This window comes from Eurytemora carolleeae, unplaced genomic scaffold (assembly GCF_000591075.1).
Source record: "Eurytemora carolleeae unplaced genomic scaffold, Eaff_2.0 scaffold1, whole genome shotgun sequence".
Lineage (NCBI taxonomy): Eukaryota > Metazoa > Arthropoda > Copepoda > Calanoida > Temoridae > Eurytemora > Eurytemora carolleeae.
Genome location: NW_019396081.1, coordinates 6,737 through 72,656, shown reverse-complemented (window position 1 = coordinate 72,656; position 65,920 = coordinate 6,737). Strand labels below are relative to the sequence as shown.

General features: G+C 32.1%; 2 protein-coding genes across 8 annotated transcripts in view; both read right to left on the bottom strand.

The window, feature by feature from the left end:
* Positions 1 to 5,547: 5,547 nt before the first annotated feature.
* LOC111716844 (protein msta) lies at positions 5,548 to 41,837 on the bottom strand. Of its 6 annotated transcripts, none has more exons than XM_023492368.1 (22): positions 41,678 to 41,836; positions 37,620 to 37,752; positions 34,871 to 34,973; positions 34,384 to 34,430; positions 34,225 to 34,279; positions 32,715 to 32,789; positions 32,242 to 32,301; positions 30,530 to 30,608; positions 27,576 to 27,639; positions 25,053 to 25,160; positions 22,634 to 22,704; positions 21,214 to 21,335; positions 20,145 to 20,239; positions 20,011 to 20,066; positions 19,877 to 19,914; positions 18,754 to 18,811; positions 18,226 to 18,262; positions 17,118 to 17,184; positions 16,035 to 16,232; positions 14,023 to 14,108; positions 11,550 to 11,627; positions 5,548 to 5,614 (listed from the first exon to the last, which is right to left on the bottom strand). In XM_023492368.1, exons 1-21 carry the CDS (start codon positions 41,805 to 41,807, stop codon positions 11,579 to 11,581), a joined length of 1,731 nt encoding a protein of 576 aa, XP_023348136.1. In that variant the 5' UTR covers positions 41,808 to 41,836; the 3' UTR covers positions 5,548 to 5,614; positions 11,550 to 11,578. The 6 variants fall into 6 exon arrangements, with proteins under 6 accessions (XP_023348136.1, XP_023348122.1, XP_023348130.1 ...); XM_023492354.1 differs by lacking the exon at positions 5,548 to 5,614 and adding an exon at positions 7,143 to 7,230; XM_023492362.1 differs by lacking the exon at positions 5,548 to 5,614 and adding an exon at positions 7,317 to 7,339.
* Positions 41,838 to 47,948: 6,111 nt separating this feature from the next.
* LOC111716793 (histone-lysine N-methyltransferase SETD7) overlaps positions 47,949 to 65,920 on the bottom strand; it is a 20,895-nt gene continuing 2,923 nt past the window's right edge. The window contains exons 2-14 of one of the 2 annotated variants that reach the window (XM_023492280.1): positions 62,289 to 62,502; positions 61,901 to 61,971; positions 61,450 to 61,533; positions 60,706 to 60,749; positions 59,361 to 59,428; positions 58,743 to 58,843; positions 58,185 to 58,284; positions 56,329 to 56,424; positions 55,049 to 55,137; positions 53,215 to 53,280; positions 52,804 to 52,893; positions 49,582 to 49,647; positions 47,949 to 49,357 (exon numbers count right to left, since the gene is read on the bottom strand). In XM_023492280.1, the coding sequence (XP_023348048.1) occupies positions 49,225 to 49,357; positions 49,582 to 49,647; positions 52,804 to 52,893; positions 53,215 to 53,280; positions 55,049 to 55,137; positions 56,329 to 56,424; positions 58,185 to 58,284; positions 58,743 to 58,843; positions 59,361 to 59,428; positions 60,706 to 60,715 (819 nt within the window). In that variant the 5' untranslated portion in view covers positions 60,716 to 60,749; positions 61,450 to 61,533; positions 61,901 to 61,971; positions 62,289 to 62,502 and the 3' untranslated portion in view covers positions 47,949 to 49,224. The remainder of the gene's footprint in view (positions 49,358 to 49,581; positions 49,648 to 52,803; positions 52,894 to 53,214; positions 53,281 to 55,048; positions 55,138 to 56,328; positions 56,425 to 58,184; positions 58,285 to 58,742; positions 58,844 to 59,360; positions 59,429 to 60,705; positions 60,750 to 61,449; positions 61,534 to 61,900; positions 61,972 to 62,288; positions 62,503 to 65,920) is intronic. The other variant, XM_023492287.1, reaches the window with a different exon arrangement.

The following is a 65,920-nucleotide window of genomic DNA, read 5'->3' as shown; positions in this document are numbered from 1 at the left end:
CCTCCCCTGGCTCCCCCACCCACCCTTCACTGGCTCCCTTCCCGCCCCCTCCCCCTCCTCCGATTTCTGATGAAAAATAATTGGTACATGATGAAAACATATTTAGATACTCTTCTTCATGAATGCATGAGGATAACTATCAAATATATTGATCACAAAAAGGGAAAAGTTCATGGTTTCTAAAAAAAATTTTTTCAATTGACTGTGGTTGTATCTTATATAAAAGTTATATAAAAGTTATGAACGTAAATAGTATGCCAGGGGTGTCAAATAAGTATTTTTAGTTTTTTTTATTGAGATCCAAAATCTCCTCTCTAGATTTTTTAAAAGCTGAAAATCTGGACCGAAGTATTGGATAAGGAGACAAATCGTATTTCCTCTATTTTGGATTTTATGCCCAAGTTTGCAAAATTGAAGGAATTGAGTCTTTGCTACAAATTCCGATTTTCTATGCCCTTTATCCTTTGCAACCCAATGTCGTAGACCTTTAATATTTCAAACTATAAATTTCAATTGGATCAAATTATTCAAGTTTGAAATAGCAAAGGTTGAAAGTTTACCAGGGATTATAAATTTTGAGTTAGTGGTAAAGACTCAATTACTTTATGAAAAATTATTGGAACAAATTTTTGACATCCTCTTTTGTGTATTGCGCTCAAGCTTGCACTACAGCTAGTCTATATAATAAAGCTCTTCGTTAATATATATTATATATTTATATGTCACTAAAAGCTGGCTAAAAGGCTCGACCAAATTAGCTGAACATTTTTGAGGGAACCCTTGAGTACCCTAAAGGTAACTTGGTCTGAAAAATTCGATTTTTTTAATATAAATTTTTTTTAAAGTGCTACTAAAATTCGACGGACAACGCCGGGCACTTCAGCTAATAAAATATATATCTATGTCTTCCCTTTAGCTAGTCAACACATGGACCGACCAAATTGGCTGATTTTCTTTAGAAAAAAACCACGGGTACCCAAGGGCTAACATAGGCTAAAAAAACTTCTTTTAGACTTTTAAACCCCCCCCCCCCCACGGGCAACGTTTGGCACTTCAGCTACTTATATATTATGTTTATTGCTTCAGACAAAAAATATATTGTTATTAATAATTTACAAAATGATAAGAATATGAAAACTTGTGAGATATTTCTAATATTTTGATTTCTTGTTTGTTTATATTAAAAACGTTTATTAGTTTTACATTACGAAGAAAGATATAAAATATAAAATATTGAGTAAAAGGTTAATTGATATTGAACTGTTGGTTGATTATTTAATTGATTAATTGATTTGATAACCGATAGATTTTTTGATTGATGATTGAATAATTGATTTAATAATTAATAGATTTATTTCTTAATTGATTGATTGATTGATCGGAAGGTTGTTCTGGAGAATGATATGGGGTTTGTAACTACTGAAGGAGGACTGGATAAACTCTGCAGGTTCAGAATTCTACATCTATACACATACTTTGCTTGTCTGTCTGTCTGTCCGTTTGTATCCAATAAACGTCAAAACGGCTGAACCGATCGGACCCAAATTTAGTGTAGGAAGCGCCCTAAAAGCTCAGTGTTCTTAAAATATTACATACTAAAAAAAGCTTTTTGTCAAATGCTTTGTTTTCTAGTCGTGCAGATCCTCTTGAAAGGACGTTTTTGATGTCCATTTCCATTTTTACTAACGTTCCAATATCGATGGATAACGTGCTAATTAATGTAGATACACTTAGACCCATTAAACTGTGGAATGGGAAGACAAAATAATTTTAAAGGTCTTATAAACATGAGACTCAGCAGGTAAGCACTCTTCACTGTGCAGTGTACACACATGTCACTTTACTATTTATTTTGACATAAATGTTCAAGGAACTATTTTCTTCAAAACAACATCACCAACACAAAAGATTGATCTAATGTCGTCTTCCTTGTCCATAGTTTATGGTTCCCATTTGTTTTAAGTTTGACATACTTTTTTTTAGTGGTCTCATCAGAGGGAACGAATGTATCCAGGAAAGTACATTTATCTGTCTATCGATCTATCTATCGATCTATCTATATCGATCTATCTATCGATCTATCTATCGATCTATCTATCATTATTATTCTTATTCTTTTTGTTATTTTGGAAGAATTCAAATGAAAACCAAACCTGTCAATCTTATGTAGAAGCACACAATGTCAACTTGTTTTCAACCCTTTTTTTGAGGAGTTCTGACATTTATTTATTTTCCTATTGTTTAGAATACCTGGAGCACTCGACCTGTATCCGTGAGGTTGCTTTAAACCAGGATCAATGCGGAGATTCCTACTCTATCATTCACGAGGTTGGAACTAAGTACTCGGTTACAGGGACTGTAAGCGTAATTTCAAGTGACCCTACATGCAAAGAAGGCATGATGCTCGATTTACAACGGTACCCTTCAAATCTTTAATCTGATTAAAAAGGAGGAAAATACCCTCGGTTTTTTTACTCGAAAATTAATAATTTCTCTATTACTTCTTCCAAGACATACGCTAGTCACTTTCGCAAGGACGCCGCAAAATGAATATAAATATTTAAAAGAAACTTGAACATGGATATCTAATTCATAGAAATCTGGCAGTGCCATCTTTGCGCGGAGGGTCGCTTAATATTTCACCTTCAGACCCTTTCATAAATAATATTAATAAACTTTAATATTAAATCCCTTTAAAACTTTGAAACTTGGCATTGTAAACCTTTTATACTAAACATTTGAATTTGATCTAGTAGAATTGGAAACTACGTCAGGTTGCAAAGATATAAGGCAAGTGTTGAGTTACTATAAAAGTTTAATGTTTTAAAGTTATTTAACAGTGGTCGTGACTCCAGCTCGAAAAATGTTATCCTTTTCAACTTTAAGCGTTAGTTGTGGAGATATGTATCAGCAAATTAAAACTTTAAGTCGCGTTTTAAGCTTTATCCTAATTATTGAGACTTTAACTTAAAAGTAACATGTTCCATCTTAAAAGTAACATGTTCCATCTTAAAAGTAACATGTTCCATCTTAAAAGTAACATGTTCCATCTTGAAAGTAACATGTTCCATCTTAAAAGTAACATGTTCCATCTTAAAAGTAACATGTTCCATCTTGAAAGTAACATGTTCCATCTTAAAAGTAACATGTTGGATTAATTACAGTATCCTCAAATCCTGTTTAACATTACCAATGAAAAAAAAAATCCGTATGTTTCTGCTCATAATGGACGTAACCAGTCCTTAATCCTTTATATCTGGTCAGACAACAGCTGATGTTGTTTATCTGATCGGCCATGCAACACATGGAGGTTCATTTGAAATTCACTAAAATCTCTTTAATTTATTTTCAATATGGAAACAAGACCTTTAAACACATATTTTCAGTCCTCATGTATCCTCATCTGCAATCGTTTTAATCATTTCCGTTTTCCGGGTTGGCCATTTGTTCCGATCCATTCTAATAAATCTGTTTTAGGAGACTTATAACTCCAGTATCGAGCATCAAGAACAGGAAACCAGTAATATGCTTTGGAACATTTGTTGGTAGGAACTACTCTATATTTTATCATCTCTATGGGGAACTTCTATATATTTTATCATCTCTATGGTAAACCTCTATATATTTTATCATCTCTATGGTGAACTTCTATATATTTTATCATAACTATGGTGAACTACTCTATATTTTATCATCTCTATGGTGAACTTATATATATTTTATCATATCTACGATGCGATTCTTTATATTTTGATCATCTCTATGTTGAACTTCTGTATATTTTATCATCTCTATGGTAAACTTCTATATATTTTATCATATATTTTTTCATCTCTACGATGAACTTCTTTATATTTTATCATCTCTATGGTGAACTTCTGTATATTTTATCATCTCTATGGTGAGCTACTCTATATTTCATCATCTCTATGGTGAACTTCTATATATTTTATCATCACTATGGTGAACTTCTGTATATTTTGTCATCTCTATGGTGAGCTACTCTATATTTATCATCTCTATGGTGAACTTCTATAAATTTTATCATCACTATGGTGAACTTCTGTATATCTTATCATCTCTATGGTGAGCTACTCTATATTTATCATCTCTATGGTGAACTTCTATATATTTTATCATCACTATGGTGAACTACTCTATATTTTATCCTCTCTATGATGAACTTCTATATATTTTATCATCTCTATGGTGAACTCCTATATATTTTATCATCTCTATGGTGAACTTCTATAAACTTTATTATCTGTATGGTGAGCTTCTATATATTTTATCATCTCTATGGTGAACTTCTATATATTTTATCATCTCTATGGTGAACTTCTATATATTTTATCATCTCTATGGTGAACTTCTATAAATTTTATTATCTGTATGGTTAGGTTCTTTTCGAACGTCATTTTCCCAAGGGCGACTTCCCAAGTGACAATTTCCCACGTGGCAACTTCCCAAATGTTTAATATCCCAAGCGGCAACTTCCCAACGATTAGGTTAGGCGTTACGAGTCGCCGCAATGAAGCCGAGCTCTACGGCTAGAACAAGGTTAGGGGACTGGGTGCTGCGGGAAGGATAGACTTGGGAAGTTGCCGCTTGGGATGCACATTTGGGAAGTTGCCACTTGGGAAAATACCCATGGGAAGTTGCCACTTGGGAAGATACCCATGGGAAGTTGCCGCTTGGGAAAAGGCCTTTGGGAAAGTACCTAACATCAGTTTATCATATCTATGGCAAACTTTTCTTTATGTTATCCTATCTATGGTAATGATCAATATATTTTATTATCTCTTTGGTAAACTTCTATATGCGTGTCATCTTGAAAATGAAGTATGGAAATTAAAATTTAAGAAGATTGAAATTGAGTCAAAATTCTTAATATCTCAGTCATTTTTGGAGGTACAAATTAGGTAGATCACATTTGGAACACCCAGCAAAAGGATTTAGCTGTTTCTGCTACAGGGTGTCCCACAAACATGACAGTTGGTGAATAGTTTAAAATGTCTTCTTCCATAATATGTCAATGCTAAAGAGAAAAAGAATAAATATTTTATGGCATCCATATTCAAAGTAAAATATATTAGGGTAAAAGATTGTTTAAACTAAATAAACTACAAAAAGTCTTAAATATCTTATACAGTTGGAAGAAGACTTTCAAAACTATTTACCAACTTTCATGTTTCGTGGGACACCCTGTACTTTCAGATTTATGAATGAATGTCGCAGGAGCGAAGACGATTAAAAAGTTGTCGCTTATATTTGTTTCTAAGATGAATTTGTTTATATAGTGTAAGGAGTATGAAATAGAAGGGAGATACAACTGACGCGGCCCGCCCTACCATATGATTATACATGTTTTGCACTTGTATAAGAAATATTCAGAATCGGTTATTGTATACGTGGTAATTGTACATCAGATATTTCTTATACAAATGAAGTACCGTCTGCAAAGCATGTACAATAATGTGGTATGGCGGGCCGCGTCAGTTGTATCTCCCTTCTATTCCATACTCCTTGGTTTAGTGCGTATGGAGAATTCTACTCGTGTTCTGCTACAACTATCCCTCAGCTACCTGTTTGTAACAATCAAAGCTACACGTTCCTGAAAACATTTCTAGAGAGAAGCGTTGGAAATCATTTTCAGGTTTACAATAACTTTTAAAAACTACAAACATTTGAGAATACAATATAATATAATAATCTATATAATGATCTATATAATAATCTATATAATGATCTATATAATAATCTATATAATGATCTATATAATAATCTATATAATAATCTATATAATAATCTATATAATAATCTATATAATAATCCAAATAATAATCTATATAATAATCTATACAATAATCTATATCATAATCTACAAAATAATCTAAATTTTAAATTATTTGAAAAGGATTTTTGAATATAAAGGAATTGATTCTTTGTCACAAACTCAGATTTTCTTTAATCTTTGCAACCTAATGTCGTAAACCTTGGATATTGTGCATTATTAAAAAATAAAATAATCTAAGTTTAAAATATCAAAGGTCTACAGCTTCATGTTGCAAAGCTATAGAGAGATCAGAACATTTGAGTTTGTGACAAAGACTCTCATTTCCTTTGTCGGAGACCGACAACGGAGAATTTCGACCATATGGGGGCAGGCAAAGATACCACGTGATCGATTCTTCCTAATTGACTGAATTGTTTTTTTAACCAATCAGAAACAATTAAAACTAATGTCCGGCCAATGAAGAGAGACAAAATGAACCACACCTTTGCCCTGGGCAGCCGTAGTACATTTGAATTTCCGAGCCGGGTCAACCTTTCCGGTCCCAGTTTGTACTGTACCTAGCTCTATGGACAGGACTAGCTGGTGCAACAAAGTTGACGCGGTGAGACTTTATAATTCATATATGTTGAATTTAATTTTACTAAAGGGGCAGAGGTGCGTGTTGCATATGTCGTTTCTAATGATCCGAATCTTTCTTTTGGGATTTTTTGGACATCTTAGACCAGAAATATTATAATAATATACATGTGCATTCAAGTACAAAGTATAAAATTAGGGAAGCAGGAAAAGGAGATTTAAAAAAATAAAATTTATAATCTGAAACACAAATTTATATTTTAATTTTCAGAATACTTGTGATATCATTCTTCGAGACAGTGAAAAGTTCTGCAACAGTAGTGCTCCGGATATACCTATAAGCCTGATAATTATGATAATAATATTGCTCCCTCTTACATGGTTAAATTTCTATTTCCACGTTTCCCTCCTTTGTCAGCCCATCTAGTTAAATACTCCAGGAACAAAATTTGATAAATAATGAGAGGTGGTTTACTACACGGACTTAGTTAAACCACTTCTCTTTTGCGCTGTGTCAATTCAAGTTCAAGGGAAGTGGTTCAACTTAGTTTTTGAAGTTCAAGTAATTCCCCTATTTATTAAATTTGGTTTCTGGTTCATTTAACAACTCCTCAGCTAGCTAGTGATTCACTCCTGGTTCATCTAATAGTACTGCAGCTAGTTTTGTGCTCCTGGTTCCTTAAACAGTACTAGTACTCCTGGTTCCTTTAACAGTACTCTAGCTAGTTCTCTACGCCTGGTTCCTTTAACAGTACTCCAGCTAGTTATGTACTCCAGGTTTCTTTAATATTACTCCACCTAGGTCTGTACTTTTGATTTCTTTAATAGTACTCCAGCTAGTTCTGCACTCCTGGTTCCTAAAATAGTAATTTAGCTAGTTCTGTACTTCTGGTTATAGTACTCAAGTAAGTTCTACTATCTGTACTTCTGGTTATAGTACTCCAGCTAGTTCTGCACTCCTGGTTCCTAAAATAGTACTCTAGCGACTCTAGCTTTGATCCTAATCTAATCTGTGTCTGAGATATCAAACATATCATAATATAATCATTGAGACAAATTTAACAAGCTTAGAACCAAATACATACCTGTTACAAAAAAGAGAAATAACAATTTGTAATTTGATGTTTTATTATTTGTCCAAAACAAAAAAATGCTATTTTCAAATAGTTTTCTAATCAAACATTTTTTAATGGAATAATACAAATCAATTTGCTCATGTAAACGTTTATGTACATTTATATTTGTTGTATAATAAACAGAAGAAAATTGTGTTCATTCATTTAACCTTCTTGCAACGATCTGTAAAGAAATAGTGAGTTTTAACGAATTCTGAATGAGAGTCCAAAATATGATCGGAAATATTTGAAACTTGAATTCAGACAGAATGTACTTTGTTGTGTAGTTAGTTTTACGTAACGACATGAGGTTGCAATGATGTAAGGATTACAGTTTTAGGCAAGTACTCAGGTTCCTTTTTGTAGAGAAACATGTTTTAAAATGTTCAATTTCACGCCAATCTAGTTTATTTACATATTCCACAACCGTTCACTTAATCATATTAATCCTTGGGAAGATATTATATACAATGCTCAAATCTGATAATTTCTTTATTGTTTCTGAATCAAGAAAGACTCAAGTCATGTTTTCAAAAACACGAACAGAGATATCTAATTTATTTCTGATCAAACACAGCTTTTCAGAGACGGTTTTAAATCGGACATGCCACAGGGTTACTTGAAATTACGTTTAAGCTTTCAGATTTAAACGAGTCTTTGACACTCAGATCGTCTAATTCCTATATTTTTGTAACCTGAGGGTGGAAACCTTTGATATTTTAAACTTAAATATCTAAATCTAACAGCATTCAAGTTTATAATATCTAAGGTCTAAGATATAGAGATTATAAAATCAAAGTTTGTGGCAAAGACTCAATTCCTTTAAACAAAATGTCCATTATTATTCTTAGTTGAGGTGTTGGAAAGTACTTGAGCTGATCTTGAAACAGAACTTTAAACTTCGCAATTCAAGAACTTTTATCATTTTAACATTTACATAAACTTTCACCTACTAATACTGCAGTCAAAGTTAAATGACAAAGTCCATGACCATCTCATCAAAGACCCACAGATTTTCATCGGAGACCCCAAGCTTTCCATCGGAGACCACAGATTTTCATTGAAACCCCAATGAAAATCGATAATACTATTGGGTTTTTAATAAATACCTAGGAGTTTCTGACGAAACAGAAGCTTCTCCAATGAAAAGCTTGAGGTCTCCGATGAACAGCTGTGGGTCTCCAAAGAAAATTTGTGGGTCTCCTAAGAAAATCTTGGAGTCTCTAAGGAAAATTTGGGAATTATGATGAAAAGCTTGGGGTCTCCGATGATAAACTTGGGGTCTCCAATGAAAATTTGATGTCTCCGATAAAAAGCTGTGGTCAATAATGAGGATTTCTTCTTAATAGTATGGTTACAATTGTAAAAGAAGCTGAGTTCTTGTCATGAGCTTAATTTCTTTGTAATCAGATTACTTGATCTAACAGAATTCACAGTTTTAATTATCAAAGGTCTCCGACATTTGGTTGCAAAGAAATATGGATAAAAAATCAGAGTGTGTGGCGTAAACTCGGTTCATTTTCCAGAAAAAAAAACATATTCCAACAACCTCTTCCAAAATTCAATGCTGTTAAAATAACCCCCAATATTTGGTTCGTAATATCAACCTAAATTATCAAACAAATATGCCACAATCCCTGATTTTTATCCATATATCTCAGCAGCCAGTTGTCGTAACCCTTTTATATTTTAAACTATTAACACTGTTAGATCAAATAGTGATTTGAATGGTTTACAGGGTCAGTTGCAAATATATAGAGATTAGAAATTTAAGTGTGTGGCAAAAATTTAATTCCTTTCGAAATTTTAAACATTCGAAATAACGGACAGGAAGTTAGGGATTATAAAAGTTTTAAGATATCGCTAACATTTCAATCATTATTTCAATCAATATTATCGTAATTAGTTGATTAGTTTTTCTTAGATATCTAATTTTATTTGCTATAAGATACCATACTGGAAATGCAAGATTCAGGGGAAAATGAAGACTTTCAAAGATATTAGTTTCTCAAAAATGATATTCTATGAAACTAACTAATTGGAGTTTAGATATTTTTCTATTCAAGATTTATGTTAGAATTTACATTCTACCCTCTTAAAACTTTTTCATTAAATTTCAGAGAGTTAAAAGATTAAAGGAAACCCTTGAAAGACAAGTAACTGACGCCGAGAAATCCTTTAAGTTCTGAAGATTGTTGTTAGTTTGTGGTTGTTATGTTTGGTTTGTTCAGATAATTCGTCTCAACTTGGAATACTGATCAGTAGGAACCCAGAGCTAGCTCTTCTCTCCACCAGTAGAAAATAAGGAAGTAATCTAGTTTATAGAAGGAGGAACCTAGAACTCTCCTCTACCACCAGTAGAAAATAAGGAAGTAATATAGTTTATGGAAGGAGGAACCCAGAGCTCTTCTCTCCACCAGGAGAAAATAAGGAAGTAATCTAGTTTATAGGAAGAGGAACCCAGAGCCAGCACTTCTCTACACCAGGAGAAAATAAGGAAGTAATCTAGTTTATAGGAGGAGGAACCCAGAGCTCTTCTCTCCATCAGGAGAAAATAAGGAAGTAATCTAGTTTATAGAAGGAGGAACCCAGAGCTCTTCTCTCCATCAGGAGAAAATTAGGAAGTAATCTAGTTTATAGGAGGAGGAACCCAGAACTCTTCTCTCCACCAGGAGAAAATAAGGAAGTAATCTTGTTTATAGGAGGAGGAACCATTAGCTAGCTCTTCTCTCATCCAGGAGAAAATAAGGAAGTAATCTAGTTATAGAAGGAGGAACCCAGAGCTAGCTCTTCTCTACACCAGGAGAAAATAAGGAAGTAATCTAGCTTATAGGAGGAGGAACCCAGAGCTAGCTCTTCTCTACACCAGGAGAAAATAAGGAAGTAATCTAGTTTATAGGAGGAGGAATCCAGAGCTATTTTCAAAAAAATGCTTTAATGATTTTTAAAAAAAAAATTTAAAAAGAGTAAGTTTTGTCAGAGAGAGAGAGAAAAAAGTTATGATTGGTTATAGGATAGTAAAAAAAAATATATCAAACTGCATATCAAGTTACGTACTAATTTAATGTATTTCAACAAAAAAATAAATAACCAATAATTTTATAGCATTTGTAATTTAAACAAAAAACTTTAATAGCCAATTATATATACATATTACAATAGATAAGATCTAAATGAACAATAATTTTTTAGCAGTGGTAATTTAAACAAAAGTAGTTTATTAAAAGACATATTTTTGAAAAATATAATAAAAAAGATTTTTAAAAAAGTTTTTAAAAAGTAACAATCTTGACTTAAAACTTTAAAAAAACAAAAAGTTAAACTAAGATCGGATAAACAAGCATCAAACTACAGACTAAGTTTAAGGACCAATCAAATGTATATTATCAACAACAAAAATGACCAATAATATTATTGTAGTGCTGATTTTAGAATTTTAACAAAAACCAAATTTACATTTAAAACTGTACTGGAAGAAAACTTTATAATTCTTTTTAACAATAAGAAACTGCCACTACAAGAAAACAAATGTAATCAATAAAAATAAACAAGGAAGCAACAAATTTTGATGCGTCAATTCTGTTTACTGCAACGGGGGGGGGGCAAAAAAATAGTTAAAAGAAAGAATGCTTTTTTATTATTATTCACAAGTATATTTAGATAACTAGTGTTTCTTCAAAATCTAACCCCCTCCCCCTTTAGGACAAAAAGTTATCAAAGAGTATATGTACACATTATGCATACCTTTGTTTATGGCAGTTCATGGTGTATATCTACCTCATATTTAGATTTCTTAACTGTTAGGCTAAAAGATAGTGTAAAGAACCAACCAAAGAGAAACTTCGGAGAAATAATTGATGAAAAATATTATATTAAAAAACAAGCCTTCTATCTATCTATCTATCTATCTATCTATCTATCTATCTATCACAACATGTCTATCTATCTATATCATAAAGCTCTTCGCTCGTATATACAAATTTTTAAGGAATCCATGGACTATGGATACACAGGCTAAAAAATCTAATTTTTTTTCAAAGCTCAAATTTTATTAATCTTACGGGTAATATTAGGTACTTGAGCTAGTCCTCTATAAAGCAATTGATCTTCTGTTGAATCTGGTCTCAGTCCGACTTTGCCTGAAAAAATAAATCCTGATAAAAACAATATTTTACTTTTCTGATACAGTGGTAATTAGAAAATAGTAGGCTATGAAATTTCTTTGTAATTTTACAAAGCACTGGCAGCCGTAGTACATTTGAATTTCCGAGCCGGGTCAACCTTTCCGGTCCCAGTTTATACTGTATCGCCCGGACATTGGGTAAATAAAGCAGACACTCTATTGGACTAGCCGGTGCAACAAGGTTGACGCGGTCAGACTTTAGGTTGAATTTACTTTTACTTAAGGGTCAGAGGTGCATGAAAGAAAACATTTATTTTATATGTTTCCTGATTACCAGAATGAAAAATATATCAAATATTGAAAATACAATTGTAAATGCAAAGGTCGAGGTATTCTTAATCTAGAAGGCTGATCTCAATATCAGATGCGGGCACCTTTAAATTTTAATCGCTCAATTCCTCATTATGGGATATCGATTTAAATTAATCCGTAGGTCGGAAAATGTATCATTGAATCTAAAAATCTAAAATGTTTACGCTCTGAGGGAGAAAGGAATTAAACACTGAAGTGTTCTAATACCTATATCTTTGTAACCTGATGGTCTTAACCTTTGATATTGTTGACTATTGGCAACGCATAAGTAGTTAAGATATAAAAGGGTTAGAACATAATATTGCAAAGATATAAATATTAGCAATGTAATGCTTAAGGCAAGTGTTTAATTCCTTTATCAAGATTACACTATACTTCAAGACTGATGAGCTTTAATTAAAAATTCCTTTATCAAGATTACACTATACTTCAAGACTGATGGCAGCTTTAATTAAAAATTCCTTTATCAGGATAACATTATACTTCAAGACTGATGACAGCTTTAATTAAAAATTCCTTTATCAGGATAACATTATACTTCAAGACTGATGACAGCTTTAATTAAAAATTCCTTTATCAGGATTACACTATACTTCAAGACTGATGGCAGCTTTAATTAAAAACTCTCAAAACCTTGCACTGTCCAGTGTCCAGGGATAAAAACCATAGTCTTTGCAATATTGAAATTATTTCTATCGTTTATTTTTACCATTTTCGTGTCTGCTGTAAACAAGGCTAATGTAATCTTATGCTAAACCCAGGATTGAGCGAATTGAGCTTGGCACGTACAGGGTTACAGGGTTTTACAGGGTTACCCGCAAAGAATGAGACTTCAGAGACGACTGTACGGAATTTAATCAGTTTATTCTTTAGCTTAAAAGTTTCCGCACACTTAAAATCATCATTTTTCTGTATCGAGTTTTTAACGTAGAAGACACAATTCTACCTCAGGGGTGTTAATTCTTTTTAATCATCCCCCCACCATAATTTTTTGAAAATAATGTTTTTCTCCAAAAGTTAGAATTATTTGTACGGAGTGCCAAAAAAAAGATCAGGTGCTTTCTTTGCTGAGTTGGGGGAAATCATTGATTTTTAAGGGAAATTAATGAGTTGTTGTGGAAAAAGTATCAAAAAGGATAAAAAATTATCAAAAAGGATAAAAAGGATAAAAAAGTATCAAAAAGGATAAAAAGTATCAAAAAGGATGAAAAAACTTGCTTTTGGATGTCATATTTTTCACCCCCCCCTCCCATTACTTATTACTTAAACTATTTCTTAAATTCCAAGTTATGATAGGAAATAAGATGGAACTATTAAGCCGTCATCTTATAGTCTTAAAGGTCGTTATTGAAATCACAACCTTTGTGGGTAACTTTGTATTTGCAAGTTGGTTGTATCTACCTGAGTGTAATTGCAGTATCCCTGTATAGAATTAGGTACAGTACAAACTGGGACCAGAAAGGTTGACCCGGCTCGGAAATTCAAATGTACTCCGACTGCCCGTGTTTTAACAAGTTGGTTGTATCTACCTGAGTGTAATTGCAGCATCTCTGTATAAAGCTAGGTACAGTACAAACTGGGACCGGAAAGGTTGACCCGGCTCGGAAATTCAAATGTACTCCGACTGCCTGTGTTTTTGAAAGTTGGTTGTATCTACCTGAGTGTAATTGCAGTATCTCTGTATAGAATTAGGTACAGTACAAACTGGGACCAGAAAGGTTGGCCCGGCTTGGAAATTCAAATGTACTCCGACTGCCCGTGTTTTAACAAGTTGGTTGTAGCTACCTGAGTGTAATTGCAGCATCTCTGTATAGAGCTAGTTACAGTACAAACTGGGACCGGAAAGGTTGACCCGGCTCGGAAATTCAAATGTACTCCGACTGCCCGTGTTTTTACAAGTTGGTTGTATCTACCTGAGTGTAATTACAGTATCTCTGTATAGAGTCTGTATCTACCTGAGTGTAATTGCATTATCTCTGTATAGAGTCTGTATCTACCTGAGTTTAATTGCAGTATCTCTGTATAGAGTCTGTATCTACCTGAGTGTAATTGCAGTATCTCTGTATAGAGTCTGTTTTTCTAAAGTCTCCAGCTGTTTTTCAATCTCCTCTAACGCATGCTTAGCCTGGGTTATTTTCGTAATTTTAAGTTAATTTTAATAAAAAAAAAAATTTTAAATGAGAGGCATTTCATGGTTCTTAAAGGTACTCTTGAAACCTTGATCTGATCAATAGTGTGGAAGTTACCGTCGTTTTCCTGGTTTGTGGTGTTTTTAAGCAAGAAATGTACTTAAGTCGTATTCTTAAAGAAACCACAATTGAAAATATAAAGCTTTCAATCACAAAAACATAAATATCTTATTCATACTTGATCAGACAAAGCTTTGAAGGGTACAGCTGAGAATCAACCATGCCATCAATGAAGTATCTCTTTCATGAGATTATGAACGTTTAAACCTCCTTTAATTCTCTCTGAAATATTAGTAGTATCTTCAATAAGAAAAGTAAATATAAAAGGTTTAAAAGTGTCAAAGATGAAAACGGGCACAGAATTTTTTGATCCACAAGCATCTCAATGATAAATATAAACATGGTGGCGGGGAGGTATCGGGGCTCAGTCCCACTCTGAATCCTTGAAATCCACGGTTTTAAGGGGTGTTCACTTTTCACTGAGCCCCCCACCACCCTGACAAATGTCTGTATCTGTCCCTGTCTAAAAGTTTGCTTTGTTACATTGAGAAAAATAAATAAATACGAATATATCAAATCATTTTTATAAATTACAAAAGGCTTAAATGAGTGTTTAATATTTAATTCAATTTTGCTTACATGCAGGGTGTCCCACAATATAGTGGATTAAATAAAGCATGTATTAAATGGGTGAATGTAGATGCTCGTATTATTCCAAAGCAAACCTACATTGAAATTCGTCATTTAACGAGTACAACCTTTTGATTAATCCAATATGACACCCTGTATCATATATGCAATCAGAATATAAACGCTTAAAATACACTTTTTTATACTGTGCATAGAGTTTCGCAAAAATAAATCAGAGTCTCTTAAAATTCACAAAATAAAAAACATAAAAATAACATTTCTGAGGTTTGCTGAAAATTACTTCAAAACACTGCTAAAGGAACTCTAGTCGTATTTTCAAGTGCCCTTCCATATTTCTAGAGATCCATGACCGATTCACAACGGTACCTTTAATGAATGGAATAAATGAGAAATTGTCAGAAAAATAACTATGATATCTTTCTCATAGTTACTCAGACAGAGGGTTTAAAAGGGAACCTTTTTGCATCGGATATTCCACTCTTTAACTTGAAATTACGTCTAGAGTTCCTTTAATCTCTTCAGGTTGCATAATAATTGCAGATTAAGAAGAGAGGAGGGGAGAGAGGAGGTTAATTTCTGTTAAGGTTTTTATAAAAAGGAATTTGAAGCATTTTGTTAAAAGTTGAGACAGGTTGGGCAAATCAACTTTTTACAAAATAAAAAAATAAAAATTTTTGTGCCAATACAATTTTGTGATAAAGAAATGCAATATGCAAGAAGTAGCCACGGTTCGGATTTAATAAACAGCAAGAGATAGTTGAATTATATATGGATAGTTTAACAACGTAGAGAAGTAGCTCAACTATTCGTACCAACTTCATCATCCACATCGCTCTTCATTAATTCCGACCTTAAAGGGACTGTACTGTAAGCGTAAATTCAAGTGACTCTCCATGCAAAGAGGATAATGACCAATTTACAATGATACTCTTAAAACCTATATGTGTTTGTCGAATACAGAGATGTATGTGTGTGAAATCCGCTTGTATGATTCCGGGGTGTGCGCTGCGTTGAGTTCAAACCGTACACTGTACAGTGTACGCAGTGCACACCGGAATTTTCAGCAGATTTCGATACGTTTAAACACAGATCTCTGGCTTTGTAAATCGGGCATTACCCTCTTGAAAGGGTCACGTGAAATTAGGCTTACAGTCCCTTTAAAGTTGATTTACCCAGCCCTCACTTAGCAGGGTAACACTGCAGCGTGTTACCGAGCACTGAACAGCGAAGGGTTTCTCCCCCTTCCTCCCCTCGAAGTGAAGATGAAGATAAAGGTCGTCTTCTTCTCCTACCTTCACTCCGTTCCCTCCCTCAACCGAGTCTACGCGAATAGGGCCGAGAATAGAGATAATCTCACGCAGCGAGGCACACACTGCTTGTAGACTGTTTACGTACTGGATTGTGGTACACTAAACATGGTCAGTTTCAGTATTAAGGGGAGAAACAATCATTAAATTTTTTAATCCGATCCACATTAATTTTTAAACCCAAATCATCTCCAAATTATTGACCGTTGTCAAGTTTGTTCTGTAAATATTGTATAAGCCTTTTAGAAACCTTGTCTTTTGATTTACAACCAGATTATTGAAAAAAGTAATATCATCCTATACAGCATTATTTTATGTTTATTGACAATTAAAGAGTATTACTGGTAGGGTAATGGTGATAATTGTTCTAAAAATATAAAACCTTATTGTAATTTAGACAAATCATTGAGTTCATGTCTCTCCAAATTTCGGACAGAAATTCATTTTAAGCTTTAGAATTTTTATATCTAAAAATTGTGAACAAGACAAAGATGGCTTTCCATCTGATCTAAAACCTTAATTTACCACTGCTACTAGAAGAACAGAGCTTAATTGTTATATTTTACATTCCTTTAAAAAAAATTAAACCAGAACTTTTTATAAATAATTAAACAGAAAAAAAGAAGAGCCAAATTTTTTTGAGCAATTTGTTAAATATCTAAAAAATTTAAATAAGAAAAAACATCGAAATATAAATAATTGCTTTAAAGGGAGTGACCGGCTTTGTAAGGTAGTCGAATTGAGTATGCAGTGTTGTGGAAAACTTCTTTCGGATTCATTTGAGACATAGAAAACTTTTAAAGATCTGTAAATCCTGAGTTTGAGCGCAAATTCGACGTTCAAAACTCCTACTTCGAGAATGCATTACACTTTTTCGATTTAATTCAACTCTATACTTATCTATTCTCTTTGGCTTAAACATACATGGGATCTCTTGAGCCGAACAAATATTTAAAATTAATATTTAAAATTAGGATTCTTTTTAACCTTCATTCTGATCCAGTCCCATTGCGCCAGCCTCAGAGTACACCCATGCCTCTCCCATAGTAAATACCTAAATTTAAAGAATTGTTTACCTTTTTTAAATGACCTTGTATAGGTTGATATAAAATTGAATTCGAAATCGATTGCTACTAATTTTACTTCTATCTGTTTAGTACAGGTTCTTTATACGATCTTCGGTAAAAGACGTTTTTAACCATTATCTCCCTATATATGTAAAAAAGAAAAGTAAAATTACCCTCTTTCATTTTCCCAAACTCTCCCTTTAAGATACACATGATATTCATACCTTTTTGGAATTAGGAACACAAATAAGTCATACTCAGAGATTTTCTAAGAGTCCTTGGATATGATACAGATGAATCCCAGATTTATGAATACATAGCAAGAGTTGTTTATAATGTCGTATTACATATTTAAGATCAATTGCCGCGGAAAAATAAGTTTAATATTAATATATAAATTGCATTTATATTTCAGGGCTATTAATTTACCTTGAATTAAAAATAAAAAGAAGTTTCTTTGGAATTATACATTATAAAAAAACTCTTGCTATGTATTCATATATCTGGGATTTACTGTATAAACATATGGACATATGGACAACTCTGAAAGTTCGCATCAAATGTTCAGGCATCCTTGACTTTAAGGTGTCGCAATGCATTGGCTTGGCCTTTGAGTTACCTCACAAACTTACTCATACTTTTCTGTAGCCTTAGGCATACACATTTTAAAAATGCAACGCGCTTGTTTATATTTCGAGCTTAGACGAAGTTATTGGTAAAATACTGTTCGATTTTAGCGTAAGAGCGTGCACATCTTGGTTTGCAGTGCTAGTGAGATTGATCTTGTGGATATTGAGATCAATGCTTGATCTTGATCTTTTGTTAATCTGCAGATTTATTAAATATTTATTGGATTTACCGCATGGTGATTCTATTCAGTCAGGGGACGAAGGGAGCTTTGATCAAGGGGAGAAATAACTATAAGATGAAGATATGGAACTCTTTTATCTTTTTGTTACCAGCTCTGATTCTTTTTGTCCCAATAATCTTACGAAAAATCTATAATTAAGGAAGTGTAATAATAATACCCTTTCATCTCAGACTGTCCAGGAGAGAGACGAGAAGCTAAACATACCAAAAATATTTTTTTTTTAAAGTTTTTTATTTTTCTAAAAACTATGTATTTTAAAAGTCCAATAGTGCGTTTGCGAACATTGGGTTTTGTAGATTTTATTCAACAGTTGAATATTGTTAGCGTCAAATATATTGCTAATAAAGGGACTGTATATGTGATTCTAAGTGACCCTGAAAAATTGGCATGTCCGAATTTATCCTTTAAACATTTATTAAATTAAAGATGAATGAGATAAGATATCTTAGGTTAAAATTGATCATTTTTCATTGTAAGTTCAATATAAAAGTGACTTGCGGAATCTTACAACAAAAATAAAAGGAAAATTTTAAATTGTTTAATTTTTCAGATAGAAAATGGTCATAGCTTTCTCGTTGTTGTTCAGTGAAGGTTCAAAGAGAAGCAGAAGGAAATTATGCTCCTTGGAGAAATTACCTCTACAGTTCTTTTATAACTTAATTTTTTAAGATATTTTAATATTTTCCTAAAGATAAAAGGTGATCACAGTAATCTATTTTTTTCTCCAAAATCTCCTTGCTCAACTAAAAAAGAGATAAAATAAGATTCCGAAAGATATGCGTTTCATTTTTTCTCCAGTCTCACTTTTTTGATTCAATGTTGAAAATTCAGATCTTTAAAATTTAGTTTAAATCTAAGAAAACTTTTTATCCAGACTGGACCAAAACCAGCTCGAATATATTTAGAAGACGACATTCTATAAGTGCATTGAAGCCAAAAGGAAACATACAGAGCGTCCCATATCATATTAGATTATCTCCAATCTTTAACACCCAAATAAACCCTTAACACTCGAAAAACTTATAATTTTCCGCAAGAAAATTCTTATATAAGCCTTATATTATTTTTCAAAATGATTCATTCTAATTAAATTTTCTAATTAGTCCCGAAAATCGTAATTTAGACCCGTTCTCGGTCTAATATGATGTGGGACACCCTGTATTTGTACCCCTTGCATTAAACAGTTGTGTCGCTTTATAATGTAAATGTTTACAGAATACTGTATTATTTTGCTTATTTTTTATTTTATTTTTTTATTCTGTTTTATGTTTTAAAATAGAAGAAATGCTAAGAATGCAGATAAGCATCTTCAGGAATGAATTTTGAACTGACTCACGAGTAAGTTTATTTTCTTATAGTAGTTATAATTCTTACTTTTGTATTAAAATCAATAATCACTTGATAATTTATGTAATGCATTTCCATGCATGATGATAGGTAAGGAAATTGTGTTATTAAATATCTTCAGTTAAACCAAAAACTACCAAATGTGTAAATATGGCCTTTTTTGGTTTTCATATCATCTTTAGTTCAAAAGCGTTTAAATTGTTATAATTTATAATATAATCTTTAAATAAATTGGTTTTTTTATTTTTGTTTATTTATATTCTCTAAATTAACAATTTCAATTTTCTTAAAAGTGGCTCATATCAAAATTGGTTTCCCCACCTCGCATAGTTTAACTGAAATGCTTACCCCACCTCGCAGGAATAATAAAGAAAATCATTTTAAAATGTCGTCTACATATTTCTGATATTCTCTCCACCTAGTGTTTGTTCTGTCTGGATGATGTGAGCTATTAATGTTACCTTTTCCAATTCAAAGCCGGGTTTGTGTCCGTAAATATCTGAAGAACTTTCATTTAACTAATGGGAAAAAAGGTTAAATTTCTAATAAATTACAAAATTAAACGAATTTTTTTATTTTTTAATTAAAAGTTTTCCTATCAGCTTTCTCTTCGTGTCAGTTATCAAATAATGATTTTCGTGGAGAACATATCTAAAATATAAAGAAAGTGTCTAGAGCTAGTTTTTATCAAAAATCAAAAATATTAATCTTAATATTTAAAAGATTTACCTCATTCTCCTGAGAAGGTTTTCCAATCTCTCAGGTTCGTTCTTGGGCACGCTTTCAATCTCAAGTTCTAGCTTATCCAATCTTTCAGAGATAACCTGGAGAACAAAAAACTATATCTAATCTTTCAGAGATTACCTAGAGAACATAAAACTATAACTACTACGAAGTGGATCCAAGTTTAACTTATTTCTCCGGTATGGCTAAACCATGGCTTGGATTTAAATCCTAAACATGGGTGTATTTAACTTAAAAAGGTAAAAAGTGTAGCTAGCCGGTCAGTCTGTGGATGCAGACTGTACTGTACCTGGCCGAGCAGTGTGTAGATGCAGACCATAATGTACCTGGCCAGACTCTCAGTAAAAACAGACCGTACTTTACCTGGCCGGGCATTGTATAGAAGATGTCGTACTTAACCTGGACGTAGATGGTACTGTACCTGGCCGGGCAGTGTGTGGATGCAGACTGTACTGTACCTGGCCAGACTGTCAGTAAATGCAGACCGTACTTTACCTGGCCGGGCAGTGTACAGAAGCTGTCGTACTGTAATGATGGTACGATATTTGTTGATCTTTTAGCGATTATCGGCTTTTAGGATCGTTGCGATCATTTTTATGGATGGAAATATAAACCTAGAGTGTATATATCAAAGCTAAGTTTGCAGTTATTTTTAGACCAAGCGAAGCCGAGTTATAAATAGATCAAGCGACGCCATCCCTTATCTCAGGGTAGCGTTTGTGCCAGGGGTATTGACCCGCCGAGCCAAGGTGCTAGGGATGGAACCCTAGCGGGAGATGGAGGGTCAAACAAATGCTTACAGATGGGGCAGTTCGTTGTGAACCCTTTCGATGAGCGGAGGCAAATTGGTTCTATAATATCTCAACCGTATTCTACCTCATTTTCGCTACTCGATCGTATAGTATATTTTGATTTTGTTTGTATAAAGTAATAATAAATTGTAAACCGTCTCTCGGAATATTATTAGTAATGAGCAGTTGATTTACGTAAATTTGGGCATATTTAACAGTACTTAACCTGGACTGGCAGTTTGTGGACGTAGATGGTACCGTACCTGGCCTGGCAGTGTATGGTTGCAGTCTAAGCAAGACCAGTCTGAATTGTACTGCAGGGGTTGGGTAGGAAGGAGGTAAGAATATTTGCAAGCATCACAGTTAACCCCAGATACAAAGGTTCCTGCAGGCTCAAACCATCATATTTTTCAAATATTATAAATCTGTTTTACTCTTGTCTGTTTGTGTGCAAAGTGTCCAAAATTTGCGTTTAAGTTTTATTATTATTTTATCCGCTTATATTTTCTATTTCTATATTTTTACCTTTCATGGAAAAATCTCTAAGATTTCTCTTTTATTTTCTTCTTAGAAATGTAATTAAATGAAATAAGTGGATGTTAGCTACATAAACAAGAACGTAGTTTTGACAAATAAGAACGGAATATATTTCTTTACATGAATCACTGCTAAATCAAAATTGGTTTGAACTTAAAAATGTTCACTCAATCTTATACTCAATCAAAATTCAAGTTATAAAATTTATCATATATCATTACTAATACTATATAATCATTTGATTTTACACTCATCATTAATTTTACCCTTTTTATAAATAATATTATTAAATTTCCCCCTATTTCTAGATAATTTGAACAATTGCTCGGTTTTTTTTCAGATAATATAAACAGTTGCCCAGTTTTTCTAAATAATTTGAACAATTGCCCGCCTTTTTTAGATAACATGAACAATTGCCCGTTATTTTCAGATAATATAAACAGTTACCCAGTTTTTCTAGATAATATGAACAATTGCCCGGTTTTTCTGGATAATTTGAACAATTGCCTGCCATTTTTAGATAATATGAACAATTGCCCGGTTTTTCTGGATAATTTGAACAATTGCCTGCCATTTTTAGATAATATGAACAATTGCCCGGTTTTTCTAGATAATTTGAACAATTGCCCGCCTTTTTTAGATAATATTAACAATTGCCCGGTTTTCTAGATAATTTGAACAATTGACTGCCTTTTTTTTGATAATATGAACAATTGCCCGGTTTTTTTTTAGATAATTTCAACAATTTCCCGGTTTTTCTCGATAATATGAACAATTGCCCGGTTATTCTAGATAATATGAACAATGGCCCGGTTTTTCTAGATAATATGAACAATTGCCCGGTTTTTCTAGATAATTTGAACAATTGCCCGCCTTTTTTAGATAATATGAACCACTGCCCGGTTTTTTCAGAAAATTTGAACAATTTCTCGGTTTTTTCAGATAATATGAACAATTGCCCGCCTTTTTCAGAAAATTTGAACAATTGTCCGCCTTTTTTAGATAATATGAACAATATCCAGCCTTTTCTAGATGATATGGACAATTGCCCGCCTTCTTTAGATAATATGAACGATGTAGAATACATTTTATTTAATATTTGTATCAAATAAAGAGTTAGTAGAACCCTTGATATGAATTACTTTCCTTGCTCAGTACTATCCTTGCACCTTGAGCAGACGCAGTCAAAACTCCAGGTGTTGTTGATATCCCCCCTTCTAAACCAGTAGATGGGTTACATAATATATATAAGCTAAGATTTTTAAACTTCACAAAATAACAGAATAAGAGAGAAAAAGCAAAAAATTTATATTTCTTTAGTTTAAAATGTTGATATAAACAGCTTTTAAATCCGCTTTTCAAATTACAGGGGTGTAACTAGCACTTTTGTCATGGGAGGGCGAAATTTTATTTTCAATGGGGGGGGGGGTACAAATTTAAGAGTAAAAATTAGATTAAGTCGAAAAAACAGGGAATTTTTCAGTTGTTGCATGTAGGCTCAATTTGTTCAAGGCAAACCGATTTTGCAATATCCTATGGCTTGGTCTGTGCTTTTTTTAAAATGTATACTTCAAGTTCCAACCCCTGTAAAATGAACGATATGAGTCAAATCGTTTGTTACTTTGTACATTTTCAAAATTTACAAAAAAAATTTGTTGGGTAATTTTTCATAAAGTGGCAAGCTATATAAACCACCCCTGGAGCCATCACAGTTCCTAAAAAAGAGGGCAAAATATTTTAGCCGTTTCGAGCAAACAAACAAACAGACAAACAGACAAGAATGATATTATATGTTATAAATGATTTTTTTCTTCTCTATTCATTTTTCTTAAACCATCTTCAAACGGGCTATTAAAAAAAGATATATTTCGATTGAAAAGTAATTTTCTAAATACAGTGAGTTTTGCATTTCTTTGAAGGAAAACAAAATTTTGATTAAGTTCCAAGTTTCTTTAAAAAAATTTCCAATTGTCGCTGCATTATTTTAGCATTGATTAAATATTTAGAGCTTTAAAGTAGCTTTTTATACCAACTTCTTTAAATAAATAATACAAATCTTTCTTTTTCTAGTTCCACGAATTTCAATTTCTAAATAAAAATGTTAAAAAACTTCCCATGCAATAAAGGGTATTCCATAAAAATTAAAAAATTTAAAAAGTTCAAACTTTGAAAATTCCATTTGAAAATTTAGTTGCTGGTGTATGTAATTCCAAGAAAAAATTCCACCTTCTATATATAAATTTGGCTTGTCTGTTTGTTTGTCTGTTTGTTTGTATCCAATAAACGTCAAAACGGCTGAACCGATCGGGCCCAAATTCTAGGGACCCCAGGGAAGGTTTATAAATGATCAAAATTTCAAATATGTGTCTCTATCAAAATTCGATCTTCATTAAATTTTTGAAAATTTTGAAAATCCACGGAATTTTTTGCGAACTATTTTTGTTTTGTTTTACGATGTACACAAAGAGAACATGTTCACAATTAATTTAGAAGATGGGCGCGAAGCGCCCTCTAAGGCTAGTATTTAAAATTTTCTGAAAAATGGTTTTTGATTATATCGTTTTTAGTTAAAATTTTAATTAGTTTTGGTTTATGAAATCTTAAATATTGAGATAATTAACTAAACTGTAATGAACTAATTATGGCGAAAAAAATATTATGAAAATATGAAAACAAAATTGAAATTTAAGCTTTTGTATTTTTTTAATTATTTTTTTGTCTTCTCTAGGATGCTATGAAAATGTAAACAAACTCTTTACATAAAATGTAAAACATATAAAAATTGTTGTTACAAATTATAATAAATGATGATTGTCCCTGATTCTGTTTTGTCCTGACAGCGTTGACAAATACAATCAAAACTCCAAGTTTTCTTAATATCTAATCTCCTGCAACATTACGCAAACTCTAATCCATGGTTTACGCAAGTTTACGCAAAATCTAACCTATAGGTTACGCAAGTTTACGCAAACTCTAATCTATAGTTTGCGCAAACTCTTCTTTATAGTTTACGCAAACTCTAATCTATAGTTTACGAAAACTATAATCTATAGTTTACGCAAACTCTTCTCTATAGTTTATGCAAAGTCTAATCTATAGTTTACGCAAACTCTTCTCTATAGTAAACGCAAACTCTAAATTATAGTTTACGCAAACTCTAATCTATAGTGTACGCAAACTCTAATCTATAGTTTATGCAAACTCTAATCTATAGTGTACGCAAACTCTAATCTTTAGTTTATGCAAACTCTAATCTATAGTTTACGCAAACTCTAATCTATAGTTTACGAAAACCCTAATCTAAAGCTTACGCAAACTCTAATCCATAGTTTACGTAAACAAAATCTGCCGAAACGGTTAGCAAAAAATCATTAAATTATTAAATCTGTAAGTATACATTTCTAAAATATTTGAATCAACAAATCAATAATCTCAGAAAATCTTCCTTTATGTTTTTGCACTTACGCTATTTTCATAAATTTGTCTGAAAAAAAAACATTTAAAGATCACTAACTCTGATTATTCTTACACCCTTTCTTTTTGTGTTCTACTTTATAGTTTATACCTGTACATTGTACCAAAGAGATGGAAGTAATAATGATGATATGAGGTTACAATCTCCGATCCTGCAGCTATAGGTACAGTCGCCTCACAAACATACGAGAAATCATCCCTAAAATATTGTTATTCTTTATTGGTGAATAATAACAATTTTAGAAATATTGCCAATTTCTTTCCATTTATTGAATTTAAACTATAACACTCTGGGCCGTAGTAAATTTGAATTCGAACAGGACCTGCCCAGTTTGTACCGGCCTGCCAGATAACAGCGTGTACTGACCCGATACTATGGTAGCCGATTCTTGACCATATTCTGTACAGTACGTCGCCCTACCCAGACTAGCAAACGACAGGGGCCTAATCCTAGGCCTATTTGACCGATCCCACTGGCTTAGTCCACCGTGATAAATGCATAAAAAAAATGAGTATCTGTAAAACAGATAAGTGCATGAACAGCAGACAGTACACTGCAAAACATAGAACAGAACAGAATAGAATAGTATAGTACAGGGCAGTACATTACCATTAGTAAAGTACAGTACACTACAGAACATAGAACATAACAGAAAAGAATAGCATAGTACAGGGCAGTACATTACCATTAGTAAAGTACAGTACACTACAGAACATAGAACATAACAGAACAGAAGAGCATAGTACAATGAAGTACATTACAGATAGTAAAGTACAGTACACTACAGTACAGTACAGTACAGTACAGTACAGTACAGTACAGTACAGTACAGTGCAGTACAGTACAGTACAGTACAGTACAGTACAGTACAGTACAGTGCAGTACAGTACAGTACAGTGCAGTACAGTACAGAACAGTACAGTACAGTACAGTACAGTACAATACAGTACAGTACGGTACAATACAGAACGATACAGTAATAAGGTATAGTGCAGTATAAGTAAAGTACAATACATGCTGCAACAACATGGAACTACCACAGTATATGTATATATCTTTTTTTTCTTGTGATTTTTTAAACTATACTTTTTGTTTATTCAAGTTTGGGGAGAACCCTTTTTTACCGATAGGCGGCCTGACTGAAGCGCACTGGGTATAAAAGGGTTCTCAACCCATTAATGCATGAGTCTGTATTCTACAACCAACTATACTAAAATACACGTGTTTTTAAAGGTACTTATTATTCAAGTTTTATCAAAGATAGATTTAGTATGAGACAGATTCATAGTAGTTTAGATTAGAAGAGTTGCAATCTTTTCATACAGTAATAAAGTTCACAAAGTTATAGTGCAGTACACTACAGTTCACTAAGGTATAGTGCAGTACACTACATTTCACTAAGGTATAGTGCAGTATACTACAGTTCACTAAGGTATAGTGCAGTATACTACAGTACACTAAGGTATAGTGCAGTATACTCAAAACATGATAAAATAATCAACGCTAACCCTGTCATTTCTTCATCCTGCTTCTTTAAGAAATGTGTGCTGTAATGATATATCATAAGGTATTTTACAAAAATGTTAACTCATTGTTCTTCTATCCTCCACTCAATTTAAATATTTAAATAATAAATCGAAGATTTTACATGAGACGATACATATATATACTTTGCTTGTCTGGGTGTCTGTTTGTTAGTTTTTTTCGTTTGTCTGTCAGTTTATATACAATACGTCAAAACGGCTGAACCGATCCGGCACAGATTTTGTGTGGGACCTCACATGATCCCAAGGAGGGTTTATGGAAAATCAAAATCGGAAAAAAAAATTCTGCGCCAATTCGAAAAGAAAAATCTGCCAAAATTTGAAAATGATTTAAAATGGACGACTTTCAGAGCAACAGTTTAAAGTTCAAATTATTTACAGGAAAGGAGCGCAAAATCGTTGTGTTTACAAAATTATCATTTGAGGAATTTTATTATCGTTATTAAATCAAACAAAATCAATTCGGAAAATGTGATGTTACATATTTACACAGCTAGTGATAACCAGAAAACTCTCTGAAATAGTAAGAATGTAAGAAATCTAGCCCCGAGATAACTCAACGATAACTACACTCAAAGTCGAGTTAGAATCTAATTGACTCTATCTCTAGCCAAAACTCAAGGCTCTGTATACGTTCGTGTTAATCAACAATTCGTATTCAACTCCTTTATTTTATATACAGTTAAAATCAAAACTGACCGTAATGGACAGTCAGGGTCAACATTGAAATAGATAAGATATATTACTAACATAGATAATAAGGATCATACTGGACATGACATTACAACAGAATATGCTACAAGAAGGCTTATAGAAACAAGTTACAACTTTAAAAACCCCAATCAGTAGGAGACAGAACAAATGTGCGGTTTAAACAGACAGTTCGTAAAATTTATATAATCTCGTTCATGTAAGTGTGGGAGGTCTTAATTTCTAGTTGGTAATAAAAGATTCATATAGATTCTAATGGAAATATTGACCAGTTCAAATGTTCACACTGCACAGCTAATGTACAAAATACATTATATTCTTAAAAAAACTTTTTGCAAAAAATATTAAATTTACTTGCCTGGTAATAATTTTAACGTTTGGAATACAAGCGTGAGACATCAAACTAGTCCATGGATATAATCCTAAACATAGAGTATATAAATATACAGTTACATGGATATAATCCTAAACATAGAGTATATAAATATACAGTTGCATGGATATAATCCTAAACATAGAGTATATAAATATACAGTTGCTTGGATATAATCCTAAATATAGAGTATATAAATATACAGTTGCTTGGATATAATCCTAAACATAGAGTTTATAAATATACAGTTGCATGGATATAATCCTAAATATAGAGTATATAAATATACAGTTGCTTGGATATAATCCTACACATAGAGTATATAAATATAAAGTTGCTTGGATATAATCCTACACATAGAGTATATATATATAAATATACAGTTGCTTGGATATAATCCTACATATAGAGTATATAAATATACAGTTGCATGGATATAATCCTACACATAGAGTATATATATATAAATATAAAGTTGCTTGGATATAATCCTACACATAGAGTATATAAATCAAAGATAATATATATATAGATATGCAGGCAGGTATAAATTTTGAGGTCTTGAGAAAAGGTGCAAACAGCACCATCTCTGTCGTATGCATGGCATTTTATCCTCTGGATTGTTGCTAATTTATCACTTCGTTTATGCGTGATAACACTAAATGCGTACTATAGTATCAACAATGTATACTGCATATTGTACTTAATGAAACAAATTAATCAATGCAAATAAAACTGAGGTAGGAATTTGAGTAGACAAAGTTTAAATGTGCAAGTTGTACTGAATGGCATACGTAAATTAACGCAGTTTAAATAAAAATTATGACTATAAAAGTACATCGAGTCTAGGACAAATTACAACTGATCTGATAACATAAACAAAACGCGTACTGTATGTTTGTGTTACCTTGAAATTGAATTTTATTGGTCAAACAGGTCCAGATAGGAACACTTGAACTTTACAGGATGCAATACGCGTACTGTATGTTTATATAACACAAATGCGTATTTCCTACAGATGGCAGCAAGTGGAGAAAGGAAGATAGAAAGTAATCAATTTGCTATAGATGTCTCTCCTTGCACCTTCTCTCAGAGGTTCAAAAATTAGTTGTCTGCTACAGGCAATTTAGGAAGGAGGTTTCTACCTGCCTGCATATCTATATATACATATTATCTTTGATATAAATATACAGTTGTATGGATATAATCCTAAACATAGAGTATATAAATATATAGTACTGATACATGGATACAATCCTAAACATAGAGTACATAAAAATTCAGATGTATGGATATAATCCCGAACATAAAGTACATAAAGTACATATACAGGTAAATGGGTATAATCCTTAACCCATCCGACTCAGGAGGGTTATGACCCCACCCCCATCGTTTTTTTGCGAGAACTCGAAAAGTATTTGAGCAAGGATCAGCCCCAAATTTCCGGCTTTTCTAACTAATGCATGTCCCCTATTCAAAACTGAAAGCTGGGCTTTTATACCTACTTCCTGAGTCCTTAGTTATACGTCCTAAATGCCTTATTTTACCTACATACCTATACCAGACTAAATCTATATTTGGACCTTCGTTTTCCGTCATTGGATTTTAACAATATATAGCTCCTTGGAAAGCATACAAGAAAAGCAAGCATATTGCACAACTTTTGCAAAGAAACCTTGCAAATTATTTTTGCACAGCTAGGTGCCTTTATAGGGAATTTGCACGTTTTCAGTTTTCTTAAATACCTATCTAGGTTTTTTTTAAAAATTCAGATTTAAAGTTGCTGGATAAAAGGCTTTTTAAAAATGTATGATTTGTCGCATTTTGCGCAATTTGTGTTTTTGCACATTTTTTGCTAAATAACTAGATTTCGCAATAAATAGCTTCATTTTTGCAAATTTGCGATTTTGTGGCAGATTACTAAAGAATGGCCCAAGGAATTTCCAAAAACGTATCAAATGTTATTCATTTGTATCACAACCCCCCCCCCCTTCTATTTTGGGTAAACGAGAATAGGGTTAACACAGATACTATTCAATCCTAAACACAAAAATACAAAAATAAAGATTATATCTACAAGATATAAACCAAAAAGTGATTTAGACAAAGAAAAATAATGATTGTGACACTAATCAAAACTTTTATTTTACTCTTGGCCCTGAACACAGTTATAATGTTTATATATTTTACTCCTGGTCCTGTACACAGTTAAAATGTTTATATATTGACATTTATATTTTACTCCTGGTCCTGTACACAGTTATAATGTTTATATATTGACATTAATATTTTACTCCTGACCCTGTACACAGTTATAATGTTTATATATTTTACTCCTGGCCCTGTACACAGTTATAATGTTTATATATTGACATTAATATTTTACTCCTGGCCCTGTACACAGTTATAATGTTTATATATTTTACTCATGGTCCTGTACACAGTTATAATGTTTATTTATTTTACTCCTGGTCCTGTACACAGTTATAATGTTTATATATTTTACTCCTGGTCCTGTACACAGTTACAATGTTTATATATTTTACTCCTGGTCCTATAAACAGTTATAATGTTTATATATTGACATTATTATTTTACTCCTGGCCCTGTACACAGTTATAATGTTTATATATTGACATTAATATTTTACTCCTGGTCCTGTACACAGTTATAATGTTTATATATTGACATTTATATTTTACTCCTGGTCCTGTACACAGTTATAATGTTTATATATTGACATTAATAACTTAGTTAAATCTAGCGACCAAAAATTACTTTAAAAAAACCCTTCTAAGATTTGAAACTATGCACCGGAGCTCATTTTGAGTCATTTTAAAAGGATATTAAGACTTTTAACCCTAACCCTTTTCTATATAACATTGATAACTTAACTATTAAAACATGAAAATGATTTAAATATAAAGTCATGTTTTTACCAATGAGATCCATCCCGTCCTCTGCTCCGTCGTGAACTACAAAGGAGTTGACCGACAGTATTCCAAGAACGTGCTTAACCTGATTAATCAGTCTTTAACGCGTTCAATTTTTGCACGTTTCAGTTGTATTCGCATTTTTAAGGATTTTTCTATTTTTGGAAGGGTTTTGAGAGAAAAAATGTTCATTTTGTATGAAATAAACCAACGTTAAGGTGCGTGAAATATTCCTTCAAGAACGAACGAAAGCATGTTTCAAGCTTTTTGGAATGATTTTAGTTGCTCCCCTTATTCACTTCTTCTTGGATCATCCTAAGGCCGAATTTAAAGAATTTGAGCCGCGGCTTATTGGTTTTACTTAAAATCGTATTCATTGTTTTAAGATTTAAGCCGGCGCTCAATTTAAACCGATTTTTGGCGGATTATAGACGCGGCTCAAATTCATTAAATTCTAACACTGATTGAAACTTTTGTTTATTTACAAAATCAGTCCAAGGTAGTGATTTCATTGGATTTTAAGATTTTCTCTTTGTAACCGCTTTGAGGTCGAATTTAAAGAATTTGAGCCGCCTTTTAAATTCAAGACGCGGCTCAAATATGGTTGGTTCCACTTAAATTTGTATTAATTTTTTCAAGATTTAAGCCAGCGGTCAATTAAAACCGGTTTTTGGTGGATTTAAGACGCGGCTTAAGATTCATTAAATTCGGACACTGGTTACAAAAATGTCCAAGAATAAATTTGAGAAATCTAAATTTTAATAAATATATATTAATATGCTCCGCACTATGACAAAATCGACCAATTTCTTCTTCTCTTTTAAAGGTTTTCGGATAAAAATTTTCCCGTGCAATTTTTTTTTGTTTTTTTGCTAAAATACCCACTAAGTTGTATGAAATAGGTTGTCTAGTCTTAAATTATTAATTGAAATAAGTTTTGGTAGAAATGTATGAGTGGAATATTTTATAATTATAACTTATATTTTATATAAAACTTTGCAGTTTGCACCACATTAAAGGAACTGTAAGCGAAATGTCAAGTGACCACCCTTAAAACCTTTATCTGATCCATGCTGTCGTTTTTTTAGGATGAAAAGTGTTTAAGTGCAGAAAAGTGCAAATTGGACAATTCCATCTTTTTATGCAGGGTTTAAATTGAATACAGTCTCTTTAAGTCATACTCACTGTGATTTAAAGGTCTCACGCTCTCAAGCCAAAATGAGAATTTTGCCAATTACTTCTTACAACTTGAAAAGCTAACTTCAAGTAGTGCTAAAATGTACAAAGGACTGGATTAAGGCATAAGTGAGTATGAGCAGTAAAATCTAAACCAAAGGCGTTGCGACACTTCAAAGTCGACCCTGTCTTTATAATTGATGAGTCTGTTTATAAGCAGGATGAATCTATGTGTACTCAATACTAAAAGTTATATTAATCCTTTTCTCACATTTTATTCTATACTGTATGGAATCACTTGTACTTTTAAATATATTTTAAAGGGCATTAGTGAAGTTATATCTCTTTATATATGGATGGTCACTTGAAATAAGATGAATACTTCCTTTTTTTGTAGACTTAAAATTCATTATTTTGTAGACTTAAATTTCATTATTTTGTAGACTTAAAATTCATTATTTTGTAGACTTAAAATTCATTATTTTGTAGACTTAAAATTCATTATTTTGTAGACTTAAAATCCGTTTTTTAAAGACGGTTTCCTCGGAGTTAGAAAAATCTCTGTTAAACCCCCAGGAATTTCTGATCAGGTCTGATATCACCTAAACATTTAAGAATAGTGCAGGGTGAACCCCATCAAAGTCTGATATTGTCTAAAATAAAGTTTAGAATAGTACAGAGTGAACCCCATCAAAGTCTGATATCGTCTATAATAAAGTTTAGAATAGTACAGAGTGAACCCCATCAAAGTCTGATATCGTCTATAATAAAGTTTAGAATAGTACAGAGTGAACCCCATCAAAGTCTGATATCGTCTATAATAAAGTTTAGAATAGTGCAGGGTGAACCCCATCAAAATCTGATATCGTTCGTTAAAGTTTAAAGATAGAAGAGTCCATCAAAATCCTACATCGTCTACACAATAACAAAAATGAAAGTTTTCATAAATAATAATGATAACATAAAATCCAATAATAAAATTAAAATGATCATGTCTAAATATTAATATTTTTACCTGGAATCGTTTCTTTTGAGAATTTGATTGGTCTTCGTGATGATCCATTAATAAACAGACTAGCCGATATACCCTCTGTACAGGGGGATACATTAAACATAGATACACCCTCTTTACAGGGGGATACATTAAACATAGATACACCCTCTGTACAGGGGGATACATTAAACATAGATACACCCTCTGTACAGGGGGATACATTAAACATAGAGATACACCCTCTATACAGGGGGATACATTAAACATAGATACACCCTCTATACAGGGGGATACATTAAAAATAGATACACCCTCTATACAGGGGGATACATTAAACATAGATACACCCTCTGTACAGGGGGATACATTAAACATAGATACACTCTCTATACAGGGGGATACATTAAACATAGAAACACCCTCTGTACAGGGGGATATATTAAACATAGATACACCCTTTATACAGGGGGATATATTAAACATAGATAAACCCTCTATACAGGGGGATACATTAAACATAGATACACCCTCTATACAGGGGGATACATTAAACATAGATACACCCTCTGTACAGGGGGATATATTAAACATAGATACAACCTTTGTACAGGGGGATATATTAAACATAGATACACCCTCTATACAGGGGGATACATTATACATAGATACACCCTCTATACAGGGGGATACATTATACATAGATACACCCTCTATACAGGGGAAAACATTATACATAGATACACCCTCTGTACAGGGGGATACATTAATAAGGGACCCATTAACAAACAGGTTAGTCGATACCTTGTAGTAAACACCTACTCCATAACGTCCTCTGAATATATCTATCCAGGTACAACCCATCCGCTATCAAAGTTAACCGGGACACGATCCAAACGGTCACAATCCCGTGAACTATCAACGCCACTACCACTGGGCGCGATCTCGTTAGCTATCGGTGTTAATACAGACACTAGCTAATAATCAAGCTCTAAATGCCACACAGGGACACAAGCGTAGCTATCCAACAAGCTATTAATCGAGCTCTAAATGTCACACAGAGACACACGCGTAGCTATCAAACAAACTATTTATCAAGCTTTAAATGTCACACAGCAGGGACACAAGCGTAGCTATTAAACAAGCTTTTAGTTAAGCTCTAAATATCACACAGGGACACAAGCATGGCTATCGAGCAAGCTCTTAATTGATCTTTACAAAATACCAAGGTATGATCTCAGCCCGTGTGTTTAAACGAGCTCGTGATTATCGATTCCAAATTAAGAGGGGACGATCCTCAACCTGTTCGTTAGAACAGGGAATGATTCCTTTCTCGCAGTAAACAGTACGGAGTTACTATATCAACTAGTGTATTTTCAGTTTATATGTTACAAGCTAAAGTTAATAGACGTAATTACAATTCCTACGTCATTATCTATAGCACATGATTAAGGCAATCATGTTACGTATTACAGCACTGTTGATAATATATTACTCTACAAACATATTTTGATTATTATTTTTAAAATCTCACCGGATCTGACAGTTTGAGGAGAAGAATACGAAGGGGCAGCACAGCATCGTATATTCTTAAAAAAATATTAATTGATACTTTTTTAAATGTCAAAAAAAAAGTTTTTTAAAATTTAAAATTTTCATTTTTCGTTGTTTTTGATTCGTTCATCTTAGTTACCTGTTAGGCTTTCCAAATCCACTAATTTCAACCTTTTTTCCACGCTCCTAAAAATTAAAATTTTTAAATAGTAATTTTTTTATTCGCTCTGAGTGATAATTGTTGTAGTTTTTTCTTATATCATGCTGGATGAATGTACGCTAGGCCATTAATTAGTTCCTACCTGGAAGAATGAGCACTGTCGTCGATTGTTTATTACCTGGAAGAATGAGCACTGTTGTTAATTAGTTTCTACCTGGAAGAATGAGAATTGTTGTTGATTAGTATCTAGCTAGAAGAATGAGCACTGTTGTTGATTAGTATCTACCCGGAAGAATGAGCACTGTTGTTGATTGTTTATTACCTTGAAGAATGAGCACTGTTGTTGATTAGTTTCTACCTGGAAGAATGAACACTGTTATTTATTAGTTACTACCTGGAAGAATGAGAACTGTTGGAGATTAGTTACTACCTGGAAGAATGAGCACTGTTCTTGATTAGTTACTACCTGGAAGAATGAGCACTCCCGTTGATGAGATTTTGTGTCCCGACACTTCTCACCGCACAGTGGCCAGCCACAACCCGGACATGTGTAGTAGCTCATTATTTTCCTGCACACAGTGATTAATCTGTATATATGTGATTTCGGTAGATTTCCCAATAAACATGATAGTAGAGGGAAGACTCAAAGATCGCCTTTGATCTTTGATACCTATCTTCACTCCTGTATGCCGAGTCCATTAGTGCCTGATCCAATCAGGGTTCAGTCATATGTTTGTTGTATATTCAGAACCAATAGAAATAGTATGGCTGTAACATCTATTTTTCTATCTATCCCATTAGAGTTCTATCTATCCAATTAGAGTTATGAATCCTTCAATCGGTGCTATTAGTAAATGGAAATATTTACTTCTACTGAAACTATAGTGATCTTATTACAAAGTGTTAAAAAAAGATTAGCACGACCTATGCTTTACATCATTTGGTTTCCCCTCTTTGTGTATAAAACAAAATATAATGATACTAGAAATTCAAGGCGCTTCGCGCTCTTCTTTCTAGGCTTTTAGGGCGCTTCGCGCCCATCTTCTATTTAAATTGTGAACATGTTCTTTTGTTTACATTTTAAAACAAAGAAGAAAAAAATTTAGTGGATTTTTTAAAAAAAATCGCGGATTTTCAAGAATTTAAATTTTTTACAAAATTAAAAACCTTTTAAACACGTTTTTTTTAAATTTTTATCATTCATAAACCTTCCCTGTGGTCACGTTATGTCCCACAAAAAATTTGGGCCCGATCGGTTTAGCCGTTTTGACGTTTATTGGATACAAACAAACAGACAAACAGACAGATAAGCCAAATTTATATATAGATTGGCCATATAGGCTATTTTACTTTATTTAATGAATTGCAATCCAGTTATCAATTAGCAAATATATAATTCGGTATTTATTATTTTATGATTATTGTTTTGAGAGTCAGATTAGCAAAGGTTGACGAATTATTTCTACGATCAAAGACTAATTTTAAGTCGTCTCTAGACTTTCATGTTTATTGGGACACCCTTTTTGTACAATGTATCGTACAAAATTCCTATAATTCAAACGTGGCTGCAGTATATGCAAACAATGGATTGAAACTTTATTTTGACATTTTGATACAGAATAAGAAATAATAAATGTCCTAAATCTATTTTTAAGGGTTATTTGAAAGCACGCAAAGAGACTTAATTTTTTTACATTGCATTTATTAAAAGTAAAGGAAATTAAGTCTTTGTCACAAACTCTGATTTTCTTATTACTATATCTTTGCAACCCAATGTCGTAGACCTTAGATATTTCAAACTATAAATACTGTTAGATTAAATAATCTTAGTTTAAATGATCAAAGGTTTACACCATCAGGTTGCATAGAAAACTCAGTTCATTTACTTGGGGATTTGCATTAAAGTAAGATTTCATGATTTGAAATATCTTTTTTTAATTTTGCTTAGACCAGCAAAAAATGTTTCGAAATTGATCAGAAATCCGTCAAATATTTTCTCACGTACATTTTTGCCACATTTTAATCTGATATTGCGTATTAAGATATTCTAAAAAATGGAGTTTTAATTGATTTCCAACATTTTATTATACGACGTTTTTATTCTCTGGTATTTACACTTAAAATAATACATTTTTCAATTACACCCTACGTTTATAACTTTTTTCTGAAAATGAGAAAATGATCATCTCGTTAAACATATTTAAGAACCCTTAAAACCTAAATTAAAATGTTTATGAAGATTCCCTCTTCAATATCTTATAAAACACAGAAAACATAAATGTTATTATTTTTGTTTTTCTCCCGCAGTTTAGCCTTTAGCTTTATATGGGAACAGACAGTAACATTTAAAGGTTACTAGGTTCAAGAAAGAATACGGGGGCTGCAGGAACGGAACTTTATGTTGCAACATACTTCACAAAAAATTTTGATTTTAAAGCTTATGAATTGAAAGAAGAATTTAGCTTTTTCAAGTTAAAATTCCGAAGAAAGTTTGAGAAAAGTTAATATTTTTGTTTCATTTGTTGAAAGGGACTGTTAGCATAATTGCATGTGACTTATCTAATTAATAATGTGTCAGAAATTGCCGTGTTTCCAGGTTTAAAAGTGATTAATTTTGATAATTCCTTTAAGTTTTCCTGGATTAAAAATGCGCAAGTCACTTTTGTAGAGACACTACATTGTAAGTAATCAGTTTTCAAATTATAAAAATATCTATATCTATATCTATTTCATACTTAAAGCTTTTAAGGGTACCGTTGTGAATCGGATATTTCCATACAGTCCCTTTAAATTATGCCTACAGTCCCTTTAAATTATGCCTACGTCCCTTAAAAAAATGGTTTTTCCTTTTCTTTGCACTTTTTATTATCATTAAAGTTTTCCAAATATAAGTTTTACTTTCGTTAGAAGATTTTTCAATTTATTTTTTATCCTTGCACTCCAGCTACTTGACTCAAACTAAAAACTTACCGCAATATCCACAAAAATGGAAAGTTACTTATCTAACTGATTTCAACTCGATTTATCACAGTCTTATTGTGAGTTTACTTCATGCAGTAAACCCCACTTATCTAACTGATTTCAACTCGATTTTCAACTGGAATTCCAAAGCCTTTAGGGCGCAATCTGCACACTTTTTTACGTAATGCATATTATTTGCACTTGTCTTAGTACCAAAATCGGCGAATTTCGCAACTTGCGAAAATGACGCTTACCTCCAACAAACTAGGCACATAGGTAGTGCACTATTGTCCGGTCCGATGACCGCAGGCTGGTCCGTGAAGATGACCTCTCCAGGGGATATATCCCGGGCAGCGACCATAAACCGTCCCACCGTCTCAGATTTTCCTAAATTTCTAAATTGTTAAAGGGAGTGTTCGCTAAAAATTAAAGGCTTACGTCGAAAAATATTCAATGTTGATTGCTATTAATATTATTTCTGTCTGTTGCGTCTAGAAGGAGAAAATTGTTAGAAAAGACTCATACCGAAGAACGCAGCGTCCATACAAATTCAGAAAGTTGCAATATTCGACTCGGATCGTAAAAAAATCAATTTTATTCCAAACAAATCAATCAGATATTACAACCTATAATCATCGATTTTTTTTCGACGCATTCGAATATAGTTAATATTTTATATATATTTCTCCCGGGGACCATAAACCGTCCTACCATCTTAGATTTTCCTTCATTGTTTCATTTGTTAAAAACATTTTCAATTGATTTTTGATCGATAAAGATTTTCTCCCTATGTTTTCAGGCAGCAATTAAGTTTTTAATAAATGTTTTAATAATTGATGATAATTGATAACAAATAACATAAGCTCTTTTAAAAATTTAAACATATCTATCTAGCTTCATTGGAAAGCAACAATAAGGAAACAATAAGTGTAAAATGTTTGACTTTTTTTTAAGTTGATTTAGATGTCTAATTGTAAATATTTCGAGTTAAAAAGTACAAACTTCCTTGGCAAAAAGCCTCTGAGTTATAGATTTCAAGGCCAACACTATGTTATTTCCAAGTTTAAAACTTTATTTTTATTTTAAAGATTTTAAAATTCTAACAAATTCTCGGCTAACTGAAGCAGACCTAGTCGAACAAATTAAATGATCAGAGCTGGAAACTTTTAAATGGAATATTATTCGCGATCGGATAATTAATCTTAAGATTAATAACAAGAGGAGAAAAGCATTATTAAATCTGGAGATTAAGAAAAAGAGGAGATCAAGCATTGATCTCGATATCCACCATTCTAAAGTTTTCAGATCACAGTTGGAACCTTAGAATTAGATACTCTTAATCCCAATCACTTAATCTGAATATCCACTGTGGACACTTTTAATTTCTGCTTAATTGGTATTTTCTTCTCTCCTTTTGAATATTACTACTTTGTTACGACCAATGAGAGCACTCTCATAAATTGCGCGCCAAAATTTCAAAATTTCCAGGTTTCTGATTGACTGTTGCACTCTCCACTTTACGTTACTATATCTTCAGTGTGTACAGCAGTGTACAGAACGCACCGAAAGCTTAGTCGAGGGTGGTTCGGGTTTCTCCAATTACGCCCTCCTGATTGTTGATTTATTTAGCCGAATAAAAAGATGAGATTAAGCATTGATCTCGATATCCTTAATTTAAAAGTTTTCATCTCATCTCTCAAATATATTTAGGAACGAAACTGAACAGTAAATGTAAAAGAAAAAACATTGAGTTAAAATTAACTTAAACGAAATTGATTTTCTTTTAACTTTAATTCCGGGCTTATTGAGCCAAATTACTCTAAAGTAACTGAGAAACTTATTTCAAAGTAAAATTTTATAATGCCTCTGTCTTTGCAACCTGATGGTGCGTATACCTTTAATATTTCAAACGTTTGCAATTAGATCTATCAGAATTTAACTTAAGATTAAAATATATAAGGACTATATGCTCAAACTTCAGTTTACAGAACTTCACTGGTACGACTTTGTGACCTTGTAGAGCAGCAAATTAACATTTTTGTTCTTCTCAATAATAGCATTCTTTATTATAGTAGATAAAAAATATAAGAGTTCAACATAAAGTTACGTTTATGAGGATTAGAAAATTAGAATTAATATTTCTTTATCGGTTTATTCTGAATAATTTTAAACGTATAAGGTCTATGTCTTTTCAACATACATGGTGCAAACCTTTAATAATTCAAACGCAATTACAAATTACAGTTAGATAATTTACAGTTTGAAATATCTGAGCTATACGGCATCAGGTTCAACGATATAAGGATTAAAGAATTAGAGTTTGAGTTCTGTTTTAAAATTACTAGTCTGCTTGCAAATAAGTTAATTTAATTTAAAATCGCATTTTTCTTGGGTTTTTTTCTTTCTTTTCTCCATTTATTCCTCCCTCCCCTTTTATGACCCTTCTAGCAAAGAATTCAGGATTCGTTTTCTCAAGGTTCTCTTGTGAACAAAACAAATTATCAGGATTTGTGAGAAACTAAATAATTGATTAAAAAATTCAAAATTCAGAGTAAAAGTTTTAGAACAGAAGAATTTAAAAAAAATGGAGATTAGCGAAGATTTCAAAATTTGGTCTAAAGAAACTTTCTATCTAGCATTATATACTAAATTCGATGAATATACAGCTCACCGAGAAAGAAAATAGATTTCTGTCAAATTGTCAGTTGCTATTTGTGAATTCTGTATGGCATTCACTTAAAACTAATTTATATCTCTAAATGCGTTGAGTTACATTAATCTCACTAGAATAGGATCATTTAACCCGTGTACGATATTCCTTCTATTTCAGCCTGTTAGCTATATATATACTGTAGCGCAACTTCAGGGTGTCTTTTAAAATGAAAGCATAGAATTTAAATTTTTCCCTTTCTCCAGGGGGTACAAGGGAAGGTCGCCCCCCCCCCCTCCAGGTTGCGCCCCTTAATCTACAGTCTGAACGCTTATTGAACAATTGTTTCAATTGCTGAGAGATCGGCCCTTTACCAGAGTGATTCAAAAGTTGCAAGCTCTCAAGCAAAATTTTATGAGAATTTTGACAAATTTCTCGTAACTAAATCTAAAAACAAGTTGTTGACGGAAAACAGCAACACGCTAGACAAATCAGGATAATAGGCCGGTTAGGATTCTGGTGGGGGATGTTTATTATCCCCAGACAATTCTTTCCCGATAGGCCGCACAAATACACACACAACAGAGTAACCCCGTCTCAGAAATTTGATAACAAAATCTTTATTTCCTAAAAAATAACATAAATTATAGGTCATGTTTACTTGTACAATGTTATAATGAATGTTAATAGTAGAAAAAATCTTACGAATTATTTAAGGATGGTCGGGGGTGACTTATTTGTTGATCAGTATTGAAATACGTTTTTTAACTTCTGAAAAATTACAGTTGAATATTTAACGAAATTCACTAATGCTTCTTATGAAAATATTTTGCTTAACTTTAATGATTTCACAACAACGAAAATATTTTAAGCTCCGTCGGAGGAGGACAAGGGAATTGCGGGCTGAAAATTTGGTTTGGCTGTCTCCGACAGGAGATTCAAGTTGAAGATGACATTTTATAGAGGTTTTAAAATTAATGGTTAACACAAGTGCTTTACGTTTCAAAAAAAGTATTTGTGAGGTAGTGAGATAAAATCAAGTTCCGAGTCGTTGTTCCACTTCAAAGTCAAACTTTTTAAAAATACAATTTTTCATTCGGTAGTCTGGATCAGTGTGATACTTCAAACCAAAAATCGCAAAAATGCAAAAATCGAGCAGTATTTTACCAATAATTTCTTTGAAACTTAAGCTAAGAACAAGCGCAGTGAATTTTTCAACTGTATGCCTAGGGCTACAGAAAGGTATTCGTAAGTTTGTAAGGTAAACCAAAGGCCAAGGTGTTTAACAATTTAAAGTCGAGGCTTTCATTTGATGACTAACTTTTACAGTGATTAGTGTAACTGGAGCAAGGTTGTATAATAACGTAGGTAAAGACGACCTTTATAGCAATGGCCACTCTAAATCTTTAAATGACGTCACTGCGCAAAGAATAATCCATCTTGCGGCTCACAATTTATAAAAGAACTTAAAATTGAAAACTTGAATTAAAATTGCATTTTTTTGCTTAAAACTTATTAACATGTTAACATGTTCTTTAAAATTATAAGCAGTGGCGTCATATGAGGATTTAGACTGTTTCTTTGCAATAAAGACGACATTTACCTACATTGGAGCGCATCTAGAGTGTCTAACCTTATATACAACCTTGAACCGAAGTCTACCTATATTATAAAGAACATCTCCATGATCAGCTGCAGTAGGTTCTAGGTTTGCATCCAGCTCCAGGTTAGTAGAACCACTGTACCAAGATACTAGCTGCTTACTACTAGCACAGTAACTATACGAACCCATTCTGCTTCTAAAATAAATCTATGCATGTTAAACAATGTTTTGCATGAAGAAATGTTTCCAATTGTGTCGTTTTCTCAAAGGAACTGAGTTCTTGCAACAAACTCTGATTTTCTTGATCCTTATATCTTTTCCGCAAGATGCTGTAGACCTTTGATATTTCAAACTATGAATTCTGTTTCTCCGAATAGTTTAGAATATATAAGGTTTACATAATCAGGTTGCATAGATATGCGGAAATGAAAATTTGAGATTGTGGCAAGGACTTAGTTCCTTTGCTTCCTAAGAACTGAACATTTGCCTCAAACTATAATTTTTAATGTTCATATACCTTTTTCACAAGCCTGGGTCGTAGACCTTCGATGTTTCAAACTATGAGTTTTAAACAGTCCCACGAAACATTACAGTTGATGAATAGTTTAAAATGTCTTCGTCATTAATTTGTTAAGTTGTTTGATACCAAAGAGAATAATAAAAAGATAAATTATATGCCAGTCCTGAGCCATATTATAGTAAAATTGATTACAAATTAAATTATATTTGAGCTAAATACTTTCAAAACGAAATAAACTGCAAAAAGTGTTTAATATCTAATACAGTATATGGAAGAAGACATTTAAAACTATTCACCAACTTTCATGTTTCGTGGGACACCCTGCATCACATCAAGGTTACTTAATGACATTCAGATTAGAAAAATTCAGTGTACAAAAAATGTTTTCCCAACCATACTACTAGACATGATGAAAAACTATTGAAATGTAAAGAAGAACCGGAAATGACTAAATCTGAAGGTTTGGGTGACAGTTATTTCTCATTACTGTAAATTAATTGTTCAGCCTGTACCCTACAGTTTACATACTATGTAAATAAAAAATACAAACAAATATTATATGTAAAAGAGGAGTACATATATGTACTGAAAAGAGATCTCTCTAAACACGGGGTCAACTCAATACTAATATCTTTAGAAAGCTTGAGAAATCTACCCAGCTGAGAATCTATCTATCTATCTATCTATCTATCTATCTATCTATCTATCTATCTATCTATCTATCTATCTATCTATCTATCTATCTATCTATCTAATCTATCTATCTATCTATCTATCTATCTATCTATCTATCTATCTATCTATCTATCTATCTATCTATCTATCTATCTATCTATCTATCTATCTATATTTATTTCTATCTATCTATCATTCTGTCTGTCCATCTATCTAACTCTATTCGTTCACTGAGTTGACCTTTCTTCCTGTCACTTCTATCTATCTATCTATCTATTTTACTGTATCTGTCTATCTCCAATTAGAGAAACATAAAAGCTTTACTACAGGTCACACAGCGATCCAGCTCAATTACATTAAAATTCACAGAGATCTAATGTTAATCATTTTACACGCATAGAATAATCTAATATCTTAATTAAACCTATAAACGAGTTCACAACACCCATAGAGCTACAGTTAATTAATACAAGATCATTTATAAAGTTATTTATCATTTCTTTCAACAAATTTTTACTATATATTTACATCAAAGGATGCAATTATACTTTTGCATCTATCATATCTCTCTTGAATGAAAAAACAATATTCTCTTCATCTTTGTTTCGTGAAAACCCGAAGACATGATTGGTGGTACGTGAACATTTGATAAAAAGCCTTTAGAATAAAAACAATACAAGATACTGTAGAGATCAGATTTGATAATATCTTAAACAACAATTAAACTAGACGAAGACTAAAGAACAAGTAATTTGTTAATCCTTGTGTTAAGCAAAAAACATGGCGGAGTTATACCGCGTCCGCGTAAACTATAAAAATGAATAATAATAGCATAAGACGGTAGCATAGTAGAAGATATGGGCATTAGGAATTTATCTCTGCACATTTTTAAATGAAATCATTGGCTGCAGTATTGGTTTTAAATTTAAACAATCAACATTAAAACTCTAGTTATCAAATAAATTGATAATAGTTGGTGATAAAAATGGTGGGAAAATAACGACATGGTTATAAACTTCTAAATTTGTTATGATCAGTTATAGGATAGGATGCTCTCCGGCTAAAATAAAGCTAAAATTGTGATTTTGTTACGCATCTCATTTGTATGAAAAATACCATATATTTTCAAACTAAAGCTGTTAGATGTCTTTAAGTAAAGTTTTGTAATAGTCTAAAGCATAATTTTAGGCCAGTAACGTGAGCAAGGGCCAAGGCCAAATTTTTTTTGAACCAATCACATTGCAATCTGTTTTAAGATAAAGTTTATCTAAAAGATTGTAAAGTTATGCGTTTCTAACGGCAAATTACGTTAAAAAACGTAAGTTTTTGGTGATGGAAATGTTTAAATAGTCTTTGATAATAATCGTCTTCAACAATACAAATAAAGGCAAAATAGATTTTTAACAAATTTTATTAAATATATCATTTTCTTAAATATTTCATACTGAATTCAGATTCGAAAAATGTAAAAAAAAAGTGCAGTTTTAGCCTTAAAGGGAACGACCGGATATGTAAAATAGTTGAACTGAGTATGCTGCAGTGTTGTGGACAAATTCTTTAGAATTCATTTGAGACATATAAAACTTTTTAAAGATCTGTAAATCCTGAGTTTGAGCGCAAAGTCGGCGTTCAAAATAGTACTTTTGGGTGGATACGTTTTCAGAATTGTTTTTTTATTATTAAATAGCGACGACAAAAAATGTAAACAAAATTATATATTAAACTAATTAGGTGTTTAGGAACAGGTTGAGCAAATAAAAATTTATCTTTTCATCGAAAATAATTAATTTTATTCAATTATTAGTTTCTATAAACTCTGATTATTCGCAAATATTTTCTGCAGATTTTCGGAATTTTTATTAAAAAGACGACATTTCAAGAATTTGTAGAAATCTGCGAATAAATTCATAGAAAATAATAAATTCAATATAATGATGAAAACGAAATAATTGATTCTAACATTGATTTATTGACAAATTTCTTTTGAGAAATATGTTCCTAAACATCTAATTAGTTTACTGTGTAATTTTTACTTTATTTTTTGTCGTCGTTATTTAATTATTAATAAAAAAACGATTCTGAAAATGTACCCACCCAAATTCGTAATTTTGAACTTCGACTATATGCCCTTAAACTTAGTAATTATACATCGTGGAAACGTTTAATATGTCACAAATGAATCCTAAAGAATTTGTCCTCAACACTGCATACTCAGTTTAACTACCTTACATAGCCAGTCTGTCCCTTTAATTCATTTTTCAAAATATTAAAAAGTCCAAATGAAGAATGGTATGGTTTGAGTACAAATAATGAAGTCCTAGAAAACTGTTTTATCAACTTCCAACAAACATTAAATGCAGATTGGAAAAATGTCTCTTTTTACCTATCTTTGCAATAAAAAGTAAAGAAAAATTGGGAATACACCAGACACACCAGGAGAATTGAAAGAAGAAAGAAAAAAAAGAATTAATTCTTTGCCCCAAACTCTGATATTTTAAACTATGAATTATTTTGAATCAAATTATCTAAGTTTGAAATATAAAAGGTTTGTAACAAGAGGTTGCAAAAAAATTTCATGAAAAATTTGAGTTTATGGTAAAAGACTCAATTTCTTTGCGGTTTTTTAAGCAAAGCAGTATATATGAACAAATTCCCCCCCCCCCTTCCTACCCGAAACCTTCTAAAAAATTAAGGAAAATGCATTTATCTACCTGTTTACAAATTTGCAGTTAAAAAATGTATATAGTCTTTAATTGATTGGAAAAATGCATTCGGAATGTTGAAGGCAATAAATAAGGTCAGTTGCAACATTCTTAAATGGAAACTTTGTCAAAAAAATGGTAAAAACGGGCGTTCTTAATCAACGAGGCTTTTTAAAAAAAATTCCCGATTTTTTAACGAATTTTCTAAGTTTAAGAAAATCGAAAAGGCATTTTTTTTAAATTCCGGCCATCCATAAACCCTTTGTGGGTCATTTGATGTCCAACAAAAAATTTGGTACTAATCTGGTTTACCTGTTTTGACGTTTATTGGATACAAACAGACTGACAAAAAAGTATTTATATATATGTATATATATGTAGCAAATATATAAGAGGACTGTAACAATTCCAGCAATCCCCATATTTTGTTAACCTGAACATACCTAGATATATTAAACCTGAGCTACGTAATATTATTAAAACATGCATTTGGGATCAGATTAACTCGTTTATATCTCATCAATGTTAATCCTTTAAATTCGTACATTCAACTTAAACTACGCTGTGTGGAAATAGCTTAACTATGTTATATCTATCCCCGCTAATCATATAAATATGTAAATTAAACTGTGCTATAAATACGTAATATTATTTTCTTAATCATGTGATATAGATAACGACCTAGGAATTGTAATTAAGTCTATTAACTTTAACTTGTAACACATTAACCTCAAATACATTCCTTGATATAGAAACTCCGTACTGTTTACTGCGAGAGAGTAATCGTTCGCTGTTTTGATAAACAGGGTGAGGATATGCGTGCCCTTTTATTTCCCATTGATAGTTGCGAGCTTCTGATTGATATCAATAGCTAATGAGATCGCACCCACTGGTTAAAGTGGCCTTGATAGATCACAAAATTGTATCCCTGTGGTTCCCTGTTTTGATAAACAGGTTGAGGATTGTGTCCATTGATTTTGCATTGATAGTTATAAGCTTTCGATTGATAGCGATAGCTAACAAGATCGCGACCAGTGGAAGTGGCGTTGATAGCTCACGGGATTGTAGCCGTGTGGTTCCCATTGATAGTCAAGAGAATCTGAGTTGTACCTAGATAGATCTTGTACAGGAAACTGTTATGGAGTAGGGCATTTTCTACATATATAGCTAGATATACAAGGGATGTAATCCGTCGTCTTTGTAATAAGGACACATTGCCTATCATCATTCTATACTCGAACCTTTCTCTGAAGTTATAAGATTATTTTATGATTGTTAACAGACAGTATAAACAGACAAAAGTTAAAATTAAATGGAAATGCAAAGCGCAAGTGTTTTAACCTAATTTTGACCTATTTCTCCTAGAAGAGTCAGTACTGCAACAACATTTTGATTCTTGGTTAAACTTATTAAAAATAGTTTATTTTTTGATTTTTTTCCCGCTGAATTTGCTTTATTTTTAAACACTTTTGTAAACGTGTCCGGTCTATCATAATCGTACACACACACAATACACATGTACTCGTGCCAGCCCGTCTATTAATCCTGGTATATAATGGACCCAGTGTGTTTTATGCGATGAATGTAGGCTACACACTCCTGTATGCCGAGTCCATTAGCGCCTGATCCAATCAGGGTTCAGTCATGTGTTTGGTGTCTATTCTAAACCAATAGAAATAGTATGGCGGTAACATCTATCTTTCTACCTATCTCATTATCCAATTAGAGATAAATCCTTATTGCAGCGCTATACACTAAATGGAAATATTTTCTTCTACTGAAACTGAAGTGTCCAGGTGCCACATAATCTTGATCATGATTAGCTCTAAATTGGTATTTAAGGGACTAAACAGAAATTATCATTATAAAACATTGCATTTTCTAAGATTAATTTAAAAATTTGCATACAGACAATGCAAGATTTCATATGTTATTAGTATTTTGGGTATAAACCAATATGACGTGGTGGGACGCTTTGTAAGAAAAAGGATAAGCTGTTTACTATAGATTATTATAATTATTATAATATAATTATAATATTATAATTATTATATAATTATCTTCTAGGCTTTTTCATAAATGTGTTTAATATTATAAATCTACAATAATTCAAAATGAATAAATTTTCAATTATCAAAATGTATTTTATGTTAAAGGTTTAATAGTTTATATATTTTTTATAAAATGGTCACAAACAACAAGCACTATAAAACGCATAAGAAGAATACTGAAATTTTTTTCTTGGGGCTTTATAACCAATTACTTAATAAAAGCAAATTATTTGATAAAAAAAAAATTGATATGATATAATAAATAATTATTTTATTTAGGTGTATAAGGGATTTTAGTACCAGTCAAATCTCACTATTTATGTACAAATAAGAAAATCATTTATTTTATCAAAAATTTTTAGAGAGCATGATTTTTATTCTCTATAGGACTTAATAGATGAATGGGATTGTTGTTAGGCTCATGTGATCAATTAGGATCAAGCAAATAATCAATTTTGTTCTCTATAGCTCTGTAGCAAATAATTATTTTTTTATCTATAGGATCAATCAAATGAATAGGTTTGTTCTCACAGGATCATGTGATCACTGGTTCTTAATAAATTTATTATGTTCTCTATGAGACTTAAATGGCCTATTTTGTTCTCTAAAGAACTCAAAAAATTGCAGATTAGTTCTCTTTATGACTATGATAATCAATTTTGTTCTCTAAAGAACTCAGATAATCAGATTTGTTCTCTTTATGACTTAAATAATCAATTTTGGTCTCTAAAGAATTCAAACAATCAGATTTGTTCTCTTCAGGAAGCGGCGAACGATCAATTTAGTTCTCTATATGACTCAAATGGTCGATTATGTTCTTTTTAGGGCTCAAATTATCAGTTTTTTTCTCTACATGTACATTGTACAGGACTCAGAGATCAATGTGTCCTTTAAAGCAGCTCATGTGTTCACTTCGTTCTTTAAAGGTCATAAATGATCAATTTTGTTTTGTATAGGACTTGAATAATCAATTTCGTTCTCTGTACGACTCAAATGATTAAGTTGATCAATGTGTTCTTTAAAGCTGCTCATGTGTTCAGTTGTTCTCTGTAGGACTTAAATGATCAATTTTGTACTCTATTGGACTCAAATGATCAATCTTGTTTTCTGTAGGACTCAAATGATCAATTTTGTTCTCTGTAGGATTCAAATGATTAATCTTGTTCTCTGTAGGACTCAAATGATCAATCTTGTAGGACTCAAATGATCAATTTTGTTCTCTGTAGGATTCAAATGATCAATCTTGTTCTTTATAGAACTCAAGTGATTAATTTTGTTCTTTATAGAACTCAAGTGATTAGTTTTGTTCTTTATAGAACTCAAGTGATTAATTTTGTTCTCTTTATAGAACTCAAGTGATTAATTTTGTTCTTTAGAGAACTCAAGTGATTAATTTTGTTCTCTTTATAGAACTCAAGTGATTAATTTTGTTCTCTTTAGGACTCAAATGATCAATTATCTTCTCTATAGGTCGCACATGATCTTTTCTGTTCTCTTTAGGACTCAACGAATTAATTTTGTTTTCTATAGGACTCAAATGATCAATTATGTTATTTTTAGAAAGGGCTCAGGTTATGAATTTTATCTTTCACATGAACTTAAATGATCAATTTTGTCCACAGCAGAACTTATGTGATCAATTTTGTCCACAGCAGAACTTATGTGATCAATTTTGTTTTGTCCACTGCAGAACTTATGTGATCAATTTTGTCCTCGATTGTAGAATGCTGATTTTCTTTTGTATTAGCGATGTCATTGATATATGCTTCGGCCTCCATCCTTGATAGTTCCCTGTCAAAATAAAATTTGTAGAAATTTGAAGGATAATGTTTCGCTTTTCACACAACTAAATTGAAACTAAAAAAGAATTTAGTCTTCGCCACAAACGCTAATTTTCTCATCCTTATATCTATTCAAACCAATTTCGATCCGATGTGACTAGTAGACAGAATTAGTTGAACTAGGACTGACTAGATGAACTATGCTTCTCCTGCAGGGCTGTTTAGATCAAATACCTGTGCTCTACTAGATACCGGAGTAAACAGTCTCTGTACCAGTCCGGAGCTTTCCTTAAACTGTACCTAAACACATAAATAATTTTACTGGCTAATTTGTAAAGTTCAGAAAATAAAAAATTACGCTCGTTTTCTGAAACGAAGAATCAAAATCGTTAACGATCGCTTGTATTTTTTGGATCAGCTAGACTGTTCACGAATGAATTTTTTACTGAGCGAACGAACTGAACAAACTATGGTTAACTATGATAAATTACCAGAGTGTACACCGATGGATTTTGAGACATTAACAGGTGCAGCTACAGGCTATAGCTAAAGAATTCGGAGTCTTATCCTCTCCAAAAAAAGTAAGAGCGAAGAGATTACACAGGGTACTAGGACAGTCATCTGTAGGAGATGCTGTAAACCATAATTTATAAAGACTTCTATCTAAGTTCCTTTCAATGTTTTTTTTGTTATCTTAAAATAAAAGAAAAGTGATGGATACTGAATTTGTCAAACAGAATATTTCATGTTGAAAAAAAAATCAATAAATACTCAATGTAGAATAAAATGTAATTTTTTAAGTATAGAAAATAGAATAACAGAGAACTCTGGTGGTGATTTTTGTAAACATATGTTTTCAAGGTTAACTACTAAACTAGGTTGTGAGTGTATCAAGCACCGAACTCATCGAACAGATTTCCTAGTTTATACAATTTCACTGGCGCGCAACTAGGGGAGGGGGACAATTGCCTCCTCATAGCCTGATTAAGGGGGGGGGCAAGCGTCAACCTTAAAAAGGCTTCCCCCCCTTGTAGACGAGGGGGCTAGAAGTCATACAGGGATCCTTACAGTTCCAAAATGGCTTTTTTTCTCAAAAATTTGAAAAAAAATATTTTTTTTTGAAACCCATTAATGCAAACTCAAATTTCACTATAACATTTTTCAATGTAAGCTCCGATTCTTTTTATTTTTCCCCCTTTTAAAAACTGCCCCAAATTGGATTTTTTAAATTACACTCACACATTCTTATTCAAATTACCCGACCAGACTTAAATTTGACATTGACGCCTATTTCGACATTTGTAACCCAGTGTATTAAAATGCCACCAAAATATTTAATTTTCACCTAATTTTTTTTAATTCCAAAATATTTAAAAAATGCTAACTTTCAAATTAACAGTCCTTTTCAAAAACAATGCCCCTGATTTTTTTAGATAATACTTCAAGATTAAGAAGTTTTGCCCTAACAAAAGACTAAACCTTATAAGTTTTAAAAAAAGCCCCTTCATATATTTAGAAAATGCCCCTAAAAAAATGTTGCCCCCAAAATAAAGATTAAAGATTTCCTCTACACAAAATTGCCCAAACTGAAAAAAGCCCCCAAAAAATAAAATTTGCACCATAATACAAAGATAAAAGATTTCTTGCAACTGAAAAAAATTGCTTCCAAAAAACAAAATTTGCCCCCAATACTGAATTAGTAAGGTAGTTTTTTCATGGTTGAATATTGCCCCCCCCCCCCTAGAAATGTTTAGGGGGGGGGCTGAACAAAATTTTCTCACAACGCTCGAAATATTTGCCTTTTGCTCCCCCCCCCCCCTGTTGAATGTTTAGTTGTGCGTCTGCAACTATAAGTACAACTTTGCAAATTGAGTTTATAGAACTGGGTTGGGGGATTCTAAGTACAGTTCAGTATACTTAAAAGCAAGATCGTTCAGTCCCGTCAAAGTCTTTCCTATTTCTTTTTTGTGCTACAAAAGGTGTCTCTCATCATTTTTTTCTCATAATCCTCTTTCGGTGATTTCATCCTCTATAAGATCGTGATTAAATCTAGTTTGAGATTTCGGGGACTAAACAAATGCATTTAAATCTTCTATATAATAAAACAAGACATATGTAAATATGTTCCCTATAGCGGATAGCCGGCCAAACGGCTGGACCGAATGGGCTGATTTTTTTCAGGGAAACGATGGGTACCCTGGGGGTAACAAGGTTAACAAAAATTCTCAAATTTGTATTTTTCAAAAATCGATTTTTTTTCGAAAATCTAAATTTTTTTTAAATAACTTTTTTTTTAAATTCCACGGGCAAAGCCGGCCACTTCAGCTTTATAAGACTAATAAAAAAATGCCGTGCAGAATTTTTTTAAAACTTTGAGCAGCGCATTTTGGCAACCATTATGTAAAATGGGACGCTCTGTATAAAAACATGGAAAAAATAGAATTTTTATTCGTTTTTTTAGTTTTTTTTTGGTTCATTATCTCTTATTTTATTAACCTGCAATCTGTTGTAAAAGCTCCTCCCCTAGCTTATTAACCTGTAATCTGTTGTAACCTCCTCCCCTAGCTTATTAACCTGTAATCTGATGTAACCTCCTCCCCTGGCTTATTAACCTGTTATCTGTTGTAACCTCCTCCCCTCTGGCTTATTAACCTGTAATCTGCTGTAACCTCATCCCCTGGCTTATTAACCTGTAATCTGTTATAACCTCCTCCTCTGGCTTATTAACCTGTAATCTGTTATATCCTCCTCCTCTGGCTTATTAACCTGTAATCTGTTATAACCTCCTTCCCTAGCTCTGGCTTATTAACCTGTAATCTGATGTAACCTCCTCCCCTGGCTTATTAACCAGTAATCTGTTAAAACCTCCTCCTCTGGCTTATTAACCTGTAATCTGTTGAAACCTCCTACCCTGTCTTATTAACCTGTAATCAGTTGTAACCTCCTCACCTGGCTTATTAACCTGTAATCTGTTATATCCTCCTTCCCTGGCTTATTAACCTGTAATCTGGTGTATCCTCCTCCCCTGGCTTATCAACCAGTAATCTGTTGTATCCTCCTCCACTGGCTTATTAACCTGTAATCTGATGTAACCTAGTCTCCTAGCTTATTAACCAGTAATCTGTTATAACCTCCTCCTCTGGCTTATTGACCTGTAATCTGTTGAAACCTCCTACCCTGGCTTATTAACCTGTAATCAGTTGTAACCTCCTCCCCTGGCTTATTAACCTGTAGTCTGTTATATCCTCCTCCCCTGGCTTATTAACCTGTAATCTGTTATATCCTACTCCTCTGGCTTATTAACCTGTAATCAGTTGTAACCTCCTCCCCTGGCTTATTAACCTGTAATCTGTTATATCCTCCTTCCCTGGCTTATTAACCTGTAATCTGGTGTATTCTCCTCCCCTGGCTTATTAACCTGTAATCTGTTGTATTCTCCTCCCCTGGCTTATTAACCTGTAATCTGTAGTAACCTCCTCCCCTGGCTCCATATCATGAAGAGCAGAGATAGATCGAATTCTACCAAACCGAGGGTGATCCGCATAACTAAATAGAACTAATAAGTCTGATCCTATCGGACCGAGGGTGATCCGCAAAACTAAATAGAACTAAAAAACTGATCCTACCTAACCCAGAATGATCCGCATAACTAAATTGGACTAATAAAAGCAATTCTACCAACCCAAGAATAATTTTCAAAACTAAAATATTACTTTGTACCATAAGTCTAGTAATTATAACGAACATTACTTATCAGCTTAAGTCTAGTTCTAAAAAGAATTGAGTTTCATTATAAAACCCCCGCATCAAAACCTTGTATTTTGTAGATAATATTTAACGAAAGTTTTAAATAATAAAACTTTTTACCTATATCTTGCACTCGGCTGAAAACTATGACAAGCTTTGTGCCCCAGGGTTCCACAATACGTAGATCTAAAACAAGAATAGGGTTCCACAATACGTAGATCTAAAATAAGAATAGGGTTCCACAATACGTAGATCTGAAATAAGAATAGGGTTCCACAATACGTAGATCTAAAATAAGAATAGGGTTCCACAATACGTAGATCTAAAACAAGAATAGGGTTCCACAATACGTAGATCTAAAACAAGAATAGGGTTCCACAATACGTAGATCTAAAACAAGAATAGGGTTCCACAATACGTAGATCCAAATCAAGAAGAAATTCCTAAATTTTAACGTACGCTCTTCTGTCTTATTTGCGTATACCTTGGTCTCGAATATGTTGCTGATTGATATGGTTTTAAGAAAGGAACTGAAGACGTTTATCGTCGAATCCCTTTACCAACCTGATGTTTTATACTTTTTACATTTCAAACTATGAATTATGTCAGATCAAATTGTTTAAGTTTAAAATATTAAACATTTTCACCATCAGGTTTGACGGATATAGGAATTAGAAAATAAATTTTCCTTATTAGTGTTTGTTTCTCTTTTCTTACATTTTTTGATAACTTAAAAACCAGCCTTGCCTGGAACCCAAACTTTTTCTTTAAAGTCAACCAATTCAACTCTAAATTTTAAAACTGCTTGTTAAGAACATTCGCATGGTTCTACCGAGTTTCCTATTCATCATTTGAGGCAAATCGGTCCAGAGGTTCCTGAGTTATGATCGGAAATATGAACAAACTAGTACAGACACCCAGACAAACAGAGATTACATTATATACACAATAGATATGATCATAAAGAACATTTGATTGCAATACATACAAATCTTTTACATATACATTGATAAATAAACATTAAAACATAAATCTTTTAGGTATAATTAAATATGTCTTATATGTTTTTTATGTCTTTAAAATATTTCTTATAAAAGATCGGAGGATGCACTTAAACCTATAATCAATAAAATATTGTTAAAGACTTTTCTAAAGGTGAAACTCTACACAGTAAGTTTTTCCTAAATGACAAAAATCATTATTTTTCTAAGCCAACTTTTTTCCAAAAGGAATTTTCCTTAATTAAATTTAGCGTAAAGAAGGGAAGTTTTATTCAGTTTAAAGGGACTGTAAAGAGACTGTTCAAGTAATTTTATTTGATCCTTGATTTTAATATGTGGCATCTCCCATTCACAACAGAACCCTTTCAACCTTTTATTATTGACTAGCTTGGGAACCCAGCGCTGTCAAGGTTACTAAAAGTTACTCCCACCGTTTACCCGCACTTGAACGATTTTACAGGGAAACTAAATTTCTCAAAACCAAGCTAAGAACAATCTCGTGGGTCTCCCGAGTTTCCCAATCAAAATTTGAGGCAAATCGATCAACGGATTCCTGAGTTATGATCCAATAAACAACCAAACAGACAAACAGAAATTACAACTTTACATTTATAGATGACGGAGAAATCCTTATTTTCAGACAAGAAATTGAGTTCCGGGAAACAGGGATTCCCAGCAGGAAAAATAAGGAATTCTCCATCATGTCGCCTTTAAGGGTTCCAAGTTTTTTGCTAAAAGAATTGAGCCTTTGCCACAAATTCACATTTTCTACATCTTATACCTTTGCAACCTAATGGTTTAAAATTTTGATATTTTAAATTTAGATTATTTGATCTAGTTTGAAATAACTAAGGTCTGTGTCATTGTGTTGCAAAGATATAACGGTTAAAAAAAACCAGACTTTGTGGCAATACTCAATTCCTTTGAATAAAAAAGTTAAAATAGTTTAAAACCTGAGAGATGGTGGGATATCAAGCATTACTCCATTTTCTAAAGATATTGTGTAATCGCTTTCTTCGGAGAGCTCGCCGCTAACCTCAACCTAGATAAATATGCTTCTCTGTAGGACTTAAATGATCAATTTTGTACTCTATNAAGGGGGCGTCCTTATCCCTGGATGTCCCTCCTGATAATCTAATTATGGTTTTTTTAGATAAAATCTAACAAACAAACAAAATAAAACTTTAGTTTGAATTTAACATTTAAGAAATATCGATTCCTATCATTTTCTAAAAAGCATGTACAGAACACGTTAGCACACGCAGATTTAACGTTTGGTCCTTTTCCCAGCCAGCTCTGAATTTCGATCACATTTTTACCTATAAAACATACATTTTTTACCTTTTCTCTATATTACTTTTTTGTTGGAATCTGCCTTATAAATGAAAAAAGTATAAAATGTCAACTCCGTAAGATTGTTGGACTAGACCAAAACACGGCTGACTTCAAATAGAAGAAACCTAATGCATAGCGTCCTGGTCAGCCATGGGTGAGCAGAACAAGTATTTAAGATGTCAAGTCAGATTATTCTCCTGTAAAGAAATATATAAACAGAGTCTCCGGCTGGGTTATAAACAACCCTTTGTTCCGGCAAAGAATGCACTGCACCACTCTTATTCTCCGGGTTATAAACAACCCTTTGTTCCCGCAAAGAAGGATATAAACGAGATCTCCAGGATATAACTAACCATATCTCCTGCCAATAAGGATATATATACTACCCAGCTCTTATTCTCCGGGTTATAAACTTACTTTTACTCCCGCCAAGAAGGATATACACGAGATCTCTAGGATATTACTAACCTTGTCTCCAAAAAATTAAACAAGTTGACCAGCTCTGATTCTCCGGGTTATAATCTAACCTTTACTCCCTCAAAGAAGGATATGAGTTCACCAGCTCTGATTCTCCGGGTTAAAATCTAACCTTTACTCCTGTAAAGAAAGATATGAGTTCACCAGCTCTGATTCTCCGGGTTATAATCTAACCTTTACTCCCGCCTAGAAAGATATAAGTTGACCAGCTCTAATTCTCCGGGTTATAATCTAACCTTTACTCCCTCAAAGAAAGATATGCGTTGACCAGCTCTGATTCTCCGAGTTATAATCTAACCTTTACTCCCGCAAAGAAGGATATCAGTTGACCAGCTCTGATTCTCTGGGTTATAATCTAAAATTTACTCCCGTAAGAAGGATATGAATTGACCAGCTCTGATTCTCCGGGTTATAATCTAACCTTTACTCCCGCAAAGAAGGATATGAGTTGACCAGCTCTGATTCTCCGGGTTGTAAACAATCCTTCCCCTGCTCCAGGGATCAAGGACTGTTTCACCTAAACATTTAATCTTAAAAACTAACAATATAGAAACTGAACCCTTGACATAAACTGAAATTTGATAACCATCTATTCGTAACCTACTGATGTAAACCCATATATAGATGAATATATCTACATGAAAACCCTTATTAATATAAACTATTTCAACTAATTAATTCATATTTTCAAATATCAAAGGTCAATGGCATTAGGTTGCATAAGATATCAGAGTTATAAAATTTGAGTTTTTGGCAAGTTTACAGTTTTTTTGGTTGTAAATTTTTTTTCCGAGCCAGACAGAATGAGACTTCAGGTACGAGCGTTAATAAATTATTCAATATCTTCTTAGTAGTACGATCTTGTTCTGAGAATTTTTTTTGTTGTAAAATTATTCAGTAAATCATTGAAAGACTAAATTTTAGTTAGAATACCATTGACTCAACCCTCAGATGTTTACATTCTTTTACCCAATCGGGAAATTGTTTTCCATTGCAAAATGCCTTTGCTGTATGTTCTCAAGTCATTTTTATGTAGTTTACTTATAAACAAAAACACCTTTGAACAATATAAAAATTGAAAATATAAAATATTATTTTTTGTTATGTTAAGAATCACAAATATTTTTAAGAGTTACATATTTTTTTTTAACTCATTAAAATCATGTTAAAGATACATTATTTTAGTGTGTGCTATATAACTGACGGTGTACGATTACCATGCGACATCGGATAAAGATTAAATTAATCTGCAGATCAACAAAAGGTCCCGATTAATCATTGATCTGGATACAAGAGTTCCCAACATCTGCATTAACTTAATAAATATATATTTTACACTTTTGATATCATTTTCCTCACTCAATTATTTATAGTATTATTATATACAGAGTGTTCAACAAAACATGACGACTAATTTACGACTTATGAAGACTTTTTGTGATCCGTATTGGCTATTTAATGAAAAGGCCTTAAATCTTTTTTATTCTAAAAGAAAATTTTTGATTTATAAGACAAAATGAAACTAAGAACACTTAAAAGGCAGAGAAATGTCAGAAATATGGATATTTCACAATAGTTTTTCTAAGCATCATAGTTGTACGATTACAGTGATAACTAGAAAACTGTGGATTTAGAAAAACGACTTTTTGTATTTGAAATTGTTATAAAGCAAATACTTTCCCTAGTGAATCATTAAATCCATTTTTAAATCCCTTTTTAAGTTAAATGGGTTTGATTATACTAAACAATTGCTATGTCTCAAGTTCATTTAACTATTTAAAGTCATAACGTGTATAAAAGTCGTCTTCCTTTTCGAGAATTTCCTGGTTCTCACAAGAGGGGAGACTAATAAATTTAAAAAAAAAATTTCTCTGCTTGAAATTAATTCGCATGTTTAGTGGAACTTCCTGTATACTAACACAGTTTGAGCTTATTAGGCGTATCTATTACAAGAGGTACTTGAAGAGAAGTGTGAGNATTACATAATATTTTATCAATGTTTTAAACCCCATTCATTTTATTGGTTGAGCGATATTTTGAGCACGAGATAAATAGATAAATTGATATATCTGCAGACATGAGAAATCTCAATCAACCAATCACAGCGCGCGATTGATCGGAACAATTTTATAATATCATTATTTAAAGTGGGTAAAGTGTCGCCAAATATAACATAATATTTCTTTTTGTAGACCCAGGTATGAAGATTTGAAATCTTTAAATCGTTTTTTCTAGTTTTAGTTCTAAAGCCGTATTTGGCATTATACCAATACTAACCTCAACATGCAAGGATTCAAATGGATCTTTAACAAAAGGCTGGTTTAGAAAGGTTTCGGAGGATGATGGTTCTGGAACTGGAATACGGGAACCCAGGGACCTAAATATACAATTTTAGAAAGAAGAAACGTTTCAACAATAACTTAATCCAGCAACAATCTGTTTTATCAGATGTTGATGATTATTTTGAGCTTCGAACAATAACACTTTTATTAGGATAAAACTCAAATTTTTTTCACTGTAATCTCATTCATTGATGTTGATGGCTTTTTCATTTTTGAGAGGATATCCCAATCTGAGTACTGGTGTTATTATGCCACCCTGAGAGGATATGTCACCTAAGTACTGGTGTCATTATGCCATCCTGAGAAGATATCCCAACCTAAGTACTGGTGTTATTATGCCACCCTGAGAGGATATCCCAACCTAAGTACTGGTGTTATTGTGCCACCCTGAGAGGATATCCCAACCTAAGTTCTGGTGTTATTATGCCACCCTGAGAGGATATCCCAACCTGAGTACTGGTGTTATTATGCCACCCTGAGAGGATATCCCAACCTGAGTACTGGTGTTATTATGCCACCCTGAGAGGATATCCCAACCACTTCTGCAACTTCTGCTTCGGACTCCAGGGATCCCGAACTAGAGAAATCTCCAACCTTTAAATTAAACTATTTTAGTTCAAGATAAGTTCTCCGTAAATACTAAAGGAAATTCTCGAAAGAGGAATAATTTTAGGGAAAAAATAATAATAATGAACATGGTTTGGAGGATACTTCGCGTCTTTTTTTCTTTTGTAACAATTTTATACACATGGAGACATCGAAAGAATTTATAAAAATTAATAATGATAAAGTGATAATGGAGTGCTGCAAGAGTGCAGATATTTAGTTTTTAAATGAATAACTATATCGAGCTCTTTTAAACTGTTTTCTCATATATAATGACAATTTATTCATTTACACAATTATTTCGATTTAGGTATAGTATTATAAAACAGATTGGAAAATTGTAAAGACGACATTTTAAAAATTCTTTTGATGTCTCCGAAGTTCTGAGTTAAACTGTACTATCTGTCATTTTTTCTTCATACAGCATAAAACTCACAAATAATAAACCTTTCTGGTCATGTGACCTCTGGGTTTAGTCGACAAATTCAATGAAAAAGTAACTAACCAGTGCTGTAGATAGATCTGGATACAGGAAAACTGATTTATTCTCTCTGCTTCGTATTATCCAAGATCCTGGAGTTTTTTTTTATTTTTAACTATTTTTTAATTATTTGGAACGGATCATAAAATTTTTTTTTTAAAATAATTTTGTCATTTATTTTTCCTTTTTCATTCTCCATTTTCTTCTTTTCTTTACCCTCCCCTCCCTTCCGGTAATTTGGAAAACAAGAACTTAAAACCCTGTAGAGACGCCGAAATTCTTTACAGTGATCCTGCACGGGTAGCCGTAGTACATTTTAATTTCCGAGCTGGGTCAACATTTCCATTCCCAGTTTGTTATACTGAATCGCCTGGACATTGGGTTAGTAAAGCATAATTTCAATATATTTTAATCTGTTAATCTATTTTTTTTCAAAAGAAGTGATAGAGAAAATAAAAAATTCATCATTTATTAAATAGGAACTTTTTTCTTAAAATCACAGTTTGTTATAAAAAATCGAATATTTTTATAAATATGCTATTCAATTGATTTTTGCCAAAAAAACTATTATTCATTCTACTGATAAACTGAAGTCTCATCAATTTTTAAGGCAGGGTCGACTTTGAAGTGGGCTTAGATTTTACGAAATAATTGGCAAAATTCTTATAGATTTATGCTTGAGAGCGTGAGACCTTTAAATCACATGCATTGCCTTTGGTACAGACTAACTGAGTATAAAACTTGAACATCTACAACCTCGTGTTCTCGCTCCCTTCTTAAATTTATCAGAGCTTCCTTTAAATTTGTCAACCATTAACATTAAGACCCCCCCCTCCATGTAATGTCGTCTTCAACCTAAAAGCTCCTCTCGGAGACGAGAAACCAAACCAAACAATTTCAGCCCGCTTTTCTTCTTTGTTCTCCGAGAGTATAAACGTTTATTAATTGTGAACCACTTCAAAGTTAAGCAAGAATATTTTCATATAAAGAATTAGTGACCTTCCTCAACATTTAATTGTTACTCTTTTCAGAAGTTTTAATGTTTAAAAAGCGTCTTAGGACTTTTCGACAGTTAACCCACAAATAAGCAAATAGATCGTAAGAATCTTTTCATTATAAATTTGTAAACCCTTGTAATAATTATTTATCATTATTCATTTCATTTTTTTTAGAAAATAAAGAGTTTTCTGCATTATCGATTTTGATTTGAGGGTTATTCCTTGTCTATCTGTTCATCGTCAGAATCTTGTTCCTTTGCGACAACAAAATTATATTTTGAAAGTATTAAACAACGAAGAATTGAGCAGTATATTTCTTAAAGTTAAAGTTTAAATGTTGAAATATTGAAAAAGTTGAAAGTTTACTCTACCTCCCAACATCTTTCTCCAACTTAACCCTTTCCGCAATCCAAAACTGCAATAAGTTAAGTTTTTAGTATGTACATATATATAGGACCCCCCCCCCCAAGCTTAAATGGAGTGTTTGTGGAAAAGAAATGGATAGGATTCACTCTGATAAGATTATGAAATTATTAATTGTTTTTTTTTCATCTGTTGCTTTCATTTTTTATTTTTCAGATGCAAACCTTTTAAAATCATGAAGTTAAGATAAATATTTTTAATCTCTAAAATTGAGGCGTATTAATTAAATATTAAATTGGTTCAATCTCTGAATCTTGACAAATATGAAAGAGTTTTGTTGAGTTAAGCGCATTTTGACCAACATTACCGACCCAAGATTGCCTTCAGACTATTATGTAAAAACCACCAGCTCTGCAAAGTTTTCACGAGAAAAATCCCGCATTTTCATCTCAAAAAACAATAAAATTATGTACAATTACTTTTTGGGAAATTAATAATTTTATTTAGCCACGGGTTCCCTTGTCCTAAATATGCTAACTAAACATCCAGAGCGCAGTAAGGTAAAATTTCCTAACTTAAGTTCCATATAAGTAGTTGTAAAAAATTTAAATTTATTAGGGACAAGATTAATTCATTCCAGTCATTTACACGTTCTCAGCTTAAGTTATAAACATTTCTTTAAAGAAAATCACATATTGAAAAGAATTTAAACTGAAAATTTTGCTTTTTCGGACTAGTATTCTAATACTAACCTGTATCTACCAACCTCTATTAAATCTTTAATAGAAGCAGTAGAAGTTTTAAATACGATGTAGAAACCATGCTTTCTCTCATGTCTAAAGAAGGATTATTGAATTAAGATAAAATATCAAAATTAGATTCAAAATTTAATGTAAAATGTACGCGTTGTATTTTTCTTAAAAATGTTATTTTTGCTGTACCCTCTTTATACACTCGAGTTTAGCATAGTTTTTTATTCAGTTTTTAACATTCAGAGGTCGAATTTAATGAATTTGAGCCGCATCTCAAATCCGCCAAAAACCAGGTTCATGCTAAATTATGAAACTGTAAAAAGAAAACTTAATTTAGATCAAATTTAATTTTGAAATATGTTCAACTCCTCAGAATTTATAAAATCTCCTGAAATCCAAACATCCAGAATGTCTCATGATGAACTGAAAAATTCCCAACTCTATACTATACCTGAGACTGGTTAGCTCTATGAACCCCTGGGAACAGAATGATTGAGCTCTGCGTCCACTCTCCACTTTAATCTACTCAAGAGCAAACCATCAAGTTTATAATAAAATTAAACTTTTCTTTTTTCCAGAAAAAAGTAAAATCTATGATTTTTCAATCTTTATTATGAATTTGAATTGGTCAAATGTTCATTTTAAAATAAAGCTGAGAAGATGGAATTATTAACAAATTAAAAAACGACCAAATCTTCTATTTTATCGAATGATTCCTTAAAAAGTTAAAATCTTAAAAATTGAAAAATCAAAAACGCATTATATGTTATAAATTTAAGAATATAGAATTCTGGAAAACAATATTTATCAAAAATAAATTTAAACCCTTGAGTTTAGACCTTCGGATCACATTGATCTGGACAGTTCCAACAGTCTGTGGACTCGAAGCTATCCTCATCCTTCTTATTTTCTTTGATTTTATCTTCGTTCTCTTCATCCTTCTTTCTCGTAATCTCCTCCGTCTCAAACTCTTCGGAATTGTTTTTACTTTGATAACATATTTCAAGTTTTTCTAAACTCTCCTCTCCTTTACTCAGAAACACAAGCCAGCTTCTGTAACAGTTAAAACCATTATAAAGCAATTGAAATGGGACCGAAGGAGAAGACCAAATTTTTCCAACATTACTGGTGAGACTTTGTGATATCCTAGTTCCTCTAGTTTTGGTTTATCTCACAGGTATGAGTAAAGAAAATTTAGCTGGTTTATACATATTAGAAATTTAAAGCATTTATATTAATCTAATAACTCTTCTATTAGAGGAGTTGTGATTTGAATGTGCAATTTTACATGAAAATAAACAAAAAATGAGAATATTTTATATTGGTAATTTCTCATTTTATAATGTTAATTTCTCTTTTCATAATAATGTTAATTTCTCATTTTATAACGGAATTTCTCTATTTATGTTGTTAATTTCTCTTTTCAAAATGTTAAATTGTTTTTTTATAACGGTAATTTCTCTTTTTATATTGTTAATTTCTCTTTTCATAATGTTAATTTCTCTTTTTATATTGTTAATTTCTCTTTTTATATTGTTAATTTCTCTTTTCATAATGTTAATTTCTCTTTTTATATTGTTAATTTCTCTTTTTGTATTGTTAATTTCTCTTTTTATAATGTTTATTTCTCTTTTCTGATGTCAATTCTCTTATTAAAACAATTTCTTTTTTATGCAGAATTCCTTTTATAACCTGACTGAAGATAAACTATTTATAATTTATTAAGTAAAACTTTTACAGGAAAACCACTTTTTTATTTTAGTCAATCTAACTAAACAAAATAAAGTTTGTTGAGACATCAAAAAAAAATCTATTTCCTTATTCTATAAACTTTATGGTGTACAATAAGGGTTCACAATTGTACAATCATAAATAGGTTTCTTAATCCACAAAATATTGAAAATCTATTTCCTTATCCTATAAACTTTATAGTGTACAATAAGGGTTCACAATTGTACAATCATAAATAGGTTTCTTAATCCACAAAATATTGAAAATCTATTTCCTTATCCTATAAACTTTATAGTGTACAATAAGGGTTCACAATTGTACAGTCATAAATAGGTTTCTTAATCCACAAAATATTGAAAATCTATTTCCTTATTCTATAAACTTTATAGTGTACAATAAGGGTTCACAATTGTACAATCATAAATAGGTTTCTTAATCCACAAAATATTGAAAAGTATAAATTTTTTTCTGCTAAGAGTTTTTTTTAAATTTACTTTTGCTTCAACTAAAAAAACCGGATTTAATTTACCTTTTATACCAATATTTGAAAAATCGAAACTGAAAAGAAATTTGGTTTTTGTGACAAACTAAATTATTATAATTCCTTTATATTTGCAACTTGATGGTGTAAACGTTTGATAATTCAAACTTAGATTATTTTATCTAACAGAATTCAGAAAACATATAAGGTCTGCGACATTGGGTTGCAAAGATATATAGGGATTAGTAAATCATAGTTTGTGGCAAAAACTTAATTCCATTTTGAAACAAACATGCTAAAAGCGAGGGGGGAAAAGTATTTTACCCATCTCGGGAGTCTAGAAAGCAGGAACTCTGAACCAAAAACAACGAAAGTATTCATAAACAATTAGAAATAATAAAAACTTTCTTCCCGTGACAACAACTATAGAGACAAAACCTCGAAGAAAATTAGTAGTTGCCACAAACTCTAAATTTCTAATCCCTATAACTTAGTACCCACGCACCTCTGCCCCTTTAGTAAAAGTAAATTCAACCTTTATAAATGAATAAGTCTGACCGCGTCAACCTTGTTGCACCGGCTAGTCCTGTCCATAGATCTAGGTCCAGTACAAACTGGAACCGGAAAGGTTGACCCGGCTCGGAAATTCAAATGTACTACGGCTGCCCGTGTACTGTGTAGCCCATAGACCTTAAATGTTTTAAACTATGAATACTGTGAGATCAAAGAGTCCAAATTTAAGACATCAAAGGCCTGGACCATTAGGTTGCAAATATGTAAGAATTAAAAAATTTCAGTTTGTGGCAAAGACTCAATTATTAGCTAAAGTGCGTTGCCAGTGGAATTTTTAAAATCAAATTTTGTGAGAAAAAAATAGATTTTTGAAAAATAAAATTCGATTTTAAAAAAGAGCGAATTCTTTTTGCGAATATTACCCCAACGGTACCCATGGGTTCCCTCAAAAAAATTCAGCCAATTTGGTCAAGCTATAACTTTATCTAACTATAACAAATATATATATATACATTAGAATTCAAAACTATTTTCGAGTCTATAATTTTCCATGAAAAATATCTTCTCATTATTTTTTAATACGATCAATTTCTTTGAATATATCCCAAGATGTTTTTGATCTCTAACTATCTTTAATTATAATTGATAAACATGCTTATCAATTTTGTGCTAATTCTATGATAATAAATTCACTTTGAACAGATATAACCAAAGAGAATAGAATATATATTAGAGGGGAATTTACTAGAAAAAAGTGTAAAACGGCCATTTTGTTGTACTGTTTCCATACTGCAGGTGTACTTCACATATTTATGCTANTACCTCCTCATCCAATTTTTTATCCGTGTCTCCCTTTTTTTGAGAAAAAGAAATAAAAAGATAAAAAGAAATTTTAAATGCAGAACATTGAAAAGGCGGTCGGTTTAATTTTTTTCACAAAATCTAATATAATAGTTGATAACTTAAAGAATACTTAAGCTAAGGCGAAAAGAACCCCTTGAAAAATCTATTAAAAAATCTGTCACAAGGAAAAAGATATTGCATTTACTTTTACAATTAAAAGGTTTTAAAATTAGACTATTTTTCTCAATTCCAGAGTTTTCTGGTTATCACTGTATTTTTTTTCAATTAAAATTCAGCCAAAAATGTGAAAAATTCTTGAGAAATCTAATTCTTTGATTGATAACAAAAATAATGTTCAGATACATACATTTAAACTTGAAAAAGATGTCGCCCCTGAAACAGTCAATTTTTTTCTTCAAAATAAGCAAAGCAAAGATTCGTAAAAAATCGTCAAGTATAAAAATCGTCAAGTATAAAAATCGTCAAGTTTAAAAATCGTCAAGTATAAAAATCGTCAAGTATAAAAATCGTCAAGTATAAAAATCGTCAAGTATGAAAATCGTCAATTAAAAAATCGTCAAGTTACTCTCAAAAAGATATATACAGGGTTTACCACAAAGGATGAGACCTATATGACAACCTAGCTGAAACTCTTTACAGGAATTGAATTGAGTCTTTGCCACAAACTCAAATTGTATATATCTCTATATCTTTGCAGCCTTAACTAATAAATCTTTGATATTTCAAACTTAGGAATTGAGTCTTTGCCACAAACTCTGAATTTCTGGAAATTGTTTTAATTGCATTCTTAAATAAAGATTTAATGGTATAATAAATGCTTTAACATGAAGATTCTAGCTATAACAGAGAACCAAGAAAGTTTAAATAATACCGTGCAGACAG

Coding starts and splice junctions, on each gene's coding strand:
- LOC111716844 (XM_023492375.1), bottom strand. CDS start 41,807: ATGGGTTCGTATAGTTACTGTGCTAGTAGTAAGCAGCTAGTATCTTGG. Junction 37,753..41,677: donor AGATGTTCTTTATAATATAG/GTAGACTTCGGT, acceptor TTAGAAATTTAG/GAAAATCTGAGACGGTGGGA. Junction 19,915..20,010: donor CACGAAGAGAAAGCTGATAG/GAAAACTTTTAA, acceptor AAAGTTCTTCAG/ATATTTACGGACACAAACCC.